Source organism: Nicotiana tomentosiformis, chromosome 7 (genome assembly GCF_000390325.3).
Source record: "Nicotiana tomentosiformis chromosome 7, ASM39032v3, whole genome shotgun sequence".
NCBI classification, from domain to species: Eukaryota; Viridiplantae; Streptophyta; class Magnoliopsida; order Solanales; family Solanaceae; genus Nicotiana; species Nicotiana tomentosiformis.
Window position 1 is genome coordinate 11,052,846 of NC_090818.1, and position 72,089 is coordinate 11,124,934.

Genomic DNA, 72,089 nt, shown 5'->3' on the forward strand with positions numbered 1-72,089 from the left:
TTAATCATATTTTAAGATATCATTATCAATAATTGACATTAAGATGTGAAATTTGTTATAGTTGTTATAAGAAAAATCAAATTATGGTGGATGTCTACTCTTCCTCCATGATCTTCTCAAATGCTTAATGACATATTCAATGACATATTTCTATGCTTAATGACATATTCAATGACATATTTTTCTTCACTTTTCATGCCTATATAAATCCCTTGTAATAGATAGAAAAATACACACAATTGAAGAAGAAAATCTCTTCCTTCTCTCTATCTCCATTTCTTATTCATGTTTTACTAAATTGCTTTTATTTCATTACAACATGTCTTGTTCATGTTTTACTAAGTTGCTTTTATTTTATAACACGTTATCAGTACGAACTGCTCATTTCATGATCTTCTATGTCAAGACTATATAAATTATAAGCAGGCAATGAGATCAAGTACAATGAAAAATGTCTTGGATGATAATACAAAGATAAGTTTTACATCCATCTAAACTCATTCATACTTTCATATCTTTGCATTAACTTTATGTGCAGTATTTAGTAAAAATATTTTTTTCAATTGTATCTAGTGAAATAAAGAAGTGGAAAGGTATGTCTTTATTTGCCACATCTCTTATAAGACAAAGATAATATTCCAACATATATATATGTTCTGACCTTTTACATACCATGATAGATAATTATTAAGGTAATTTAGTAATAATATTTTTACCATAACATGATGTATTTCATTGAAAGCAAAATTGGCATATATCCTAACTAGCATTTTTATTGCAGAGGAACTGTTTCAAGATTGAAATAGTTATATGTCTTCTTGAAAGTTAATTTACTTATGCCTATAATTATGAAGTAATAATATTTAAAGGCTCAAGTACGAGTCCTAGTGAATTTTGGCCTATTATGCCAAAGATTGAGGGTAAGACGATGGGTTCAAGTCCCAACGCACTATGTTGATGAAAAGACGTTGGATTCAAGTTCCAACGTATTATGACCTAGCATGACTTTATATGGGTAAGGCATTGGGTTTGAGTCCTAATGCACCATATTGATAATAATAATAACTCAAGAAAAAATAATGTAATTTTCATGAAAAAGCATGAAACTTGTCCCACTTGATTTGCTCCATTCTTGAAGTGAATGTGATAGCAGTACATGATAAATCTAAATAAAGACAAGTGGTTGACCAATAAATGTGGGCGTGCGAAAGGCCAAAATAATAATAGTTATCACTATGGTAATTATAAAAAGGGAGAAATTCTTTGAAGAGAATGTGACTTGTGATAAACATTGAGATTGCATACTCATTCCTGAAAGTGAATGTGAAAATATATATATGATAAAGATTATGTATAATAATGTACTTGTGCATATTGGATAAATACTACAACTCACCTCTAAGGGAGGTTTGAGACAAAGAAAGATAATGAATATTATTGTGTAGTTACATGAATATATCATTGGTCGCATGCATATGATACGCTAAAATATATTTTGTCATGCCTTATGAAAGTTATTAAAAGCAAAATTAAAGCAAGCAATTATTTTGCTTGTGATGATTTTGAACATTACAATTATTATGATATGATTCTCTTTGTGAAGGAGACATTCATTATATGGATGGTGTGACAAAAGATCTTGTAGTACAAAAATAGTTAAGAGCTCTGAAAGAACTAATTTATTACTACTCGGATGAATAAAATTGTTCATAACATTAATATTGTAGTAAGTCTCAAAAGAAATATTTTGATTTACAAATATATTAGTCAAAGTGGTTGGCATATTGAGACTATAAATAAAAAGAAGATTGAATATCTTTATATTACTATAATCATACCGGGTAAATATGAAAGGTTACCTGACTTTTCTTCTATTTGTACTACACAAGTATAAGCATGATGATGCAATCACAAGCCACAAGTAAACTAGAGGTTTACTTAAATAAATATTAGTTGGCATGATCGGTTGACCATCTCGGTTCAATTATGATGCGAAAAAATTAATTGAGAATTACATTGACATATATTGAAGAAATATAAGATTCTTCAAGAATTCTCTTGTGCTGCTTATTCTCATGATATACCAGTTAAAGTTGGGATTGAATCCCTTGATTTCTGGAATGAATAAAAGGTGATAAATATATGGGCCCAGTCACCTTCCATGTGGACCGTTTACTATTATATGATTTTAATAGATGCATCTATTCTATGGTCACATGTGCATTTATTATCAACTTGCAGTTTGGCTTTTGCAAGATTGATTGCTCAAATTATTAGAGCACAGTTCCAGAATATAAATTATGATGATTTATCTTGATAATACTGGTTTAAATCCAAGTTGGTTTAGCAAAAATTGTATGCCTCCAATTATATCTAAACCATTGGTTATGAGAACAAAACTGCCAAAATAAAATTTGGAATGTGATGTATTATTTAATATACAACAGCACTTGTACGCATCTAGCCAAGTTATGATAAGTTCTCCCTATCACAATCGGTTCGAGGTCAAGAACCAAATAATTTCCATCTAGAAATATGAATGTGCTATATGATTTAATTGTTTCACCACAATGCACAAAGATGGATCCCCAAATAAGGCTAGGGATATGTGTTGGTGATCCCAACAATAGGGGGAGAAAATGGGCAGCTAAAAAACTAATACATGTAATGAATTATTATGAGTACATCTAGATCCTCATACGAGAAAATGTGAACTTGAAGTTCAAGTGATAATTCATTTGCAAAATATTGCCAGGCATATTTGCTGACCCAAAGCTAAATGTCATATTCAACTGCTAATGCTCCAAATAAAATAAAGTTTATAATAAATAGAGTCTATGGCATGCATGAAGTATAATAGACTAATCGGTTCTAAAGATAAAACTCCTCGAAGAAGGAGAGGAGCAAATGTTAAGATGGTCATAATAAGGAGGCAAGTACTCTAGAAGAGCACCACGACATAACACTTCATAAGACCTCATGGAAGAGGCTCAGGTACCTAAAAATAATAAGATAAAGAGATCTCAATAAGTTATGTCTTTATTGAATAATAGTAGAACCGATATAAAATGATCGTCGACGATATTGTTAATATAATATAGAGCTCAATATTATTAATATTGACGAGGATCTTGAGCTCAAATCTATCATGAAATTTGGACAGATAAATGATTGGCCAAATGAAAAATACGCAATGAAAATTGATTTCACATGAAAAATATGATGTTGGACGGATAGTCCCAACACCTGAAAGTATAAAGCCAGTTGAGGTATAAATGTGTTCTTGTGCGAAAAAAAAAAGGTCGAAAATGTGCATGGTTGAGGTCTATAATACACCTTATTCGAGACAAATGTGGTTTGAAGTGTGACAAACTACCCACAATTTTGTATGAAGACAATGCAGCATGCATATCCCAGTTGAAGGGAGGATTCATAAAAGGGGATAGGACAAAGCACATTTCACCAAAGTTAATTTTTTACACATGATCTTCAAAAGAATGGTGATATCAATGTGCAACAGATCCGTTCAAGTGATAATATGGCTGATTTGTTCACCAAATCTCTACCGACGTCAACCTTCATGAAACTAGTGTACAAGATTGGGATGCGAAGGCTCAAGGATGTGAATTGATGCTCTCATCAGGGGGAGTTAATACGCGTTGTACTCTTTTTCCTTACAAGGTTTTGTCCCACTGGGTTTTTCTTGCAAGATTTTTAACGAGGCAACCAAAAGGCGTATTTCTAAATATGTGTACTCTTTTTCCCTCACTAAGATTTTTTTCCCATAGGTTTTTTTAAATAAGGTTTTAACGAGGTACATTATCTATGGACATCCAAGGGGGAGTGTTATAAGAAAAATCAAATTATGGTGGATGTCTACTCTTCCTCCATGATCTTCTCAAATGCTTAATGATATATTTCTATGCTTAATGACATATTCAATGACATATTTTTCTTCACTTTTCATGCCTATATAAAGGCCTTGTAATAGATAGGAAAATAACACAATTGAAGAAGAAAATCTCTTCCTTCTCTCTATCTCCATTTCTTATTCATGTTTTACTAAATTGCTTTTATTTTATTACAACATGTCTTGTTCATGTTTTACTAAGTTACTTTTATTTTATAACAATAGTGACGTTCTTATCATCATGCCTTCTGCTATATTTTAATTCAGCCTTACATTATTATCAAGAATTGACCTCAACTTATCTTTTGATTAATCCTAGCACTAAAATGGCATTGGCTGCTAAGTGTTATTATATTGCCAGGCCATTAATGAAAAAAAGCTAAAACAAACGATCTAATTAGTTTAAATATGTAGAATCTGACTTTATGACTATGACATATTTATAAAATAAACCTAAGTAAACATTTGCAATTTACTATATGCAAATATTTTAGTTACCATCGAAGTAATTACTTAGTCAAACAATACATGCACATGCAGGTGCCAACTATTAATACATGCACATTATTTCATTGTTTCACATAAACAAATACGTTTTACGACCTTAGTAAACAATTTGTTAATTAATTAGTTAGACTTCGTAACTTGATGTGCGTGTATCTTGATTTTGTTTTCCATTTTCCAGGTTCATAGTTATAGTGTGATGAACGCCGTAATATGATGTATGAGATAATATTTTAAAGTATTATTATCATTATTACTATTGTTATTATTATTTTTTATTATTAATTCGTAGTTGTTGTTATTACACTTCAATATTTGTCAAGAACCTTCTTATTCTGGCTAAAGACTGGTATGTTTGTAGATTGATAAAGTGTGACTCAAAAGCAAGAGTATTATTATTGGAATATCTGAAGTATTCTGAGTGTTAGCTCAATTTAATACCTCGCCCCCCCTCCCCCCCAAAAAAAAAAAACCCCCAAAAAAACTTGTTTCAATAAAAAAGAAAGACTAAATGATAAATAAATAAAAAGTATTAAAAATGTCCCATTTTCCTTTTTAGCTTTGTGTAACGTCTGGAGCGGGCACTTCTGAAATTGGTATATAGTCTTGAGCCTTGAACATGAACAAGAATATGTAGTCTTTTTGGGAAGGAAAATTAGAAGAGAAATTGATATTGAAGTAATCGTTGGGGTTTGATCAAGTCATTTCAAAATTCTTATCTCATATCCCTATCCATTTAGATCATGGTATAGTCATTTAATTTAAGGACAACTTCAAATAAACTTACTACGGTCTTTTCTTCGAGGAAATGATATCAAATGTTCATTTATAATTTAAATATAAAAAATATTATTAAGATCTCTTATGTATTATTTATACAAATCCCATGCATTATTTTTTCTCCCTTTTCTTTCTTTGTAATTACAACAACAACAACAACAACAACGACCCAGTAAAATTCCACTAATGGGGTCTGAGGAAAGTAGTGTGTACGCAATCCTTACTCCTACCCGAAGGAGTAGAGAGGAAATGAATTAACCATAAGGCCTCATCTAGACCCTAAGGTTCACGTGGATGAAGACATTTTAAGGCCCCGTTTGTTCATATTTTTTTTTTTAAAATGTGTTTGTCCACGAAATTTTGCATATTTTTGGAAATTTTTCGAAAATAAATTTTTCAAAAATCACTTTTTCAAAATTTTCAAAATTGTTTTCTTCACTCACAAAACTGCAATATTTTTTCAAGTAAAATGCATGTTCAAACATAATTTCACATTTCAAATACTATTTTTTTACTTAACTCCAAATACTAATTTTTTTCAAAAACTACAATTTTTTATGTCCAAACGCCTATGTAACTCATTATATAGAACATTGTCTATCCATTGTGCAATTTCTTTTACAACCAATCAAAGAGCTCTTTTTTACTAGCTCGATCAATTCAAAATCACTTCGCGTGTAGTTGAGTTCTCTATAAAAAATTTCTCTATTTTCAAAGCTTGAAGTCGGAATATCTAATTAAGGATCAATTCATCTTATCACATCCTTAGTAATACCTAATGGCGGATCTACTCTATAAGTTATGGGCGCTTGTGCACTCATTACTTTTAGAACCAAACACTATTAATTAAATAAAAAATCTAGTAATTTATATAAATACATTAACTGAGCGTCAATCTCAATAGTAATTTTCAGATTAAAAATTGTTCAGCACCACACGATTTGAAAATATTGAACGTACGCGATACGAGTCACTCCAACTTGCACTTGCCTATGCCCACTAGGCACTAACTGTTGATTAAAGAGCAATTTAGGCCCCCAAACTAGATCAATTAATAATAAAATTATAATGGCATTCTTGTGTTTTTTCTAAACTCTGAGGGCTTAATAATTAACTTAATCTTTTTATTATACTACAGAATTTTACCTTCATAGGTTGCCCTGCTCCTTCTTCCCCTGTCTCTCTCTTTTTGCATAAATACTGTTTTTTGTAGTAATAAAGAAACAAAGGAATTAAAAAACAAAACAAAACTCGGGACTCTTCAGTTTAAGGTTGGTATGCCAACTGCTGATTCATAATACTATCAAACTTCACTTCTATTCCTTAAATTAAATTCTTTCTGCTTGCTTCTAAGCTTCTTTACTCTGTTATCCCATTTCAGTATTTTCCCTTCTTTTATTTTTTTCAATAAGATAAAGTTGAAATCTTTCTCAGATTTTTGCTTCAATTTGGGAAATTTGAGGGAAAAATCTAAACTTTAAATTAAATTGGTTATTGGTCTGATTTCCCTGTGAATACTTTCTTGATAGATCTGCTAAAGGTAGGATTTTTATACTTACGATTTGTTCTTTCTATTCTTCTTTTTTAGACAGGGTTGATGCCTCTTTATCTTTTTAATTTTTTTTTCCATAGTATTGTGGATTCTTGAGAAAATGAAGCTCTGTTTTAAAGTGGGGGTTAAATCAAGAATGGCAAAAAGTTAGTTTATTCTGTTGTTTTGGAATTTATGTCAGCTTAAGGAAACGTATGCATTCAATTTGAAGCTAGTTTTAATGTGTAGTTTGTATTGATAGTAACTGATTAAGGGAAATAATTGAACTCATTCTTTGTGAATAAAATATATAAATAATTAAAAGGCTGTGGATACATGGGCCATTTTATCTGGTTCATGTTCTGCTCATTCTTTTAATTTTGATGAATTAATTTTGTCCCTGAAGAATGAATATGTTCTGCTTAATTAAATTTAGCGTGTTTTATTCGACTGTTGGCATTGTCTGTATCTTTGAGCTTTCTTGCTAAGTTGAGTGTACTTCATCTTATTTGATCTTTCTCACAAGTTACAATGCCTTACCATCAATAAGAATAGCTTTTATTTTATTTTATAAAGACCATCAATAAGAAAGGTTCTCTATTTATTTTCAATATTTTCTTTCAAATCATGGCTCCTTTCTTTTTTCCCCTTCTTAGTTTTCTATAACAATAGTTTATGTGATCCATGATAGATTTCCTTTTCCCTTTAAAAAAAAATAATCAAATCCTTGTCCTTTTTGCTAGTGAGAATATAGTGGATCTTTGCAAAGGACTGCTGCTGTAACTAGTTTTTTGCTTTCAAGGTTAGTAGATCAACGATAAGAATTTGTCGAGTGGACAAGCTTAAATTTCATGAACGTTTTAACATTAGACAATTCTGAGGATATAAGTCACTGAGTACATTGGACATTGATCCTTTTCTGACAATGAGTGTGAATTTAGTTTATTTAAAAAAAATAAATTAAAATACTAGTATATAGAGTTGAAGAGCGTCTGCGCTAGCACGATATAAAGTAGATGAAGTAAGACAGCCTAAAGAAGTTTGTGTTGAGTAGTATACTGTGACCAGCTTAGGTTGATAATGCAAATCTATGGTTTCTTATTGATGTGTAATTGCTTCTGCTAGCATTCATCATCTTTTTGTCAAATTGCCTTGAAACGGTTTTCCTTTGCTGATCTGTTACTTCATAGACATGAATTTCCATGCTCTGAGATAATAGTATGCAAATTTAAGGTTCGTATTGAACCGGATATTATAGTGTTTCGTGTAATTGCTACTAGTAATCTCACACCTCTTATATAGTAGTAGAAGTATTGGTAGAATACCTTGAGTTGTTAACTGGCTGTAATAGACCTTGAATATTATGTGCTTATTAGTTCCTTAATCTAACTTCATTTTCCTCTACTAGCTCTTTTGATAAACACTGTACATCTATTGTGTAGGTTGTTGTGTTCCGACACTAGAGATCGTCCCTTCCTTTTTCAACTTTTGAAACGCTGCTCGGCTCAAAAGCTCTCCACTGTGGAAGCCATGAAAACCTTGTCACATGAATAATCCTTGATATGCCGTCTACATTAATTTTCGTGGTGTTCCAATAACCGTGCACTCTGAAGAGCTAGATACCAGACTGCGTAGTCGTATATAGACGAGGCAGAAACAATCTTTCCAATGCAAGCATCACGACGACTCAGAAGATCATCCATGTCAAATACTCTTTACTATCAACCTGTGCAGAAGGCAGAGGCTTACTGTCTGCCTCAGTTTCAAACTTTAGACAACCATTTGAGCTACATTAATGGCAGCCATGGAGTTTATCACTCACCGTCAACTGCTAGTTTCTCATCAAACGGAAGCTCCATTTGCCATCAAGAATCTCAGCCATACCTATCAGATGTTTGCCAATCCTCTGAGATGACTAACTACGGCTCCCCCAGTAGTGGATCTTGCATTACAGATGGTGTAAATGATTTCATGCACAAGTTAAAGGAATTGGAATCGGTGATGCTGGGACCTGATTCAGACTTTCTGGAGAGTTACGATAATTCCTTGCCGAGCAGTATAGCCTCCACAGAAATTAATAGCTGGAGGCAAATGATGGAGGCCATACCTAGACGGGATATGAAACATGTCCTTATTGCCTGCGCAAAAGCAGTGTCTGATGGTGATTTGCTAACAGCACAAGTGTTAATAGCTGAGTTGCGTCAAATGGTGTCAGTGTCGGGGGAACCAATTCAGAGACTGGGAGCATACATCTTGGAAGGTCTTGTGGCGAGGTTGGCTGCATCAGGGAGTTCCATATGCAAGTCCTTGAGATGCAAAGAACCAGCAAGTTTTGAACTGTTATCTTATATGCACATGCTTTATGAGATTTGCCCTTATTTCAAATTCGGATACATGTCAGCTAATGGCGCCATTGCAGAAGCAATGAAGGATGAAAATAGAGTTCATATTATTGATTTCCAGATCGCTCAAGGGAGCCAGTGGGTGACTCTAATCCAAGCTTTTGCAGCTCGGCCTGGTGGACCCCCACATATACGTGTAACAGGCATCGACGATTCCACCTCAGCTTACGCTCGTGGAGGAGGGCTTAATATTGTGGGGCAGAGGCTGTCTAAACTCGCTAAGGCTTTCAAGGTGCCTTTCGAGTTTCATGCTGCTGCCATTTCTGGTTCTGATGTTCAAGTAGAAAACCTTGGAATTCAACCTGGCGAAGCACTGGCGGTAAATTTTGCTTTTACATTACATCACATGCCAGATGAAAGCGTGAGCACTGAAAATCATCGGGATAGACTATTACGGATGGTCAAAAACCTGAACCCCAAGGTGGTTACACTTGTTGAGCAAGAATCTAATACAAACACTGCTGCATTCTTCCCTCGATTCCTTGAAACCTTGGATTATTATACAGCCATGTTCGAGTCAATCGATATGACTCTACCAAGGGGACACAAGGAGCGCATAAACGTTGAGCAGCATTGTTTAGCGAGGGACGTTGTTAACATTATAGCATGTGAGGGGATTGAAAGAGTAGAGCGGCATGAACTTCTTGGTAAGTGGAAGTCGCGGTTTAGAATGGCTGGTTTTAGTCCATATCCGTTGAGTTCGTTGGTGAATGCTACAATAAAGAGATTGCTAGAAAGCTATTCTGATAAATATAGGCTTGAAGAAAGAGATGGGGCTCTTTATCTTGGTTGGATGAATAGAGATTTGGTTGCTTCTTGTGCCTGGAAATAAGAACTGTTCTTTCTTAGGATTTAATACAAAAAACTGGAAGCAAGAACTGTTCCCTTTTGGTCCTTCCCCCCCCCCCCCCCCAAAAAAAAAACCCTATTTCCTCAACACTTATCTTCCTCTCTGTAATAGCTGAAGTGCTAATAGCGGAGAAAACAGGTTACTTCTCAAGTGTATCACTTGATCAATCAAAGTTGAAGCTTATTTCTTGGAAACCACTTATCCAGTATTACAATCACTACTAAAAATAGGAATTAGCGACGGACAAATTATGTAGTTAAACAGAATAATTCGTCGCTAATTGTATTTAGCGATGGATAAGCGACGGATTATCAAGAAATTTCGTTAGCTACGAGCGATTTAACGACAAAGTTCGTAGCTAATTCCGGTTCTTTTTTGTAGTGAGTTGATATGCAATGTTGGTCTTGGAAGATTTCTTTTAGGTGCCATTTATGTTGTTTTCCACTCGGAAACAACCTCTCTGTCTTTATAGGGTAGGGGTAAAGCTACGTACATACTACCCTCCCCAGACCTCACGTATGAGATTAAGCTGAATTTGTTGTTGTTATGTTGTTTTCCATAAATAAAAACCAGTTAACATGAGGATACCTCTTGCAATATTCAGAATATTTTTACCAAGAAGAGGATTCTTATTTTTTGTGAAGGAGAGTGGAATGTTTCTTCCTTTTTCTTCAGTGATTATCATCGATTTTTTACACTTATAACAACATATAACTCTGTTATATAACTCTCCTAAACAAGTATTTATTTATTCAATTACGCAAAAGTTTTCTAGATCCTTTAGCTTGTGGGGTTCAATTTATTATGGTAAAACATGCTAAGTAGTACACTTACACTGTACACGTGCCTCTTTAAACATCGGTTAATACTCTTTTCCTCGCTATAAGCTTGACTCATGAGTATAAACATTTGTTGAATTAGTAAAAGTACTTTAAAAAAAAAATTATATATATATGGTAAAATGTCTATCATCAAATGAAACAATATATGTTACTATTTTTGTTTTTTAGGGAAATAATGCTTTACTCAATGAAAAGGTTCAAGTCTTTTGAGATAGACTACAAGGAAAGAAAGTTAATTGAACGGAGTACGATTTAACGCTCCCATCTCAACTATTTTAACGTCACTCATACTCTTCTTTTCCCAGTAAATTAGACTTAGGATATAAATTATTTCTTGATTAGTAGAAGTACTTAAACTTTTTAGTGCAGAAAAAGTTAAAAATTTGGTAAATTATTACTCATATTTGAAGTAATATTAGTATTAACTTAAGTTAGATTGAAATTGTTTAGAGGAAATAAAGCTCCTCCAAATGAAAAGGATCAAATTTTTAAGCCGTGTTTAAAAGGAAAGGAAACTAGATTTATTTGGACAGAGGGCGTACGATTTAATGGCAATTTTCTGTATTTGCACATCTATATTATTGCGAAGACTAACCTTTATTGTTCAAACTTAAGTCTATGATCAAAAACTGCTAAGTATGCATGTGCTTATAAACTTACGAGAATAGGATTTATAGTGAATTAGAAATAATAATATTTTGAAGCGTAAAATATTAAATTATTATGTATAACATCAATATGAAAATATAAAATAATAATTTAAGTTTGTCAATTGTTTGAAAATAATGCCTCTTTAGCTGAAGGTCTATCGAAAACAGCATGTCTACTCTCTCGGGGTAGGGGAAAGGTCTGCGGACACGCTACCCTCCTCAGACCTTACTTAAGGGAACTCACTTGAGTTTTTTGTTGTTGTTGTAATTGTTTGAAGGAAATAAGTCTCCAAATGAAAGGATCAATTTTATTAGCATAACAGAACTAAAAGGAGAGACATTATTTGGTCAGAGGGAGTTTGATTTAAAGAAAGCTTTCAATAATTGGTACATCACTATTGTTAAGAAGCACTAACCTATGTGTTTAAGAATTGATAAACTAGGAATTGCAACAAGCTATCTTATTTATGTATAAAAACTAGTTGAAGGAGATAAAGTAGCCTGATCAATTGGCAACAATTAGATACATATGATCAAATCTACACTCTGTTTGCGTTTGTTCGACAACATAACTTATACAGTAAATTTAGGAATTCAAACCAATTATGAGGTTAAATCAGAGGTTCCTATACATATATTCAATCCTTGCTTCTCTCCTGCAATGGAGGATATTTGATCAATTACAGTTAGAAGTAAGGAAAAGATAAGATTAGAAGACTTGATGAAGTAGGATTATCTAAATCTGGATCAGTTGATTGATCGGAATTGTGTACCTTTGTGCTCAATTTGCACCAATATGAACAACTCTGTCAAGTCCAACATGTTTGTTTTCACCTGATTCAGATGTGGACTCTCCACTTATTCTGGTTGTATTATTAGAATCAGCCCCTGCCGAGTTTTGCATAACAGTCCTAGAAGGCGGTATTTCATGGTCATGCTGCCCTTCATACGCTGTAACAACTAATTTTGGATCATGGGATGCCCTCTCCACATGCTTCTTTGCAGGGCAACCGGCACTTGAGCATCTGTAGTAACTCCTACATATAACGGAAGCTGGATTTATAGAGAGAGTGCAAAAGCATTGCAGATGCAACAAGATGTTTGAACTGTGTAAACAAAGCGAGAAAGAGCACAAGAACCAGGGGGGTGGGGTGGAAGAAAAGAGAACAAGAAAAGCATAAAATCTTTTAACATTATCAAAGACGAGAGGTATGATCCGAAACAACATGCATACTGAAAAATAGAATCTGGGGGCAAGAGAAACAGAAAGCTGATCATATCAGCTTATATATACAAGACATACGCTGCAGTAAGTAGGCCTAGTGTTTTCCTTTTTTTCTTTTAATCGGATTAACTAGGTCCAGTGTTTCATTCTATTCATTACCTCGCAAGATATGATCGTAAAGTGACTATTTACATTCTCCAATCTCACTTTTAGAAATAAACATAACTTTTGACAGGAAGGGGACATGTTAGCGGAAGATGAGAAGTTCAACTTGTAAAATTAGTCAACATCAAGTGAGTAATCAATCAAAAACGAACCAACAAGGAAAGAGTACACAAATTGTTTAGTACTAGAATAAAAAGAGCCCAAATGGAGCGTTATGGCTACAGATATTTAATATAACCAATCCCGTCTAGTTTGGAATTGATACATAGTTGATTGTATATACTTTTATTGACCAAAATCCGCAATAATATTTGTATTAAATTTTTTACAAAAGTAGAATAATAATAGCTCAAGTCGATTTTTCTGTAAATGAGATACGGTTGCTTTTAGTCAATCTGCAAACAAATTTTAGATGAATGTACAGTTCCATATGGTTCTGTAGAAGCAAAAGAGCATGAGTCAACCTATGTATATTGTATTTATGGAATACATTTTCAAAGACTGCTAATTACTTAGTCCAGATTAGAACAGTATTATTTTTAGCAAGAAAATGCAATGTGGTTCTTTAACAGATTTTGGGGTGTGTCATATCTATAAAGATCTACAAGAATGTCACAGTACAGTATTGGGTTTTGAAAGGCTAACGACAACAAGATATAGTATTATTGACAAGAGAAAGCAGATTGGATCCACTGGTATTGATAGACTGAGAAAGAAATAGTCAAGCAGGCTACTAATGGGCCGAAAAATAGAACATTTGGCCTTACAAGGTAGGGTTAAAGAAGGTGAACATAGAGAAATGGCAAGCCGCATCGGATAAGGAGGATCATGTAAGAGTAAGACCATATAGGAGGGCTTAGTATTTTTGAAGTTAAATTGAGAAGAGTGAAAGGGACACCCGTGCAAGCAAGAGTTATGCCATTTTCGGACTAATTTAGGACAACTTAAAAAAGAAAGGTGGACATTCAACATGAGATGAAGGCAGCAATTATTCTGATAGGCGACATTCATTGCTTCCGTTCCTTTCACGGTTTACAGTGGAAGAATAGGAATGCTTTGTAAACAATCATAACAAGAAAGCAACTCAAGGTTAAGAGGTGATAAGAAAAAGCTATTTTGCATGGACAAAGATTTACAAACATGTTTTTAAAGCAAAGAAAATAGTTACCTAGGATTTGGATTTCCTTTTACCAGTTTTTGCCCATATTTGCGCCACCGATACCCATCATTGACTATATCCACTTCACTCCTTGTTTGAACAATGTGCTGTGGTTCACTATGAGACTTAATAGGTGGAATCTCATCACTTCTAGGTACTTCTCTCTTCCTGTTGCAAAACAATTGCACAACTATCAACTCTAAGAGAGTGTCTAGACCTGAAAACTGAAGACAAATAAATAAGGTTTTGGCTATCACATACTGTCTCTTTGGGTCCGGACCACCACTATTATCGGCCTCATCTCCTGATTTATGTGGCTTCAGAACTGTATCTGTTGCGCTACCACCAGCTGGTACAATAACCGCTGAAAGCGAGCTCTCCGATGGTTCGATAGATTGACATGTTTGACCAATCACAATAGATTTCTTACCTTCAGCTAATTAGGTAACTCATTAAAATTAAATACTTATCTAGATCGAATAAAACAATTGACTCAGCAATCTTAAGTACCTTCCCGTGGTGTTCCCATTGGCATGTTTGTTTGTTTCAATTGCATAGGCACTACAAACTCGGGGGAGATTTGGGGACTATCTAAAGGTTTTGGATGTTCATGCTTTGCGATATAGTGGATATTGGTAATATGCCCATCATGTGATCTCTCCACTTGCTTTTTTGCAAGACAATTAGGGGACGTGCACTTGTAATAACTCCGAGTAAACTCATTTCCTCTAACAAGTTTCTGACCATATTTTCGCCAGTTATATCCATCTTCAGATGGTTTTTCAGGTGATCTGAAAGGAGTGATTTCTTGATCAGATGGCAAAGCCTGGACACTCGTATCAAGGTTCCGCCTTGGTTGCAACTTATCCAAAGCTTTCTCAGGCCTTATGGAACAAGTTACTTGTTCTTGATTAGGTTGAGATACAACAACTTCCATTTTCTCACGTTGTATATGTTGTGAAGATTCTGAAGCTTTCCCAGGTACTAAGGAAACGTTTCTGTCTTTTACAGGAGAATCTGATTCACAAGATTTTATGTATGGTTCCTTCTTTGGTAGAACAGAAACTCGACTAGATTCTGATGCCTTTGCCAAAGAATCAGGGCTCAGTCCCTTAAGTAGTTCATCAGAAACAACTTCAGCTGAAACTGAATCACAGGTTCCTTTCTCTTTTGACTCTGATCTGTTGGTGACAGTGTCAGGGTCCGGTTTCTGCTGAAATTTTTCAATCCCTTCAACGACACTCTTCTTTGGCTTGACTTCACCCGATACTTCTTGGCATGTCGTAGAAAGTGCATTTTCATCTTGATTACTTTGTGATGACTTTTCCAAAGCATCGGGGCTCACTCTCTTCTGTAGTTCACCAGAAATAACTTCAGCTGACATTGACTCACAGATTTCTTTCTCTTTTAACTCTGATCTGTAAGTAACAGCGTCAAGGTCCTGTTTCTGCTGTAATTTTTCAGAGGAAACTTCATCTGTCACATCTTTATTATGTGTACCCATTCAACCTGGAAAAGTATTTGAAGCAAATACACCAAAGTATCACATTTTAGGCAGGGGAATAAAGTACAAGTATACGGGCATATGCAACGTATGGATGCGCTATTCCCATAAAATGCAGCACATAAGTGTGTCCCCACTGTCTATTTAGAACACATCGAACATTTAGATATTAATAGCATGCAAAGACAGATAACATTTTTTACTGGAAAAGGATAACAGCACATACTGAACTCAAGCAGATAACAGGCAGAAAAGCTATGGGAATTAATAATAGATACTATAATGATCGACTATACCTAAATCACAAACTGGTGAGCTTGGCTATAGATTCTTTATATCCATTTCGCTTTGTTCAAGTCTCATTCATTATAATACTAAATAATTTGTTTTTTAAAGGTAAGTTAGGGATTCCAGAAATTCATGTAAATTACAAGACCTATCGTAATGTAAGTGTAGCAACAACAAACCAACAATTAAGCGCTGATTCCAGCTAGCTGGCATTGTTATATGCAGATCCTTTTTTCAAAATTTTCGGGTAATTTTCATTGATCACTAAATTGACAATGATAGCCGACCACAACTAGTTTAGATTGAGGCGTGGTTGATAAGATGATTGGCTTACTAGACAAACATAGACGTGTCCAAATTAGGAGGATATACCTACTACTCCCCCATCTCATTTTATGTGACAGTGTTTGACTGGGCATGAAATTTAAGAAAGAAAAACTTTTGAAACTTGTAGTCTAAAACAAGCCATAGACATTTACGTGGCTATAAATCTATCTCACTAAGGTAAAATGAGAAGTTTAAGATTAAATTGTTTCTAAGTGCCATTCTTTTTGGGACAAACTAAAAAGAAAGTATGGCACATAAAAAGGATCAGACGGGAATGATTCTTCTATCCCTAATTAGATGCTGAATAGTTAATACATATATTAAGATTCTTCAGAATAGTATCTAATACTAATAGTAGTACATAAATTAGAATCAAAAAAATAATAATTGGAAAAAAAAAAAAGGTGAACAGTATTCTCAAGACCCTCCCTTGTACCCAATTCTCACAAGCCCTCAAAATTGGTTAAAGAAAATTAACTAGCAAAAAAGAGAAACAATAGAACATAAGCCCTAAAATGTCAAGAAATTTCTCAAACACAAACAAAACATTAAACACCTAGACAGATTATAACACAAAAAAGAGCAGTAGAAAGTCAAACAGGACAAAGCGCTATGATGTCAGAAGACAATTCGCACCTTTTGCCCCTGTTCTTTGGGGCTGAAAGCTCTGCCAATTCTCAGGTAATTGTGGATGATCAAAAGAGGAGAAGAGAAGAGGTGGTGATTTCACCAGTTTTTAGCAGAATTGACTTGGACCAAGTACTACTTTTTTATAGCTCTCAACAAATACTATACCAACAAAAGCAGGTAATCAAAAAGGATGTCTATGTCACTGCGTGTGTGTGTGTTTTTGAAAGACAAGTACTTTAACCCTCTTTTGAGGATTAATTAGCAAAATTTCATAGGAAGAATGATCAGCTTTTTGCTTTTGAGATTGATGAGTTAAGCTAAGAGGGGTGGTTCACGTGTAAGAGCATCAACGGACCTTAAAAGACCAAAATATTAGTAGTAGAATCTTATTCCTATGTTGGACTTGGTACTGTTATAAAAACACACGTGGCCTAATGGCGTTGGTTCTTGTCAGTTGTCTGAGGTTTTATTTTGTTATGTCTTTTTCCTTTTTTACCGTGTACTGACAAACCTCTTTTGTTATAATTACTCTCCACCTTCTACTTGTTTACTTTTGACTTTGCATCTTTCTTAATAAATAATAAATAAAATACATAATTTATCATGATATTAATATTAATTGATGCATACTTTTAATGAATTTGAGAAAATAATTTGAAATGAGTAATTAATAATGTGGTATAACAGATAAAAAAAAAATTATCTTATCTTGATATGCTAAAAGTGATAAGTAAAAGTGAAAATTTATTTTTAGAATATCGGACAAGTAAAAGTGAACGAATGGAGTATATTCTTGGCCAGAGGTGAATCCAGTATTTGAGACTTATGGGTTCCTACCGTAATTTTAAATTAATATGTAATAATAACTGGGTTCAATGTTAGATATTTACAAATATTTAATGAATTTCTTAATATAAATACAAAATCTACGCAAGAGTTACTGGATTTTCGGAAACCCGTATTCAATGCTCTAGGTCCGCCCATGTTCTTGGCCCGCCCTAAAAGATAAGCTGACAAATGTGTATGTTTTGTAAGTTTAAGTCAAAATATACATGTTATATACATAATTAATGTCTATATTTTATATTTTATATATTTAATCTAGCGCCCGTAATTAATTTCAGCCAATGCCCAAACTGAAAAAGTCCTTTTTTACTTTGCTTTTTGTTATTTTTCTCATTCTTCTATGGATTGGGTCAGCTTTGCTATAGATAGAATTAAAAGATGGACGGAGGAAAAGCACAATCATACTTTCACCAGAAAAGAAAACGTTCGACCCACGTCTACGGCAACCGATTTCGTTTTCTTTTTCTGAATATTCTCTTTATTTTACTGGTTTTCATTGTAAGGTGGCACTAGAACAGAAATCTGTTTCTGCAAATTATTTTCCACTAAACACAAGACTTGTTTTGCCAAAAAAAAGTGTTATTTCCGACTGTAAACGTAATAAGAATCCCTCGGATCATAATTCCTTTTCCTTTTTCCAGAATTTTATTTAAATTTTCTAGGGTTTGATCTCGAAATCTCTTCTCATATGAACTGAACGTAAAGGGGCAGGTGGAAAACCTCCAATTTATTTTGAGAAAGATCTACCAAATAAAGTTGAAATGGAACAGATAGACCTAGTCAACAATTGTTTTGTACAGTGACAATATAATGGAGACAGGCAGGTATTTGAATTGTCTATCTAACATTTGAAGCACACTAAAAACACCAGATATCTTTTAACTTAAGCTAGAATCCAGGGCTACTGTCCAGCTTTCAAAAATGCCACAGATATCGTTCCACCTATAAACATAACCATTCTAACAATACTTCTGAGTTCTGGGTAAAGCTCGTCATTTAAGTATAGAGTTTAACTCCAACGGAAGAATCCCATTGTTTGCAGCGTAAAATACAGCTATTGCAATCAGAAGGACGAGTATAACGATCCACAAGCTCAGACCTGCAAATGAAAACAATAAGTTTAATGACAATAACCACAACAAAAGTTGATTATGCATGCGCAAAAGCATGGCACTTGATGGCAAGAATAGAAAGAGAGATCTGTTTGCAGTATAATCGCTATCAGCCAGTTGGACAGATTTGCTTACAAGTTAATTCAGGTATTAATGACTTGACCAAACTTGAATCAATTCAAATGCTAACAAAGAATAAAACTCACACACACACATGCAGTTGTTTCCTACTAGTTTCATGTTATAAGTAATACGAACTTTTTCTTAGATGAAGATCAATTTAAACTAAACTAATCAAGATCAATAGCAGAAGCTTAGAAACTACAAATGTTAGCTCATTTCCAGAACTCGGCCAGCTACCTGCTAGCAACCACCCCACACAAACAAAGCTGTCTCTACCATCATGTTCCTGATACTGATATGGAAATTGAATACTCACCACTTTTCTTCTCTTCCTTTATAATTGTCACTCTCACTCTTGAATCCATGGAGGCAGAGAGCAAAGCCCTGAAGAAAGCAAAAATTTTAGAATTGTTTGTGCTAAGTGCAGGCTTTTATAGCTATTAACAGGAACATGAAAAACATTTAGGACCTCGAATCTTCCGAGAACTTCAATGTCGTCACAAGACCAAGATGAGCCTTTTTCACCACATTTTGCACTTGCAAATTGTTAGAAGAAACTATCAGTACATCTCCCTCGATTGTTCCTCTGCAAAGAAAGTGAAACAGAGGCAGCATTTAGGTCCCCCAATAACATATTCTATGCAACATCATTATTACTTCTACAGTTCAGTGTTATAAGATGTCGACAGGATGGTGGTAGTTTCACATGGACCGTCATGTATGACAAGAACTTATGGAAAAGCCACTGAAAATTTTACAACTTAAATGTAAGTTGTTCTTAAGCATATTAGCCGGAGACATTGGCATATTCAATAGTCCCAGGGAACAGTTTCATGATGTCTCTTAAGCAACAAGCTACAATCTGACAAAATACTCTGAGATTTGGTAGATCTCTGAGCATCTTCAATGATACATATCTAATCATACAAGAGCAAGCATTGTGATAATATGTTCCATCAAATGATACTTATTTTTTTACTGTTGTTGGTCCAGGCTAGTTTGTGCACACCTCAACTAATCCACCACGCAGCCTCTTACAACCCACAAGCACAGGTGGTCAGGTAACTGCTCATCAAGATTAGAGCAGGTGGACCCACAGTAATGTTATAGCTAAGCTTCAAACCTGGAATCTCCAGGTATGCTGATCCTATGCGCCAACATCTCCACCATTGCCTTTGGGACTGCTTTTCTCCTCTTTGATTATTAAATATATTTATTTAATGACCATATTATTAAATTTATTAAGCAGTAAATAAGCTGCTTTTGTAGCCAAATGCTCAAACTCTTTGAAAGGCAGCACTAAGCTTAGCACATCATATAAATGAACTTTCCAACTATTAGAAAGTCCAGCTATATGGAGTGTTAAGCTGTGGGATGAGATAGCCTACAGTTGTTTACAGACATTCGCGGAAGAGAAACCAACAAAAGAGTCTTACATTGCCAGAAGCTTTCCATTGGGTGAAATATTAAAGGCACAAACAGGATCACGAACAACACGTTTTGATCTTATCCTCTTCCACGTAGTAGTACTCCACTTCGAAATACTTCCACCTTTATCTTTGCAAATAGAAGAATATAGGGTTAATTTTTCAGATGCCAACTCAAACACTATCTAAAAATAGGTAATTCAGATAAAATTCCAATATAGCATATCCACCTCGCATCGTGGTGATGTATAGAACCTGATTCTCATCATTAACTGGTGAGAATCTACAATAGCCAAAAATCTCATCCTGGGTACAGAAGACGCTTCTTGTCAGATAACTAATAGCAACACTTAGAAAGGATTGGGTATGTGCCCACACAACTTCCTCGAATTGGGAATATATGAGAATCCACATGTAATTACTCTTATCTTATCAAAAAACAAGAATCTACATGTAAGAGAGAATTAGTTCATGTAAAACCAAATGACAGGAGAAACAAAACATATAAGAATGACCTAGTCTGCTTTTTGGGTAGTCTTAAGTGTCAATTAGACTGGAAAGGAGACTGCATCATATTTTCCCTTTCTTTTGGTGGAGAAAAAGAGAAACACAACACAACGAGCATCTTCCAGCAATTAAAAGCCATTCATAGATATTCTTACATTTTCTTTCTTCAAAGAAGCTACAGATGTTGATTTAGAGACGTCCCAAATACGGCAAGGGCCGCTCCCAACAGATACAAGAAATTTTCCATCAGGACTGCATACACAACCAAAAGCATTTGAGTCAAAATTCCTCTACCATAAAACATATAGCTTGTAGTGCTTAAATTAAATGCACTGATAAATTTTATGAACCTGAAGTCTAGATCCTTCACAGAAGCATGAGCATTAGCCTCATCAAGACTAATTTCCATGCTCGGCCACTTGAAAACCCTCAACTTGCCATCCTGTACTGCACCAAAATTCAATAATCAATATAATTATGATTTACCTGCCAAACAAGCTCATGTAGCTCCATACTTCACTCTTTAGAAAGGAAAACAAGAAGAAAGAAGCAGATGCTGAGAAGAAGAGGCCCAGGTCTCTCCCTCCGTGATCTAACAAAATCAATAAATCATGCCCCAATTTGAATCTAGATACAACGAATATTCTCCAAATAAAACTTGACAAAACAAACGGAACCTTTGGGGATAGGATGACAGCCTGTTCAGAATGATTGTGTTATCTAGATTAGACCACCAAGCCAAGTTGCTAAATTTAAACATAGAGGAAGAGAACAATATTTTTTTATTAGAGCAATATAACAAATAGAGAAGAACAAATTGTATATCTGCTTAATAGACTGTAGTTTAAACTAAAGAAAAATTTACTTGTTAACCTCCCCAACTACTTGGTATCTCAACATAGCTGATTGATCGTTGGTTGATTTCCTGGTTAACTTGCTCCTTAACCATCAACGTGTGGTATCCATAGACAGCTCAAAACCACCGAGTATTATGGTCATAACTGTTCTGCAGGCTCATTTTACAGCCTGAAGAAAATGATTTTGAATATCCATTTACACATTAGCCAACACATTACTGGCAGTTAGATAGCGATGGAGGGCATGATGTCTTAACTTGGTCACACCCACAAAGATGGCTAATAACTTCTGTCAATTCCCAGACTTTTTTTGTTAATTACAAAGAGTCAAAAAGAAGCAGCAAGCATAGAATGAGAGAGAGGTAGGAAAAGACTAGCATGAAAGTCCATACTTCCTGGTAGAAATCTATTCTCTTCTTTAGTTATCTATTTAGCATCTAAGGCCTTCTCCTTAAACTGTGCACCATGAAGAGATTCTCAGAAAATTCTAAAATGGAAAAGGACTTGTTTAAAGTTATCTTTTATTTTGCAACTAATTACCTTCTGCAATTTACTATTTCTGAAAGAGTTAGTTTTTCTGACAATTTTCTTACAATAAAGATTTCAAATCCGAAAAGGAGAAAGCCAAATGAATTTTAAAGGTTAAGTAAAATGTAGGATCCATAAAGTGAGTCAAAACATAGCCAGTAGATATTCACAACTAAGACCGGGATATATTTATGGCTTAAAGACTAATGCCAAGGAATCGTGCCATAACTCTGAGTTTACTCCCTCCTCTTATGCATAGAATTTTGGTTTGTCCTTCTTTTAATGAAATTTGTTACTTTATCAAAATATATATATATATATATATATATATAACTTGTGGGGCAGGGCAGTGTTTCAGAGAGAAAACAAACCCACTGTAACTAGCACTTTCTGCAACCTTTTTTTATGAAATCACTTTCTGCAACTTTTAAATTTAATGCAGAGAGAACATGTGTACCACCATCCATTCTTTCTTATGGCAATTAGTGATGTAAACTAGTGGTGCCATAAATCTGACTCAAACTACCTCCTCCTTTTCCTTTATATCCAATCTAACTAATGGTATAGAAGAATGTTTTAGCGGGATAAAATAAACAAAGATCGACTTTCCTGCCTGCGTTTTTAAAGAACACTTCGTCCAACTTTTACCAGAATATGGGAAGACCTGATATTATAAAATTGGCCTTCTTAAACTTTATATACACAATGAACATAACAGTAATGCCTTCAAGTTGAACAGTTTTCCTTCAATCGCACGCAACAAACACACTTTCATTTCAAACTGATATAGTTTTAAGGGAAGATATCTACCTCACTGCCGACAGCAAGTAAAGAACCTTCATTATTAAAAGTTAGCGCTAGTTGTTGTCCAACATCTTGCAATGGCTCAAGTACTCTCTCCGATGATCTTAGACCCAGTGAAAGATTATCAGCTCTCTGAATATCCCAGTCAAACCATCTACACAAGAAGCACATTGATAAGATATTTAATCAAGCTGCTAGCAAAAAGTGCCTGCAAAAGTTCCAATTTCAAATATTGCAAGTGGTACTGTGGACTATGTTTGCAAAAGCAACCAACCAGAGAGTGAACTTAAAAATGCAAAGAATGAACAATTTTAAAAAGTACTACTCCTAGTAGACATGATGTCAACTGTCAAGTGATCAAAACGACGTCAAGTGATGACTTCAGCCTTATCTACATAAAACACTATCTATATCTTCTAGGGGGAAGTGTATGCTTTAGTGATTTTATGAATCAGCCCAAGCCACCACTCACAAGTCACAAAGGGAGGGCTGAAAAGAAAGAAGAGAATACTCAACATGAATACCCAGCTAAGTAAGCTCAAAAGTAAATTCTGTGGCACAACCTTCCTTCAAGTAGTGCATCTTCTTACAAGTACCAAATGCTTTTTGTTAGACAATCACCTAAAGACCACGGACACGTGACTTATCCTAGCCGGCAGTTGTATGAGTAGTTTGTAGGTGTAAGTGTTTATGTAAGTCTCAAACTCTATTATTGAGAATGTTGAGGCAAATATACCTCTGTGTAGATAAGGATGAAAGGGTTAGTAGGACTCCCCTATATAGTGTATAAATATCTCATCATATGCACCGTTGACACAGTGAAAGAAATAGAGTTCCAAATATTCTTCATTTTATTGAATTTCTTCTTGGTATCAGAGCTTAGGCTCTATTGAACGCAGATCCTGAAAGTTTCCCAACCAAACATTCATCATGTCTACCTCTGCAAATGGAACCCTGACCCTTTCACCATCTTCATTACACCAACTCATTACTATTTGTTCTATTAAACTTAAACCCACAAACTATCTTGTTTGGAGAACACAAATTCTACAACTCATGCAAACTCTAAAAGTTACAAGTATTATCAAAGACGAAGCCCCAGAAGAAACTCTAGAAAATGAGAAAGGAGAAACTAGTCCAAACCCAAATTTCATTGAATGGGAAGAACGTGATGTTCTAATTAGGAGTTGGTTATCCGGAACAATGACAGAAGAGTCAATGTTTCTCATTATCGGGTGCACAACGGCCAAGCGGATATGATCTTGCCTTGAGGATACCTACCTACAAGCAAGCAAAGACAAGGAATTTCAGTTGAAGCAACAGTTACAAGCTATCAAACTAGGAACAAAGTCTATAGATGAATATATAAGAGAATTCAAAGGGATATGTGATAGTCTTATGGCTATACACAAGCCCTTGGATGAAGATAGCAAAGTTATCAACTTTGCTAGAGGCCTTGGGAGTAAATACAGAACTCTTCGAACTGTTATGTTAGGGAAACCTCCATACCCAACATTCACACAGTTTGTAAATGCTCTTAGGGGATTTGAAATGAGAGACGACTCTGATGAACAATTGGGACAAACACACGTTGACACTAACATGGCATTTATAGCTCAAAAATCCCAAGGAAGAGGTCGTGGCAACTTTGTTAGAGGAAGAGGACAACAAAGAGGAAGAGGCAATAGACCACCAAATCAGAGATACTTTGGTGGAAATAATTACAATGGAAATAATCAACAAAAGGATTCAAAACCAAATCCATGTCAAATATGTGGCAGAAATAACCATACTGCACTTTCCTGTTTTTACAGGTGGGACTACTCTTATCAGGCGCAACAAGAAGTACCAAAAGCATTAGCTGCTATGTCATTCAATGATCAAACTGATCATAATCTTTATATGGACTCAGGCGTTACTAATCATATGGTACAAACACCAGGTATTCTCACAAATCCATCTCCTTTTCAAAGATGTGATTTGGTAATGGTAGGAAATGGAGAAAAACTACCCATAACACATGTAGGAGATAAGTATATTGGTAAGAACCTACATCTAAAGGAAGTCTTTGTTGTGCCTAATCTCAAGAAGAATCTCATCTCTGTTAGCAAGTTAGTAGAAGACAATCCATGCTCTTTGAAATTTACTGACAAGGGTTTTATTGTTAAGGACTTGAGAACGAGGATCACTCTAGCAAAAGGGAATAAAAAGGCCGGTTTGTACACTTTGGAAGGGAACTTACATGAAGCATTAACAACTACAAAGGAAGGAAAGAATTCAGACACATCGTGGCATCAACGATTGGGACACCCAAATTCAAGAATACTTAAATTTTTGGATAAAAATAAATTGATTTATGTTAGAAGTTGGAATAAAAATGTCTCAGTTTGTACTAGTTGTCAAATGGGAAAGAGTTGTAAGTTACCTTTTCAAGTGTCAAATAAAAGAGAAGTTGAACCACTCGCAAAAATTCACAGTGATTTATGGGGTCCAGCCCCCGTATCTTCCTCTCAAGGTATTAAGTACTATGTCATTTTTGTGGATGATTGCACGAGATTTACTTGGTTATATCCTTTAAAGAAGAAATCAGACTTCTTGCCTATTTTTATAACCTTTCACAAGTTGGTGGAAAATCAATTGTCCAAGAAACTCAAAGTGTTTCAATGTGATGGTGGAGGAGAATTTAATTGCATGGAGTTCATAAATTACTTGGCTCAGAATGGGATTAGGAGACAAATTTCTTGTCCTCATACACCCGAGCAAAATGGAGTGGCAGAAAGAAAACACAGACATATTGTTGAAACAGGTCTTACTATGATTTTTAATGCTAATGTACCAATGTTTCTTTGGGTTGAAGCTTTTATGTCTGCCGTATACTTCCAGTATCTCCTCTCCAAAGTTCAGAACAACATTCCTCAAGCTCCATGGATAATATTGATACAACTTCCTCATCCAGTATCTCCTCATTAAACCCATCAGATTTTAAAGGTATTCAACTATTTGTTGACCTCCCTCCTATACAACCCACAACAGCCTTGCCTACTTCTTCGCCTCCCTCTCCACCACATAGTCCGCCTAATACCCATCACATGCTTACTAGAAACAAAACCAAGTCCATCTCCAATCCTACATTTCATACCCTTTTCATTGCTACAACAAATCCAGATCTGAAAGAACCACGGACTATAAAGGATGCAATGTCCAAACCACACTGGAAGGAAGCTATGGATGAAGAACTGCGTGCTTTAAAATCAAATGATACTTGGGAGTTGGTTCCTCGTCGACCATATATGAACGTTGTAGGATCAAAATGGGTCTTCAAAACCAAACTCAATGCAGATGGCTCTGTGGAACGATTCAAAGCGCGTCTTGTCGCCAAAGGATACAACCAAATTGAGGGGATTGATTTTGAGGATACTTTTAGTCCAGTCGTCAAGGCTACGACGATTAGAATTGTTCTATCTATTGCTACAACCCGCAACTGGCCACTCAAACAACTTGATGTAAAGAATGTCTTCTTACATGGCGAGCTCAAAGAACTGGTTTTTATGGAGCAACCTCCGGGATACAAGAATCTACTCTTCTCTGATCATGTGTGCTTGCTTAAAAAGGCTCTCTATGGCCTCAAATAGGCACCCAAAGCCTGGTTTCACAAATTCAGCACATATTTAGCTCATCTTGGTTTTAAATGTAGCAAGGCTGATTCATCCTTGTTCGTTTTCCACTCTCATAGAGGTATAGTCTTGCTCCTCCTCTATGTTGACGACATTATTTTGACAGGTAGTAGTGTTGTGTTGCTTGATCAGCTTATCTCCAACTTGAAATCCACATTTGCCATGAAGGACATGGGCAGTCTACATTATTTCCTTGGTATAGTTGTTTCTCGAAGTTTCGATGGCTTATTTCTTAGCCAAAGAAAATATGTCGAGGACATTCTTGAGCGCACAAACATGCTTGCTGCTCGTGCTCATCAGACGCCTCTATCTCAAAAGCATGGTCTTCATGAATCGGTTGGTCCATCAGTTGATCCGTCTGAATTTCGAAGTGTGGTGGGTGCTCTTCAATACCTTACGCTTACTCGCCCAGAAATAAGTCACGCGGTGAATCTTTTATGCCAGTTTATGCAGAGTCCAGCAGAAAATCATTGGACTGGGGTTAAGCGAATTTTGAGGTACATTGTTGGAACACTACATCTTGGCCTTCGCATCACATCAAAGTCATCTCTACATCTCGTGGGTTTCTCTGACGCAGATTGGGCAGGTTGCCCGCTCACTCGTCGATCCACAACTAGTCTGTGCATTTTCTTGGGTTCGAACTGTGTGTCTTGGTCCTCAAAGAAGCAAAATACAGTCACGAAGTCGAGTGCAGAGGCTGAGTATAGAGCGCTGGCCTCATTAGCTGCAGAATTAACTTGGATTACATATATTCTCAAGGATATTTGTATCTCTCTTCTGAGTCCACCAGTTATGCTTACTGATAATCTAAGTGCACTTCACCTTACAGCTAATCCAGTTCTTCATGCTCGCACAAAACATATAGAACTTGACTATCATTTTGTGCGAGAGAAGGTCGTCCAAGGAGCCATGATAACTAAATTTGTTCCTTCAGCTGAACAGATTGCCGATGTCTTCACAAAGGCACTTACGAAGTCCCAATTTCGCTTCATGCGATCCAAGCTTGGAGTTGTGTCTATCCCTGCCTCCAGCTTGAAGGGGGATGTTAGACAATCACCTAAAGACCACGGACACGTGACTTATCCTAGCCGGCAGTTGTATGAGTAGTTTGTAGGTGTAAGTGTTTATGTAAGTCTCAAACTCTATTATTGAGAATGTTGAGGCAAATATACCTCTGTGTAGATAAGGATGGAAGGGTTAGTAGGACTCTCCTATATAGTGTATAAATATCTCATCATATGCACCGTTGACACAGTGAAAGAAATAAAGTTCCAAATATTCTTCATTTTATTGAATTTCTTCTCTTTTAACACAATCTACAAGAAAACCTCACCTGCAGCTTTTTGGCATTGAACATATCAGACCATCTCCACTAGGATGGATGGCCATCCTATAGGGCAGATCACCACCAGTTCCTTCCTTTGCCACCTTCAACAAAAAACACATATTTTAATTCAAAGTGATCCAAACCCAGAAAGGTGAGGCTATATCTGTTTCTGTAATCTCCCAGGTTACATTTAATGTATCAAGGTTTATGCATCTGAATATAAGCAGAAGGAGGCACTGAAAATTAGCAAATCTGATTTCTATAGTCAACCTCCAAGCCCGCTCATCCTTCAGCAAGCAAGATTTAGGCTTTGCCGGCAGTTTGACTTGTCACAAAGTTTAAGATATTCAGTTTTTCTCATGTATTATACTAGTGGTAGTTGAAGAAAATAGTAAAGTAATGACTGAAGGTTAGTTTCGATAAAAAGATCATCAAATCAAAGTTTAAATTTAATAATCTAATTGATTTGAATTCTCAGAAGCTGTGATTCTTGTGAAAGTTGGATAGAAATAGATCCGTATCAAATATTTTGGAACGTCTCAATAAAAACAGTATCATATAAATTAAACAGGAGGGAATAATCCATTAAGCCAAATAATAATACATTCTTTTATAACCATGGTGTACGAATCAGCTTGAGCGCAACTCGACTAATTCCACGGGGTACCTGCTACCTCCCACCAGCACAGGAAGTCAAATAATACATGTTCTAAGAGTTCAAGAAATTTGTGTTTTTTTAATCAAGTAAAGTGATAAATTAAAATGCATCCAGAGGATTCCAATGGTTACAGTAGCTGAGCAAAAAAGGTAGCTCCTGTACAATGAACCTGTGGATACCACTAGTAAGTCAAGGAGCTAACAGAATCCATGAGTTTATCCTATTTACATTTTTCACCTCAATCCAACAAAAAAGACTCATTAGACATCTAGCCTTGAGTGTCAATAAAGGAGAAATGACACCCTCAAAGCATGTGAGATCTTTCTTTCTTTCCAAATACTCCAAAAGATTGTAGGGCGGTACCATTTATCATGTCTGTTTTATAGCCATCCCGACATTACAAAGAAGTTTGTTGATTATAATACTTATTGATTCCATAAGTTCTATTGTTAAACATCAGTCCAATGGATCCAGAGAACTGAACAAAAACAAAAAGCTAGTCAGCTAAGCTAGTTTTCAATTAAAAAGAGAAAAATAAGAAGAAGCTAGTTTTCAATCAGTTTCAGGTAATTGATCTCTTGTAAATGAAGCCATCTGTAATCCACATCACCTATAATTCATATACCTTTAGTTCCTCAAAGATCATACATAACACGAATCTACTAATGCCAGCCAAAATTAAAAAGAGCACAAGATTTGCATTATATAACTGAACACGTACACAAACAAATATCTACAGAGCAATTCAATTTGCATAAAAGCTCTGGACATCGAATCATAAGTAGTGAATTTTATGGCTTACGGGTTCATCAGAGAGAACATTGGAATCAAAATCGAACTGAGCTACAACGAGCGCGTTACGAATACCGCTATTCCCTTCTCCACCTCCTCCGGCAAGGACTACATAGTTTCCCGGCGCCGGTGATGGTTTGTCGCCATCGTCCTTTTCATCATCGGGCGGCGGTTCGACGACAGATCTGAGGGCGCTCGACGGAACCCAACCGGCACCGTAGATAGGGACGCCGTAGTTCTTGCAATTCGCAGAATTGTCCATTTTCCGTCACTTTGATCTCAGCGTATGGGGATGTGTAATAAGGGATTTGATTTTCTTACAGTCAAGTGGTGAGCGTATTCAGTAGAGCCTGTTTGGTCAGACTATAAAACCGGTTAAAAGAGTAGAGCCGGTTTTTTCCCTTGTAGAGCAGGTTCTTTCCGGTTAAGAAAATAGATGAATTGCATGTTAAAATTAAGGGTAATATATTTTTTTTATGCTAAATTAAATGCATTCGCTAGCTAAAAAATATATAAAATATATATATTTTTATATAATACACATATATACAAAAATATTTATTTTATTAGCTATTATTTTTTAGACCAACTAAAAATATATATTTTTTGTTTTTATATTATACAATAAATCAAATAGTTTATATCAGGTGTAAAATTCGTGATTAAATTGTCTTATCTCCTATCCTCTTTAAGTTACATCAACCTAAAGGGTGGAATGAGAAGACTTATGGATCACCATTGTTGTTATTAGGGCCGTGTATAATTTGGTAAATACCGAATTATCATACCAAAACCAAAAATTTTGATATTTGGTATTCGCCATTTTGGTATTTGGTATGGTATTTGGTTTAAGTTTTTAAAAAATTTTGGTATTAGGTATGGTATTTGGTAAGTAAAAAAATAATACTGATATCGTACCGAAATATATAATAAGTTACACAATACACATTATTAACGATAACATAATACTTCTTCGAGGCTAGTAGTAATGCCTGTGTACTTCTTTAGGAAAATTGAGGAACAATGTAGGTTGTAGATTTTGACTCTTATTCTCTAGGATGCCAAGCACCTTAACGTAATACTTTTACGATTCTGGGGTGTTTCTTCTCGTGTATTGAATTGCATTTGTTGAATTAGTCTTTGCTATTCTTTAAGTTCAGAAATTAGCTCTAAGTAAGTAATAAGACATTTTCAAAGATTAAATTTATTCATTTATGTACTTTTTTTTTCTTGATGCGTTGATATTTGCTGGTTTTAAAGAAAAAATTTATCAATAGGGATGACAAGCAATGCGGGTGCGGGGCGGGTTTTCTCTTAACCCGTAAAATTGTAACCCGCCCCGCATAGCAGTTGTACCTGCGTTCACCCGCCCCGCCCCGCATTAGTGTTTTTGTTTTTTCATTTTGTTAGTTTAATTATTTTTAATCTTGGCTGGAATTGTTTTTACACATTACTGTATGCACTCATGTTTTTTTTTAAAATTCTAAAGATCTGCCTGGACGATAATTTGGCCTCATCAAGGAGCTTATCCCCGTGCTATCTGTACAAGACAATTAAAGAAAAAAAATTGAAATATACATACACGTATCACGATAGCACTTAAGTTGTTATTGTCTTTGAATAAAGAGCTCTTACAACAAAATATAGAACAATATATGAAACTTTAGTCTATGGTTTAATAACGCCGATAAAAACAAGATCATTTGTCGTGTTGATAAAGTTAGTAGGCACCTGCTCCGAAGATCTTCCAACCTCAAAGGATTTTGGCAATGTCAGTTAATGTAGAAATTAAATCTTGCACATATGCAAAAAAAAAAAAGTTACTAGTACTTGACAAAAATCTTTAATATCATAATACCTCTTTTTTTTCTAATTTTTTATATTTGATAAAAGTATATATGTTATTCCTATGTTCTTCCAATATTTACTGTATTACCTTGCTGCCCGCTCGATTCCGAGGAATAAAGGGAGGGCGACTGGATCGCCCCGGCGGGGTCACTCTGAGATCCTTTCATCTCTTCTTTTTTTGTGTTGAGAGAGAGTCGCCAAAAGGCTCATTCCAGGAGTGAAAGAGAACCTGGCTTGCTTAGCAACCAAAGCTTAATTTACCCTATTCAAGCTTTCGTTAAAAATACAAAAAAATCTTTGTCAAGGTCAATTAATAGATGTTTTCCTTTTTGTTAATCAGTAGTCACAACTCTTATATTTGAGCAAAATAAGGGATAACACTTTGATCAATAAAATAGATTTATAATTGATTAATAATTATGCGTTAGATATTACACTATCAAAAGTTGTCATAAAAGAATAAGAACTTGACATGCAAGCATTATTAGATTCAAAGTTCAAATAATATAAAACTTTATCTTGCTTCAATATACTACATGGAATCAATTTCATCTTTAGAAAATTAGAAAATTGAGTTTCCTTCTTTGATAAAAATTTTAAACCCGTACCCGCACCGTACCTACATAAAATTTAATTTTTTTCCTTTTGACCCGTCCCGCAATCGCATATGTTTAAACTCGTCCGGCCCCACATGTGTCTAAACCCACACCGCCCCACTGCCATCCCTAATCAATAGTGCTTAGAATATTTTTATTTTTATATTTGTGAAACTTTAATTAAGAATATTACAGTTTATGACTCTATACACTAGTTAATATTTAAGCCGAACAAACCGAAGTTATCGTACCGAATAAACCGAAACCGAAAGGAGAAAAACCGAATCATACCGAATTTAATTAGGTATGGCATTGATATAGCATTTTAGGAAACCGAATACTTAAAATACCGAATCGAAATATTTAAATACCGTACCGTACCGACCGACAAACACCCCTAGTCGTTATCATATAAAAGATTAACATGCCTCACTCATGGTAATTGGTATAATAAAATTATCATTATATAGATAAAAGAGAGCGAGAAAGAAGAATTAGATATTATTTGATGCTAAAATACTTTTGCATTAATTGATGAGTGACTATATAATTATGTGTTGATTAGACTTTGCGAGATTCTTAATATGTGTAATGATCTTTATATAAATGTATCTTTTTATTTAAAAATAATTTACTTAAAATTTATTATTTTACTCTTAATAGTATAATTTTAAAATCACAGAAAATATTACTACATTATATTTAAGATCATAAATTGAAAATCCACACTTAGTCAAAAATATTTGATTTTTGGCAAAATAAACTTTTAGTGGGGACAAGGAGAACGCGCTCAAAATAATTAGAGGACAAGCTGGTTATTCCCTTACCCCCCTCACAAATCTATTGCCGCCGCCATATTGTCCACTGTTATTCCCAAATCTCAATTTATCCTCACCTTTCCTCTCGTCGTAGTTTCCAGAAAAAGAAAAAAAAACTCAAAAATTCGCTCAATCTCTTCCCAAATCTCAAATTTTTCCTCCCAACCATGTTGCTATCGCCGGGCCACTCCCCCCGCCACCTTTCAACACCGTCTGTCGCCGAGCAAAACCCTAATTCAACCCTTATCACCACCACCACCACCAACAATTGTTCTTCAACAGTACCAACCAATAAACACCGTAACAAAGTACTAGATGAAGATACCTACGTCGCTGCAATAGAGAAAATAATCGAGCGCGATTTCTTCCCGGATATCCCAAAGCTTCGTGATCGGCTCGATTGGCTGGAAGCGGTTCGCACAGGCGACCCGGTTCAAATCCGAGATGCTCAGTTAAAAATCATCGAGCGAAGGGGAGGTAAAGCTGTTGGATCGAACACTGGAGGTAAATTTCGAACCCCCGGTTCAACTTTCTTTCGAAATTCCACTACCCCATTTGATGATCCTTACAAAACCCCTACCCCTAGTGTAGTTAAGGGTAATAATTTGTCTAGTGCTAGTGATAATGCTGAGGGTGATGGTGAGGTGGATGTGGATGTGGACGTGTCATTGACGTTAGATGAGTTTTTTAGAAGGTATACGAGTGAAGACAATGAGAGTTTTTCAAAGATCATAGAGAAAGTGAATAGGAAAAGGAAGGAGAAATATGGGTTTTTGTTGGAAGGTGAAAACGAGGAGGATGTTATGTTGATTGAGGATTCTAAGAGGGCTCGGGTAGTTACAGATGGATATGGGACGTCGGATCAGCCAGTGGCTACATTGGAAGGGTGGAAATATTGTGCTAAGAATTTGCTGATGTATCATCCGGCTGATAATGGGGAGGTAGCCTTGACCGAAGAGGAAAGAGCTGAGAGGCTTAAGGGATTGACGAAAGAGATTAGTAAGGTGAATACGAGGTTTCATGTTAAAATGATGGAGTCTCAGCCTAAAGAGGATGAGACAGTAGCTGTGCTTTATACACCCGTTCATGGGGCGACTCCGGTTTATTTCCATGATAGAGGTGAGGATAAGTTGAAGAGCTATGATTTGGAAGATCTGCGGAAGACCCCAAATCAGTTCTTTGTTGAGTCGGGAAAGAAGGCTGAGAATGGATATAGTTTTGTTAAGACTCCTTCGCCCGCGCCTGGTGCGGATGAATCTCCGTTTATAACTTGGGGAGAAATTGAAGGAACACCTCTGAGGCTGGAGCAGGAGGACACACCCATTGATATAGGTGGAAGCGGTGGAGGCCCTCAATATAAGATACCAATGCCACCCTCTAGAGATATGAAGGCTCACTCTTTATCCCGTGAGGCTGCTCGTAAGTTGAGGGAGAGGTCAAAGATGTTTCAGAAACCACCATTACCTTCACCAGTTAGAGGAGGGAGTGCTAGTCCAAGTGCACGCACTCTTTCACCTGCTGCACAGAAGTTTATGCGAAAGGCAATCGCCAAGTCTTCTCACACTTTAGATGAGTCTCTCCGAGCAAGTTACCGTGGTGCAAGTCCTGGATTGAGTACTCCTAAAACTGGTAGGAGTTTGTCAAGGTTAGGAAGAGAAGGTAGTGCAGATTCCAGGTCACCATCTGTAAGAGAGGGCTCTAATCCTCCTTGGTAATTGTACGTCAGCAATGTTTTATTGATAACTACCTTTTAACTGTACTAATTCTTGTCTTCTATACCTGAGCTTTACTTAATATTGTCTTTCATCAGTTGATGTCTGTAAATATTGAAGTCTTGAATTTGCTAGTTTTGATTATGTGTCATCCCTTTTTCTTGTTTTGCTTATAAAAATTTACTCATCACTGTATGAACTGAGAGCTTTAGTTTTGTCAAGTAAGTTGAGCTATTCCCTTACGGGGAAGCTTCTTATCCATTTGAACTCCTTTTGAAAGCGATGGAAATTCTTGGTGGCAAACTGATGATCTTTCAATTTCAGCTATTTTTATTCTGTAGTAGCTTACCTGTTTTGTTTTGGTGTTTCTTCACACTGTTGTTATTTATAGAGGCGTAATTATAATCATGACCACGTAGCACCAAGACATGTATTTGACCTCCTTTTTTTTTCTTCATAAGGTAAGGTATTTATAATAATTAATAAAGAACCAGCACTAAGAATGTGCTGTGATGAAGGATTATTGTATTACCAAGAGATTTTAAGAGGTTCTCCCTCCGAAGTAGGAGAATGACTTTACCAGTTAGAAGTGATAAGTAGGAGAATAATCAGTTGTTATATTCATGTTATTTTCGCATGTGAAGTTATACTGTTGAAAAAAGAACAAGCGAGTATTATATTTCAAATCTTTCTCTGCTCATACTGTTGATTTTTCTTACTGTATTCTGATAGTGGCAAGTATGATATATCCTCTCGGTCTTTTGCTCATCATAATCAAATTCTACCTATGTAATATTATGAAAGATTCATGATCATTGCACCTTGTAGTGCTTGTGAATATTGTTGAATTTGTTCGGGTGATGAAGATAAAGGGATATCAAACGAACAGTGAACTCAGTCCCCTTTATTTGCATAGTAAAGGATATTTAATCCCCTGATATCTTATCCAAAGACTGGTGCTTATTACTAGCAATGGTGGAACAGTATATATGGAGACCAAGTTCTTTTGTTAGGCCATCTATGGTTTCTTTGATGGATGAGAAAAAATAATTAGGAGCCTCATAGATATTGGGTTATGGTATCTACATTCTTACTGGTGCCAGCTCTTGTTGAGACAATAGGTTATATTTGTATTGGCAGAGCAATTGTGCTCACTTTCCTTCTTGCCTCTTGTGATTTTTTTTGGAGAATTGTTCTCTTCTTGCTTTAATGCAGAAGGGTTGGACAAAATCTTTCGTTGTTTTATGTTGTAATGTGTCATATAAGAGAGATACAATAACAACATATCCAGTATTATCCCACATCGTGCGGTCTGGGGAGGGTAGTGTGTACGCTGACCTTACCCCTACCTTTGTGAAGGTAGAGAGGTTGTTTCCAATAGACTCTCGGCTTAGGAATCATATAAGAGAGATACAATGGTTTAAATGGCTGATAAAGGTGACAATTCCACAAGGGATTTTTACATTCCTATACATTATTTGAAACCTTCTTACCTTCCATGCTCAAGTTTCAATTTAATTATATGGTCATATACAATTTATCAATTATATACAAATAAATTTTAAATGAGTATCCCTTTATATTAGGAATTGAACAAGGAATATCAGTTATTTCCTTATTCCTTTATACTTGTCCACTCTCTCTCTTCGTGTCTCTCTCTGCCTTTTCGATTGTACCCATCGTCTAGCTTTCTTTCCAGTAGTGCGATCTTAATAAAAGAATATGATATTTGGCAGTGGAACTTTCACACTTAATTGGTTATTATAAAATTTAGAGTTCACAGGACAAAGATTGCTAACTCAAAAGTGTGGATTACAAACATTGAAAAGAATTACTCCCTCCGTTTAAATTTATGTGAACCCATTTGACTGGGCACAAAGTTTAAAAAAAAGAGTGAAGACTTTTGAACTTGTGGTGTAAAATGAGACACATATATATTGTGTGGCTATAAATTATTATATAAAGGTAAATTGTTTCCAAATAAGGAAAGAGGTCATTCTTTTTGACACGGACTAAAAAGAAAATAGGTTCACATAAATTAAAACAGAGGGAGTACTAAATTCAAGACGAAGATATTGTAGTAATTCATCAATGGATTTCTTGATGTATAGAGTTTCCTCCATTGGCAGCCATTAAAAAGCTTTGAAGCTTTGAAATTGAATTTGGGTTTTCAAAAATCATTATTTGTTTGGATTGGGTGTTGTTGCAAACAATTGGGAATATTGTTTGGAGTTTATATCTCAATTTTGAGGGTTTTTGGTGAAGATTAGACTTGATTTTGGCTTAATTTCAGATTGAAACTCGAAAAAGAAGAAGAAGAAGAAGATATGACATATAATATACTTACGAAATTGTAGTAAAGATGTAGTAAAATTGTAGGTAAATTGTATTCTGTTGTAGTTATAGTATATTTTTTTATTTGAATATTGTATGAAAGTTGAAAAATAGTTGTATTATGTATGAATCGTTGTATAAAATTTGTATCTAAGTTATCAATACAATCTTTTTACATAAAGTTGTTGATATGTATCAAAATTGTATTAAGAGAGTAAGTTTTGATTGGAATTTTAGAGAGGAAGAAGCACACCCCACACACAAAATATATACAAATCAGATACAAAATATACAAAATACATGTTGTATAAAAATGTGTATAATAATTGTATTTAAGTTGTATGATATTGTTATTGTATTTAACTGGGTAGAAATAATGTACGCAAGTTGTAGATAAATTATAGATTAGTTGTAAATAAGTGTATACTGTATAGTTAGTTGTAATTTAATATTACAAAATCAAATGCGATGTGACTAATTCAATATTACATTCCAAGTCGCAATTGACTATAATTTCATTGAGGGTAAAATTTGATTATGTAATTTGACCAAATAACTTGTGACTATAATTGTCAAAAATGTCGATAAGTTCAAAATGTCTCTGTGCCAATTCTCAGTACTTGTACTGAGTATTGCCATTTGTCTAAGTAATAAGGAGCTCTATTTTCAAGTTGGTTATGTGATAGACCTGCAGGCTTTCTGTGCTTATGATGTAGTTTTGATTTCCTTCGCGTTACGAAAAGTAATGCATGTTTAAGGAAATCAATTGTATTAAGCTGATAGTATAATCAGATAAATATTATTCGTCGAAAGACATTTGCTAAAGAAGAATTTTGTGATGCTTAATTGTGTGAATATTAGAGTTAAATGCCAAGAGGTGTTGTTATGTCAAATATCACCAGTTTCTCAAATTATACACGGGGAGGCAACTAGATTTTATCATCATACAATTATTTTTTAACTTTCATACAACATTCAAATAAAAAAATATATATAACTACAACACAATATAATTTACTTACAATTTTACTACAACTTTACTATAATTTCGTAAGTATATTGTATGTCATGTCTTCTTCTAGTTTCAATATGAAATTTAGCCAGAACCAAGTCTAATCTTCACCAAGCACCCTCAAAATTGAGATATAAACTCCAAACAATATTCCCAATTGTTTGCAACAACACCAAATTCAAACAAACAATGATTAAAACTCAAATTCGAATCCAAAGCTTTATGATAGATTAGTGTTCGAATCTTCAATTCCTACGACCTGGAGGTTACTTCAATAGGTTGATTGGCAGAAGATAATTTTTAGGCTTACCTTATTGAGAGAGAAAAATGGTGAGGGAGAAAGATGAAGAAAGAAAGAAAAATTGATGAGAGATGCGGCAGTGAGGAAAGAGGAGAGAAGAGAAAAAAGGAAAAAGATGTAATTAAATCTCCTAATTCAAGACACTAATGATGGATTGTATATAATTTATAAGTAATCTTTGTTTAGGATGGGTAATATACAAAACTAGAATAATTTTGATAAATAAGTTTTAAATATTATATAGGAATGAAAAAATCTATTCCACAACTGCAATCTAGATAATCTTATTTCCTCTTTCGAATTTGATGGAAGTGAAAAATACATTTGTAGATTATTCATATTAAGGTAGTTAATTGAAATTGGAACTTAAAATTTGCGTAATTAACATTAAGGCATGATCTGAACTGTATTCTCAAAAAGTGAAGGCAGACCAGAGTAACATCATTGTGGTTTGTCGTATGACAGTACACTGCCATTTCAAGTTTGATTACAACACAGATGAATGCCGAACAACTATCACTACAGTGATTAGGATAATCATGGTAAATTATGTTGCTAAAATAACAATAAATTAAGTGTAATTCTACAGGTGAAGTCTAGGGAGGATAGTGTGTACGCAGATCTTACTGCTACCTTAAGAAAGTAGAGTCTATTTTTGATAGACTCTCGACTCAAGGAAAGATAAAAAAAAAAAGATAGTAATGGCAACAAGTATTAATACCACCAAGATAATAAGAAAACTGAAGCGATAAAAATAACAAGTAGTGATATAAATCTAAAAATAAGAAAATACAAGACTAACAATGATACTGGTGAGGACAAGGGAAACGCACGACTACCTGCTAATCTTTTACCTTAATTTTCGATTTCCATATCCTCATATCAAAATTTATATTCTCAGTAAGCTGAAGTAGCGTCGTATCATGTCTAATGACATCTCCTCGATACTTCTTTTGTCTGATTTTACCTCTCAGCACACCCACCAGAGCGAATCTCTCACCCCTCCCTATTGGGCATTTGTGCCTCTAAAGTTATGTTGCGAAAACATGATCCATAATTAGAAATGTGTTTTCCTTCTACCTAAATTTTGATTGATAGAGAGTTATTTGATACTTGACATGATTAGGTAATTACCCTTGCACGTCACTGAGCTTGAAAATAAGTTTCATATCTTTTCATGTGATTTGCTTTGAAGTCTGCTGAAAGCCATTATTAACGTTATCATTGCACATCATGTGCTTGAATTAATTTTGAGTTCATCAGATGCTTTATTTACTTGTGACGCTATTTGAACTGATCCTTGAGCGAGTCCAGAATCAAAGTATTATTTTTTTAGACTCAAAGCATAAAATTAGATGAAAAAAATAACTGATAATCATTTTATGTAGCACATGAATTATATACACTATACTTTAACGACACGTTTGTCCATTACATATCCTAAAGTTGAAAAGACAGATAAATATAACGCATCAAATATATGCACTATGCATGTATTAAAAAACAGCTAGTCTTCTTCTTCGGGACAGAAGCCCAAAAATGTTCCCCCCCCTCCCCCCCTCCCATTTTTAAAGCTTAAAGCTCCATTGGAGCTCACCCGTCTGCCAAAAATCGTGTCCCGTCATTATTTTAGCGAGCTAACACCCGATCCAAGGTGTTGTCGTGTAGTGAAGCTCTTTTATTGTCCGTTTCTGTGGTCAAATCTTCATAGTTTCTCAATTCAAAAAATGCCCCCTCCCCAAAATTTAAAGCTTAAAGCTCCATCGGGGCCCACTCGCCCCTCAAAAATCGTGTTTCATCATTATTTTAGCAAGCTAACACCCGATCCACGATGTTGTCGTGTAGTGGAGCTCTTTTATTGCCCGTTTTGGTGGTCAAATCTTCATACTTTCTCAATTTAAAAAATGGTCCCCCGCTGCCCCTGATTTTTAAAGCTTAAAGCTCTATTGGATCACACCCGTCCCTCAAAAATCGTGTCCCATCATTATTTTAGCGAGCTAATGATGTTGGGCATATTTCGATATGTGTTGATGTTACTTTACCCATGTTTTAACCGCTTTTTGATGCTATTTGATCTTTAAAATGCCCAACATAGTTTAATTATTGGTTTTATGACTAATTGAGTTGTGTGTGATGAATTAGGGTGTTTGGAGTACAAAAATATAAAGAAAATGTGCTCTAGGCAGAGGAAGAAGGGTTGGATGCGTCGCATCCAACCTAGAAAAACTACATCTTTCGTGCACCCTTAGCAGTGAAGTCGGCCCATAGCGTCCGCCATAGCATCCGAGACTGGGAAGTAGAAGAGAAGGGTGAATGCGTCGCGTCCACCCTCACATGCAAAGTTAAGAAATGGAGGAACAAAGGGTGGATGCGAAGCATCCACCCTAGCATGCGAAGCTGAGAAGTGGAGGACGAGGTGGATGCGACGCATCCACCCTAGCATCAATCCCTGAAGCTGATTTGGATTAGAAATAGGAGAACTTTGGCCCACGACTTTGGTACGCAATATATAAGCTAAAAACGCCTCTTTTAGGGCATCTAACATATTGGAAAGAGGGAAAAAGCCACGACAAAGCTGTGGAGGCCGGAATTCATCAAGTTTCATCTTTCTCCTACCAAACTTAGTAATTTTTATGTTTCTTTGTATGATTTGTTGTTTGGCTACCATGTCTATATGGAGCTAAACTTCACGTTCTAGGGTTGTGGTTCTTTCATGACTATTGTTATTCGGATATTGATTTTGACTTCTTGATTTATCATATTAGTTTATTTATTCAATCTTGCGCTTATTTATTTGATTGCTTGATCACCAATTGAATATTATCTACGAATCTAGAATTGAACTCGAAAGTGGGAATTCTATATTGCATACAGGATTGAGTAGGGCAAGTTCTTGAACTCGGGCATCGGGAAACAGATTCGTGGTTAGGATAGACATATACCTAATTGCCTTGCTTGGTTGATTTATAGGAATTATAAATGCGTTCTTGTTGATTCTAACTCCATAGACATATAGGCGTTAGGTTAGCTTGAATAGGCGAGTAAGAACTCGACAGATTTTTATGAGCAATATTAACCCTGTCAACCAATAAGCTAGATAAATTAGTCGGCCAATTCAATTTAAGAATACAATAGGATTGTTAGATAGCCCATAACCTTAGATCGTTTTCATTACATTGATATCATAAAAATCTGCTCTTTCTCTGTTCAAAGTTCATTATTTATATTTTTTATTTAATTAGTTTAGAATCAAATATTTTTAGGTTTAATTCTTGTTTAGATAATTATGATAGTCTAATTTAGTTAATAGTTAATCATAAGTCCTCGTGGGTTCGACATCCGACTTTTAGTCTCTTTATTACTTGACGACCGCGTATACTTGCGTGAGTGTGTTTGGTCGCAACAAGTTTTTGGCGCCGTTGCCGGGGACTTAGAAATTTGCTATTTTTCTAGATTAGACATTTTTTTTTATCTATTCATGTTTTTTTATTATTTTATTTTAGTTAGTATTTTTTATTTATTTTAGCATGGCATCTTGGAATAAAAATTGTTCGAATGATGGTTATTCTTATTTTGATGATCCTTGTCCATATTGTGGAGGACCCCACTGGTGGAAAAATTATCAGAATGTTCCCAGGAGCGAGTTGTGCGCACAATCTCAATCCTTTGAGTGGAATATTTGTAATATGTGTGGTGGTCAAGATGGCCATTGGGATGGTTGTCCTAATTTTGTTCATCCTTCTCTGAGCCCTTATTATGATCTTTCTAATGATATTTCTGAGTTTGATAGGGGCAATGAAGTGCAGGATATGGAGCCTGATGCATATATTAGGGATATTCTGAGGCAAGTAGCAGAGCAACAGGATGAACTCAAAAAAGATATGAAAAGAATGAGGGCAGCAATCACAAGAATGAAGGCCAATATGGAAGAATTGAATGAAGAGAGCGAGTACCAGCAAGAGAAAATTTTTGAAAAAGAGGAGATTTTGAGCCAAACTTGGCTGGCAGAACAGGCTGAAAAGTTAGAAATATATGAAGCTCAACATGAGGAACTTACTGATGGGATGAGACACTTTATAGAGGGAAGATCTAAACTGGGACAAGGGATCTATAAATTTGTCACTACTATTCACGACTTGCAAGATAAATTAAATGCAAAGGTTGTTGCGTCTATCGCCCAACAAAATAGTAATGAGTTGTCAGAAGCTGAAAAGGAGCTTATACGCCAAATTGAGGAGCTAAAAGTGGAGAGCCAATCATTCGAGCATATTTCTGTTGATGATGCCCATGTTGAGAAAAGTACACTAGAGCCATGCGAGGTAGCAGATAATGTTATATTTGAAGACTCTAATGTGTGCACATATGAGGATATAAATAGTAATACAATTCTAAAGTTGGGGCGTGTTGGTCCTCATTCTAAATATTTTTCGACATTGTATTTGGATGATGACATGGAAATCGAGTCATCTAAGCCTTTGGAGGAGTCAATGGAAGAGGAACATGATGCCTATATTTTTGAATTTGTCATGCCAAAAAGCAAAAAATACATTCCTCATCTAAAGGCCGAGAAGTGTAGAGTGAAAAATTTATTACTTGGCCTGGTTATCTTTGTAGCCCCACCACTGGAGCATAGCCGCAAACTGGATGCCATGTTAGGGGCTCAATTCATAAGTTCGAGGTGGAGGCAAAAAGTGGTTCACGTCGTGCCGCTACGTTAAATCAGGCGCTTGTTGGGAGGCAACCCAGCGTTACTGCTTTCTTTTATTTTTGTTTACTTTTTATTTTATTTTATTTTTATTATTTTGTAGTATTTATTTTTGTTTTGTAGGATTATGAGCATAGGAAGCAAAGCCATTAGAAGAGTGCAAAAGCGAGCTAGATGGTGAGGACTAAGTGTGGGGTGCCCACACAAAGGACGATGCCTGGGGGAAGTCTGAGTACCTCGTGAGCCGCTATTGCTTCGGCCTTTGGCCTACCAGGGAGTCTCGTTTACCCTCTTATTATTTATAGTATGCATTGAGGACATTGCAAAATTTTAAGTGTGGGGTGAGGAGATCGTTTGGATGAGTTTCTGTGCTATTTTAGCTTAGTTGTAGTACTCATTCTTAAGTGCAGTAGCTTTTGTGGAAAAAAAAAACGAAAAAAGTAGAAAAATTGGACTTTTCCCGATGATTGATCTTCTAGACAATTTTCTTGAGGGATTAAAGTCTAAACAAAAATCCAAAATATGTCTTTTAGCTTTCTTTAGGTAGTAATAATCCCCTGTGGTTTTTCTTTGTGCCTCGGTTCTTTTCCATGGGATGTAATTTGAACCAGGTAGCTTTTTTCTTTCCGAGTAGATTAGGAATTTAGGGAATAAAAGGAGCAAGAATGATGAACCTAGGCGCCCTTGACTTGTTTGATAGTAACATATTTATGCTTTGGCATGTGTAGTATCTTCTGTATGATTTGAATTTATTGATGATGCCTTGTTAAATTGGATAGCATGTTTTGTGGCGCCTATGTCTCGTTTACATGACTTATGTTCACCTTGTGTTTAATACTTAATATCTCGTGGCTCCGTGAATACTTGCATTACTTGAGAGTCGGAATGTGATCGTCCTTAGTGAGTCATGTGCCATGTGTGGTGAGGTTTTTTGTGTTGTCCATGTATTGTACTTGTGTCTAGAACTTGCCCGGTATGTGAGTTGAAGCGAAATTTTAGGTGATGCTCGGTTTGAAAAATGATTTTAGGATTTCTTTGATCTTTTTGAGCTTATTGCTTATCACAAATAAAATCTATCCCTAGTTAACCCTTTTGAGCCTGTAGACCTTTTATTTGGTACCCACATTACAAGCCTATACCCTTTTTATTCTTAATTGACATTGTTTTGATCCTTTTACCTCTTAAAGCACTTTAATTGTTAGATGAGCGCTAAAAGAAGTAAGAAGGGACTAAGTGTGGGGTGACTTTTGAGTGGAACCAATGAAAGAAAGAAGGGTGCACTTATTTTGTAAAATAATACACCACTAGCGGAAATTGAAAGAAAGAAAAATATAAATGAATAAATTGTTGTCTTGTTCTTGCTAGTGGGTATGAATTAAAGTAGTGCTTAAAGAAAGAGGAAATATTGTTGGGGTGATATTATTTGTGAAATTGAAGTGGTGTTGAAGAATTTGCGCTTAAGTTATTTTGTGATGTATTAAAGTGCTTAGGAGGGTGAGTCACTATTCCTTAAATATATCCTACCCGTCCCTTAGCCCACATTACAACCATGAAAAAGTCCTAATTGATTTTAGATCGAGCGAGCTTACATTAGTAGAGATTTACATTAAGGGCAAGCCTATGGTACTAATTTCATGCATGTGACTTCTTTGTGAGAGTGAGCGATTTTCTTTGATATATGTGAGTCATTAAAATATATTTGATCATGAGATTCGAATGTGTGGATTGAACTCGCTCTCTTGTTCTTGTTGTGAGGGCACATGGTTTCACGAGGGATAGGTAACGTTATTAGACTTCTCTATGATGTTGGGTGTTCAAGCCATGAGTGCATAGTGACATTGAGTCGGTTTTTGAGGTTAGGATTGTTGTGAGCATGTTGTCTTTGTTCGAATATTTTTAAAGAATGGCATAAGTAAAGGGAAGGGTATGTGATGCATAGCCTAGAGCCTAATTGTTGCAAATAACCACGGTCATAGGTGCAGTGTGCTTTGAATGATAAGAGCTTAATTTTGTTTCGTCTACTATAGTGATGGTTTGTTCGAGGACGAACAAAGGTTTAAGTGTGGGGTGGTGATGTTGGGCATATTTCGATATGTGTTGATGTTACTTTACCCATGTTTTAACCGCTTTTTGATGCTATTTGATCTTTAAAATGCCCAACATGATTTAATTATTGGTTTTATGACTAATTGAGTTGTGTGTGATGAATTAGGGTGTTTGGAGTACAAAAATATAAAGAAAAGGTGCTCTAGGCAGAGGAAGAAGGGTTGGATGCGTCGCATCCAACCTAGAAAAACTACATCTTTCGTGCACCCTTAGCAGTGAAGTTGGCCCATAGCGTCCGCCATAGCATCCGAGACTGGGAAGTAGAAGAGAAGGGTGGATGCGTCGCGTCCACCCTCACATGCAAAGTTAAGAAATGGAGGAACAAAGGGTGGATGCGAAGCATCCACCCTAGCATGCGAAGCTGAGAAGTGGAGGACGAGGTGGATGCGACGCATCCACCCTAGCATCAATCCCTGAAGCTGATTTGGATTAGAAATAGGAGAACTTTGGCCCACGACTTTGGTACGCAATATATAAGCCAAAAACGCCTCTTTTAGGTCATCTAACATATTGGGAAGAGGGAAAAAGCCACGACAAAGCTGTGGAGGCCGGAATTCATCAAGTTTCTTCTTTCTCCCACCAAACTTAGTAATTTTTATGTTTCTTTATATGATTTGTTGTTTGGCTACCATGTCTATATGGAGCTAAACTTCACGTTCTAGGGTTGTGGTTCTTTCATGACTATTGTTATTCGGATATTGATTTTGACTTCTTGATTTATCATATTAGTTTATTTATTCAATCTTGCGCTTATTTATTTGATTGCTTGATCACCAATTGAATATTATCTACGAATCTAGAATTGAACTCGAAAGTGGGAATTCTATATTGCATACAGGATTGAGTAGGGCAAGTTCTTGAACTCGGGCATCGGGAAACAGATTCGTGGTTAGGATAGACATATACCTAATTGCCTTGCTTGGTTGATTTACAGGAATTATAAATGCGTTCTTGTTGATTCTAACTCCATAGACATATAGGCGTTAGGTTAGCTTGAATAGGCGAGTAAGAACTCGACAGATTTTTATGAGCAATATTAACCCTGTCAACCAATAAGCTAGATAAATTAGTCGGCCAATTCAATTTAAGAATACAATAGGATTGTTAGATAGCCCATAACCCTAGATCGTTTTCATTACATTGATATCATAAAAATCTGCTCTTTCTCTGTTCAAAGTTCATTATTTATATTTTTTATTTAATTAGTTTAGAATCAAATATTTTTAGGTTTAATTCTTGTTTAGATAATTATGATAGTCTAATTTAGTTAATAGTTAATCATAAGTCCTCGTGGGTTCGACATCCGACTTTTAGTCTCTTTATTACTTGACGACCGTGTATACTTGCGTGAGTGTGTTTGGTCGTAACAGCTAACACCCGATCCAAGGCGTTGTTGTGTAGTGAAGCTCTTTTATTGCCCGTTTCGGTAGTCAAATCTTCATACTTTCTCAATTAAAAAAAACTCTAAAAAGAGGTATTTCGAATCACTTTTGTAGTATAACTCATGTATATAATTGACTAATTAGTTGTTTTACTATGTTGTATGCTTTTTGTGATCATTTTTTGATTTTTTTTATTTTTTATTTTTTATCCGGATTAGTTTATTTATGTGCAAAAAATTATGAAAATTGTATATTGTTCTTTTGTTGAATAATTAGTGTTATATGTGACTTTAGTATTGTAAATATAATAATATGTGACTTTATTGTTGTTTAGTACCCTTTAGTGTTATGTTGTGCCGTTTAGCCTAATAGAACTGATAATAAATTTTAATTTATGTTAGTTGATATTATTTATGACCATTTAGAGTAGTGTGACTTTAGTGCTCTTTAGGATTCTTTAGTGTAGAATAAAAACTATGTGCCCTCATTATCTAACATGGTTAGAGTACTCAATTATGGATAAAATGTTAATCAATTATTAAGTGTTTATTAAATGTATTATTAGATAACAATCAAATATTAGATATGAATCATAAAATAATTAGTTGACAGTACAAAAGAGATGCTACTGGATTTATGTGAAAAATATAAAGTTAACAAGCAAATCGTTAAGAATGACATACATTGAAGAAACTAACATATAAATAATTATTTAATTTATCACCCTAAATAATAATATAAAAACTTTATCGATTAGATATTAATATAAAAAATATTGTAATATATTTAAAGATGTTAAACGATTAAAGAAAAAATACTTTAATTAATATTATTCAAGTTACAGACATCGTCATGGATCCTCCCCATGTGCACCGTGGACCTGCTGTTCGAGAGTTACTATTGCTCCAGGGTTGCCATAGGTCTTCACACATCTGGGATGGACAGTTGCTGTCCCAGACCTTCCACCCTAGACGTATAGACGATCTTTGGGAGTTCATTAGGGACCACCCACTTAATCCCCGTACAGTTACACGCCTTGAGCAGACGGGGTTTTATCGGATTATAGAGATCGGCCGGTTGCAGTTCGACTGGCCCCTGATCACGTCTATGATAGAGCGGTGGTGATCAGAGACTCACACATTTCATCTACCTATCGGGGATGCTACCATCACGCTAGAGGACATGGAGGTTCTCTTCGGGTTGCCCGTTGATGGTATGATTGTCAGTTAGCCGCATGCTCTTAGGGATTATACGAGAGAGGACTATCTACATATGTTGTAGAGGCTCACCGATTTTCAGCCTGCGGAGCCGACTGCTATGAGTGGTGCTAGTTGATTGCAGCTGTCGCCCGTTAGGCAACATCTGGTGGCCCTGTACGCAGAGATTACTAATGACTCATCGGTAAAGGCTATCGAGCGTCAGACGAGGCTGTTGCTGCTGATGATGATTGGTGGTATTATGTTCCCGAACACTTCGGGAAACCTAGTTAGCTTGCGATTTTTGCATCATCTAGAGCGGCTAGATGAGTTACCTACTTACAACTGGGGTGGAGCTGTTCTAGCCTACCTTTATAGGCAGCTGTGCCGTTTGTCCATTTGGTTCCGTATCTACGTTCTTTTTTGCACTTGCCAACAACGCAAATAATCCTTGTTACACACCATTTTAAATGGTTCTGGCGGCCAATAATGCTCAGCACCCACTTGTTAGAAGTGACCACTATAGGTGTTTACGTATGCGGCAACACTATATTCTTTATCAACGTACCTCGTCACCGCAAAACCAGTATGTTGAAAGCACTTCATGGCATGTGAGCATGGCAAGTGATAGATCGACCATTTCCTACACGAACATAATCTTCTAGATTCATTGATGGTATAGGTATTATTACCGTGCTTTTGATACAGACCAGTGCGGATTTCAAAAATATTTCGCTCGATGCAATAGTGTAAATATGTATGCCACTTTGCTCGCTTCCTATATTTCTCAGATCGTTTCATCGGGTGTGGCATAAATTGAACACCTCTTTATAACAAGGACGATGTACTTTGGGATCTTTTAATAAACCTCTCTGCCATCTGCTTGAATGACATCCGCACCATGGCAGTGAGAGGCAATCGACAAGCAGACTTCAACAACCCGTTGAAAGACTCTGACACGTTTGTGGTCAAAATTCCCCATCTTCTGCCACCATCCTTATGAAAAGTTCACTTATCAAGCTCATGTTGCATCAACCAATGATAAGCTTCTGGGTCTTCTTGTCTAATCAATTCCATTCGCCTCTTGAATTTACACTCTTGATGATTTATTGCAGCCATCCACATTAAATCATGTAAGCTCTTGTTCGGACAAGCCCGCTGGTAGTTGTCCTTCAAGTGCCTAACACAGTAACGGTGGTAGACATACTGTTCCTTCCATGCATCCAAAGTTTGTACAGAACTTAAAATTCCACCATGCCGATCAGATATTAGACAAATACTTGAACGTTATCTGACGACGTGCTCCTTCAAGTGGTTCAAAAACTATGTCCAAGTCTCTTGACTTTCATTGGCACAAATAACAAATGTGAGAGAAAATATGCTTCCATTAGTATCTATTGCAACGACAATCATCATCTTAATAGCATACTTTCCATAGACATGAGTACCATCTATGGAGATTATCGGCCAACAATAAACAAAACTGTCAATGGCTGGTTTAAATGCCCAGAATACATATCTAAATATGAATTTTGATATTCCCAGATTCCGCTCAAACTTCCATTCAACAACAGTCCCGGTGTTAAAGTATTGCAAAGCAGCCATGTACCTGGGTAGAGCAGAAAATGCCTTATCCCAATTACCATAAGCAATATCAAATGCACATTTACCCGAGAAATGCCTTTCTTTTGGTAATGGTGTAGCCATATACTTGGTGGACAGATATTATACACTCTTTAATCTTGTTCTTTATGGAAAATTCAATGTGTGGAATCAAGATAAGAGAAATCAAGTCAACATTCAAGCTAAAATTATTCCCATTGAATGTGTTCATATCACAAGTGTGGGTGCCAATGTATTTTCCCATAATCCACATATTTGTTTTCAACTTTCTCGCACGCAGCATCCATCTACAACCTTGAAACCATCTACGACAAATAACTGTATATACTTGCGGAGATGACTCATGAACCTCGATCTCACGACACTCTTTTATGCTGTAAATTCGCACCGCCCTGCTAAGGTGCGCTTTATCAGCAAAAAAATATATTCTTTGACAATGTCGTTGGTCTAGATTCATCCCACATTGTTGTCTAAATATCATCAATATCCCTTGTGAGGGCATCCACATCCGATATACTGGACAAATGATCAAGGTAGGGAATCTCCCTTGAATGAAAGGGCATATGAGATTCGTACACTCTAGGTCTAACGGGAGGTGGAGTCTGCATATATTAAACATACTCATTGGTGGCATCATGCTCCCTAGTCAAATCAAGTTGCTCATTCTCATCAGCAAAGCGCATTTTTTCATCATCGTCGCCTTTATCAGTGAAAGATGTATCATCTACAGACTCATCAACATTGTTGTCATAATCACTATCATTTTCCTGACTCTGTGCATCTGCCAGATCTTGATTAAATATATCATCTTCGGGCAACTGAGTAAGGAAAGGACCTTCATGTTACTCGTTTTCACTGCACAACCAATAAAATAATGAGTTTCTCAAAGTCATCCCAACATTATATATTAATTTTATCTCATAACTTACAAATTCATAATTTGTTGATAGCCCATGATGCACATTATCGAGTTGCTGATGACTCCGAATAGACCAACATGATCCAAACCACCAAAATTAGGCATATTCCAACTGTTGGTTAGTTCATAATTTGTAAAATTCATATCTAGCCGGTACCCCCTTTGGAATATATGAGTGTTAGTACGAATATGATACAAAAAATAAAATCATACTAAAAATAAGAAAAATTAAAATTTACCACTCGGCGTATCAATTATGTAAACATGGGGAGAAATTATGTCATTGCTCCTCATTAGCCCGTGGAGATAAGTTTATATCTAGTTAGACTCTTTCAAACGGAACTTGTTCGAATAAAACTGCTCCAAAAATACCACCAGATGATTGAGGGTTATCCCTATTTTGCGAAATCTCAATATTGCGGACGTCTTCAGACTTGACGTACATTTCCAATATTTTTATCACAAGAAGTTCCCGGTGTTCATCTGAAGTCCTCAAAAAATCTTTCAGAGTTTCATCGTTTTTGATGTTAAACTCAGCATAACAAGCAACCCCTTGCGGAGTAAGAGAATATGAATATCTTTCGGTTACATTAATATTAATTGAACGTTTACTCATACTCATTCTTTTACATATCAACGTTACCAATCTATCGTACTCTAATGTAAGTGGCAACTTAACAATACAATATGGAGAACAACTATAGTGTACTGAGTTATTCTCCACGACAACCTCACTCCCCCAATATAATGCAACCCTAATTTTTCGCTCTTCAGACATTATGAAATGCAGAAAAAGTTAAGTAAATAAATATTTCGGAATGAGTAAGGAAAATAAAAAGAATGTAGAAGACTAAATTTTTTGAAATGGATATTTGAAGAAAGAATGAAGCTCCTTAAATAAATAAAAAATCTGTGCGAGGGATACAATAATTGGAGGGTATAGCGCAGTTAATTTATGTGCTATACTCACCAATTATTGTGGGTCGGTCAATTAGCATGTATAGCGCATATATTACATGCGCTATACCTTAACGACACGTTTCCGTTAAGGTATAGCGCATGCAATACATGCGCTATACATGATGGTCACCAATTATTTTTTCATGTATTTTTGTACTTTGAGTCCAAAAAAATAACACTTTAGTTCCAAACTCATACTTTCGCATTATACCTTCTAGGATGTATCTTGATATTATAAAAACTTTTCTTCCAAAAATATCTAAGTAATTTTATTATTTTTTGCTATTGTTACTTTTCTGTTCAACAATATTTTCATTATAGGTTTTCCACTCTTGTATTATCAAATCTATTTTGTAGGGGTGAAATCTGCATATTCCCCCTTGTATGATCACACTGAATATGTTGTTGTTGTAGCTAAGTGGGCGTTTGGACATAAGAATTGTAAAATTTCGAAAATATGGAGAAAAAATTCAAGTGAAAATAGTATTTGAAAATTAAAATTGTGTTTTGACATGAATATAACTATGAGTTGTTTTTGAATTTTTGTGAGTGATATGAGTAAAAAATTTGAAAAATAACTTTTTGGAGCTTTTCAAATTTGCGAAAAATTTCAAAATTCATATTCAAGGAAAAATTGAAAACTTTATGGCTAAACACTAATTTTGAAAAAAGTGAACAACATTTCATAGCCAAACACGCTCTAAGTAATTTTAGTTTAATGCTTTATTTGCAGTGCAAAGAAGATTGTATTTTGAATGCATAGGATACTGCGACTATTTTAACATTTGAAAGTAATAGAGCGATCTTGACGAATAGATAATTGATTATAGCAAAAACTAAGCTGGCCTCCAATGTGTTTGCTTTGTTAGCAAGTACAAGAGTACAAATATGTAATGTAATGAACCCTCGATATCAATTCCGGTATATGTGGCGCTGGCTCCGTTTAATTCCAATACTTAATAATTTATGTATTTAACACATTAATTCCAACTAATGTCGACGAACTACGTGGGAAAATAGACCGTCTTTCTTTGATTTTATTTATCCTCAAAATCAGATAACAATTGAATTTGTAAGGGGTTTTAAGGATACGTGATCTAACTTGATACAAAACGTTAAATCAGATTGCAATTGAAATAAGCAATGGAAAAGTAAATGCTAACCACACAAGTTGAACAGTTTTAGCCTTGGAAGGTTAATCACTCTCGAGCCAAAAGTGCTTTTTTATTGATATCAGAACAGAACAACAAGAGAATAATAACATATTGCTTTGGGATGCGTGTTACAATGTGTGGAATGAACTATCAGACCCCCCTTTTATAGTAGAGGATTCCTACTCTAGGTACATTTCCATAAAAGGTAAAAATCTCTTGATTCGCTGATTGCCGATTCCTTACTGATACGTGCCGAGATTTCCGCCGCTATATCCGACCGGTCACGGATATTTCGGTCTTCTGTTAGTTATTTCAACAATGTTTCTCCGAGCCCGTTTGAGGTTAAGATCGACACCGGACTCACTGTTCTTCGAAGGCAGGCGTTCCAACCTCGGGTTCTAGCTTGGTGGGACTCGAGGTCGATCTTTAGTCCTTGGTTGCCTCGTTCCAAGCCTAATCTACTAAGTCATAGGCAAGCTCGATTTCGACCGTATACAAATAGTCCACTCATTTTTTGGAGAGCAGATGACAAGAAACGACATGAACTTCCGATCTTGACTTTAATATTTTGTGATAGAAATGACAAAACAGTCGAAACGTCTCGTCAGTCAAGTCTTAATGGCATTAAATGCTCGTTAGTTGCCGGCCAGCCACTCCCAGATATGAACAGTCACTGAGAAACTATATATACCCCCCCTCATTAGTTCATTCAAACTTTACTTTCAAACCTTATGTCCTCGTACCTTAGAAATTTCAACAGTCCTAAGCATTGATTTTCTGGTTACTCTGAAATCCTTTTATAAGAACTTTTGTTATGTCTTTATCCCAAACCATCAAGCATACTCTTTTAACTCCCTCATTTTCCTTCATTTTTCAAAGAAATGGCTAACACTTAAAAATCCGTTCCCCAAAAAGAAACTCCCTCTTCCTCATATCCGGCTACCGAGAAGACCGTCGTGCATTGCTGTCGAGGAACCGACACCGGAGCCTCCTCTTAAAATGTTTATTCCCGTGGGTTGCCCGGTCAATGCCGATTTCAAGGTTGAAAAACCTTCTTCCGTACCAGGCCGATGTGAGGCGGTCTCGAGGTATATCTGCTCGATCACTGAGGATATTCTCTCTGAAGTCAAAAAGGATTGCAACTGGGCTGACAAACATGTGGTGGTTCCCGAACCTGACGAAGTCATCACTACCCACGTAGAGGTATTTTTAAGTGTTTACACTTATCCCTTTACGTTGGGTCCCTTAGACCCAGTCATCATCGACTTCCGCAAGAGACACGAGGTAACCCTCGGTCAGATTCACCCCTAATTCTGGAGGATCGTAATCCTCCTCTGTTTCTTTGTGAGCAAGATCGAGGGGTGCCCTTTCATGATCAACCACCTTATGCATTTATATAGTCCCCGACTCTACCGGGGAGGACTGATCAAGCTCTCCCGCCGGGCTAGTAAAGATGCGTTCTCGAGTATCGATAAAGATAGGGAGTCGCACTTAGCTTCAATTACCTCTGCCCCAAGCTTTTGGCTAGTTTGAGACCTGCAATCATGGACTCATATTCGGTCTCATTGTTAGTCAATTTCATAGTCCTAATAGATTGTCTAACTATATTGCATGTTGGTGGCTTCAATACGATGCCAAGTCGGGACCCTTTTGCGTTCGAGGCGCCGTCTGTAAAGAGGGTCCAGATCCCCGAGGAGGTCCCTGAGTTGATTAATAACTTTCTTTCGACCTAGGGTATTAGGGCCGGCATAAAGTCGACTGCAAAGTCTGCTAAAATTTGAGACTTAATGGTAGTTCGGGATCGATATTCAATATCGTAACCCACTGATTTCTACGGCCCATTTGGCCAACCGTCCCGAGAGCTCAGGCTTATGCATAATATTTCTCAATGGGTAAGTAGTCACGACACATATGGGGTGACACCGGAAGTATGGTTTTAGCTTTCTAGAGGCGCTTAGAAAAGCGAGCGCCAGCTTTTCGAGGTGAGGATACCTAGTTTCGGCCTCACCTAGGGTCCTGCTAACATAGCAAATTGGAAATTCCGTACCTTGCTCTTCTCGGACTAGGTCTCCACTTACCTCTATCTCTGATACTGCCAAGTACAAGTATAGTTGTTCGGCTATCCTCGGCGTGTGGAGCAGCAATGGGCTCGATAGATACCGCTTGAGTTCCTCCAAGGCATGTTGGCACTCCGGGGTCCATAAGAAGTTATTCTTCTTCTTCAATATCTGAAGAACCGATGGCTCTTGTCGGAGGACCTCGAGATGAATCGCCCACAGGCGGCTATTCAACCAGTTAATCTTTGCATGGCCTTTACGTTGTCCACAACCGTGATATGTTTAATGGCTTTGATCTTGTCGGGATTGATCTCGATTCCCCGGTTGGATATCATGAATCTGAGGAATTTACCTGACCCAACTCCAAACGCACATTTCTCCGGGTTCAGCTTCATATTGTATTTTTTCAATATGCTGAAGGTTCCCTGCAAATGTTTTAAATGGTCATTTGCTCGCAGGGACTTAACCAACATATCATCAATATAAATCTCCATTGATTTCCCTATTTGTTCCTCGAACATCCGATTTACCAGGCGTTGGTATGTGGCACCAACATTTTTTTAACCTGAATGGCATCACGTTATAGCAATAGGTGTCGTACTTAGTGATGAAGGAGTTTTTTCCTGGTCACCCGGGTCCATCCGTATTTGGTTGTACCTGGAATATGCATTAGAAAAATTGAGGATCTCGTGGCCGGCCGTGACATCGATCATGCGATCGATGTTGGGCAAAGGGAAAGAGTCCTTGGGACATACCTTATTCACATCCTTATATTCTACACATATTCTTAATGTATTCCCTTTGTCCTTGATGAAATCATGTTTGATACCTCGTCCTTGATGAAAGCATGCTTGATATCAGACTGGGGTCTCCTATTTTGCTTCACCAGATGGGATTTCGCATCAAGGCTTAGCTTATGAGTGGTTATCTCAGGAAGGATCCCTGTCATGTCAAGGTGGGATCAAGCGAAACAATCTATGTTAGCTATAAGAAACTGAATGAGTTTTTTCCTAAGCTCGGGATTTAACCCCGTGCCCAGGTATACCTTTCGATCGGGTAGGTGCTCGACAAATATGACCTGTTCCAGCTCCTTGACTATCGATGTAGTGGCGTCGGAATTAACGGGGGCTATAAAAGACCTGGGTAGCCTGTAGTCATAATCATCATCTTCATCAGTCCCCTGTTTCTCCGGTTGGGTCAGAACTGGTGTCGTAATTGCTATTTAGTTTCTGTCTTTGTGACCGAACTCGGCCCCTTTGTCGTTGCAAGTGCGGATACCAAAATCACCTCTTCAATTTCAAACATCCCCTTCGCAGTTGGCTGTTCTCCGTAGATTGTTTTAATTTCGCCTGGTGTTAGGAATTTTAACACTTGGTGCAGAGTTGAATGTACTGCCCTCATGTTGTGGATCCATGGCCTTCCGAACAAAGTGTTGTATCTCATGTCTCCTTCGATTACATAAAACTTAGCTTCCTGGATGGTCCCGGTAGTGTTCACCGGTAATGTTATCTCACCATTAGTGGTTTCACATGCCATGTTGAATCCGTTTAGAACATGTATTGCAGGCACGATTTGATCTTATAGACCGAGCTGCTCCACGACCCTCAATCGGATAATGCTGGCCGAGCTACCTGGATCAATTAACACACGTTTAACTCGAATTTTATTTACGAGTACAGATATTACCAGTGGATCATTGTGGGGTTGCATGATCCCTTCTGCGTCCTCGTCGTTGAAGGACAAGGTTCCTTCCGGTATGTAATCTCGAGTTCGTTTCTCCCTCGTGATGGACAATTTGGTGCGTTTCAACATCGGCCCTTGAGGGACATCAACCCCACCAATGATCATGTTAATGACGTGCTGAGGTTCTTTTTGTTCGGTCTGTTTGTTAGAATCCTAATTCTTGAAATGATTCTTGGCTCGGTTTCTCAGGAATTCTCGAAGATGCCTGTTGTTGAATAATCGGGCTACTTCCTCTCTCAACTATCGGCAATCCTCCGTTCTGTGGCCGTGAGTTCCGTGATACTTACATATCTGGTTAGGATCTCTTTGAGTTAGATCGGATTGTAAAGGTCGAGGACATTTGGTATCTTTGATGTGTCCGATAGCTGATACAATGGCGACAACATCGACATTAAAGTTATATTCCGATAACCTTGGTGCTTTTTTGGGCCCGATGGGCCTATCGAAGCTGTTTTTGCTCATGAGTCCCCGATTGCTCTGACCTCGGTCACTTCTTCTTTCGTTTCTCATAGAGTTCCGCCCGGACCCACTGCTTCTTCGGTCTCCATTATATGGCTGGTACCGATCCATAGTTGATCTCGATTTATGATCGATGTCTCTCTTGATTCTGTCGATGTTTTTGACGAGATAGACAGACCCTGAAGGGGCCCCGAGTTGATTATCTTCCACTCTGATCTTCGATTGATACCGGTTATGCACGTCGGCCCAAGTAACGGCCGAATATTCTATCAGGTTTTGTTTCAACTGCTGCGAAGCCACCGAGCTTTAAACATTTAGCCCTTGGGTGAAAGCCTAAACGGCCCAATCATCAGCGACAAGTGGCAGGTCCATTTGTTCTATTTGAAACCGGGACACGAACTCTCTGAGCATCTCGTTATCCTTCTGTTTTACTTTTAAAAAGGTCTGATTTCCTGGTTTCGAACTTGATGGCCCCGGCGTGTGCTTTCATGAAAGAATCTGCAAGCATAGCAAATGAATTAATAGAATTAGGAGGTAAGTTGTGATACCATATCAAAGCTCCCTTCGACAGGGTCTCTCCGAACTTCTTCAGCACGACAGACTCAATCTCATCGTCCTCTAAGTCGTTCCCTTTGATGGCACATGTATAAGAGGATACATGCTCATTTGGGTCGGTTGTTCCATTATACTTAGGTATCTCAGGCATACAGAATTTCTTAGGGATTGGCTTCGGAGACGCGCTCTGAGGAAAGGTTTTTGTACAAACTTCTTGGAATCCAGGCCTTTCAATATCAGTGGTTCTTCCGGGATTTGGTCTACCCTGGAATTGTAGGTTTCTAATTTTTTGTCATTAACTTCAATTTTCTTCTCCCCTCATTCCACTCGTTTTGTCAGTTCCTCGAGCATTTTTATGATCTCGGGGTTAGTCCCCGATTCGTTCCCATTCGATCTTTCTACGACCGGTTTGTCCCTGCGGATAACTTCCCGGGGGGATTGGGCTCAACTCTGTTCAGAGCGTGGCTTTGGTTTTGCAACTATTCTATTGCCGCCTATTGAGCCTGCAATATGTCTAAGATCACCCTTAAACTGATCCCGTATCCACCAACGTTTTGCGTGTTATGAGCCACCGATCGGACTCCACCACGGAAGCTATTTTTGGGGTCAGTAGGCAAATTTGTATCAATAGCCATATGTGAGTTAACGTCAATTAGGTCTACGGCCCGAATTTCGATGGTATCAGCGGGCGGTAACTCGTTTTCGGGCGCTATGTTGTCATTTTAACCATGGTAACCGGACCCGTTGTCAACATGTAAGGGTGCTGATTGAGAGTTTGCCATTCTATGTTTTAACCTGAAATCAGAGACACCTCAAAGAGCAAGCTGTTACACCCCATGTTTTTGTACGTGAACGTACGCCATAAGTAAATTGATGAAAGCTCGGAAATGAGATTATTTTGAAGTTACAAGTATTATGCTATTTCAAACAAGTGATAAGTAAATTCGTGAAGGTGAGAGGGTAAGCGAATCGAAGAACGTGAGTTTTGTCGAAGGTTATATTTTGAGATAAAATACGGTACGAGCTATAATACCCGGTATTATGGACTAGTGCCATACAAGGTACCATATGACCATGATAGTAAGATGTATAAAGTGTGTTAAAAGTAAGTAGTATTTTAAGTAATTTGGAATAATTCTTAATTGTGGGTAATTGGTTAATTATTGGGTAATGGAATATTACCTAATTAATTAAGAAATTACTGGATAAAGATTAAACCCCCTAGCGTGGCAACACCTCCATCCCATTTAAGTGACTCTTAAGTCTTGCATAGATGGCACATTTTGAGGAATAAGGTGGCTTAGTCATCTATTAAGTGGGCCACACCCACTAAAGGCTTTCCTACAACTAGTAGGGTGTTTATTCCTTAATAACAAAACATCAAACCAAGAATTGAATCTCTTATGTAAAGAGAGTGAGTTGGTTGTGAGTCCTTCAGAAAGCAAAACAATTCCATATCAAATATAGATAATGTTGTTTGTTGATTCTGTAAAGCGTGAATTACAAATTCTAAGGGAGCCTGGTATAATCTTTCTCTAGAATATCATACAGATTTTTTCCTACTTCGATCTGCCGTTACATGTTTTGTCGCAATCAACGTGTGTTAGAGGGATATTCAAGAGAATCTGTTCAGGTATGTTAAGGCTATCCCTTCTTTCTTTTGGCATGATCAATACGATGCAAACGAAACTAGCAAATGCACAACTTCCATAAATGACTCTATTCATAGAAACACTAGAGGTGTCTATATTCTTGATTCTCCATGTGTCTTATTATTCTATCATCTATTCATGGGTCTCAAAAAATACGTAAATTGATAAAGTTTATTTCATGACATTAATCAAAGGCATACTACTCCTATGACGTTCCGAGAGATTTTATTGACGTATTTCATATGCATTTCATTCATTTATACATGTACATTGACCCATGACCAGATGGCATTATATACGCGTATATTATATGTATATGGGATATGGGAAAATGTTACATTGTTATATACGCACCACCACCTGATCAACTGGTATACGTTGAGGATTTGCCCACAATGGCCGAGATGATATGATGGGATGCCCTCACAGGCTTGATGATGTTATGAATTCATATACCTAAGCATGGTATGATATTTATACGCATATGCATGGCATTATAAATACTAATGATTCACAAAGCTATTCAGACATACATGTTGAGTCTTTTACTCTATGTTTCTCTCATGTCTATTATTTACTGATTTTTATTCCTTACATACTCGGTACATTATTTGTACGTCCCTTTGCCTGGGTATGCTGCATTTCATGTCCGCAGGTCCCGTTAGACAGGTTGAGAGACCTCCAAGTAAGTTATCATCTCATCGGAAGGTGTCGGTGCGCTCCATTTGCTCCGGAGTTGCTATTTGGTTAGTATGATGAAGACATGTGTTGATTGGTATGGCGTGACTCTATACCAAACTTTATGATATTTATGTACTCTTATAGGTTTGTAGACAGATATCATGTATATGAATTATTGTATGGCCTTGTCGGACTATGTTCAGTGTACGAGCGATCATTTTGGCCTTATAGGCCCATATGTCAAATGTATAAGTTTTTATATCAAATTAGGTCGTCTTATATTGAGTATTCCCTTATGTTTATTCTGGTTAGCCCATGACAGCCCGTTTGGACCATTTTCCAATGACAGTACGATAAGAAGGATATGTCGGGTGCCTGTCGCGGCCCATCGGTTTGGGTCGTGACAAAACTGGTATCAGAGTAGTTCTATCCTAGGGAGTCTACAAGCCGTATCTAGTAGAGTCTTTTTTATGGGTGTGTTATGTACCACACTTATAAGCAAGAGGCTATAGGACATTTATGATTGTCACTCTTTCTTCTTACTCTAGATCGTGTGGTAGAGCCCAGTTGTAAGAACTCAATTTTCTAAATTCCATCTTATTCATAATATGACGATGCCTATATTTAGGAAGACGATTGGTAAGGGATTGAATGAGGCTGTGGAAGAGTTGAGTTAGAGGAACTCGATGTTGCATCATTGATGATTTATACGTCAATACCACACAAGAGGGGGGGGGATTGTGTGGTGTCCAATTTTTTGCGTGCACATATTATAAAAGGACCCGGTTCTTCTATGTGTTCTTTATACTACTGTTGCGAAATAATAAATGCATAAATTAAAGAACACAAGTATTTTACGTGGAAAAAACCTGGCTCAAAAGGTGAAAAAACCACGACCTACTTCCCAGTACGATTTTTCCAAACTCTCCACTAAATCACTGAGCCAAAAACTGCATTTACAAAACACTTTTGTAAACCTAGGATTAACTCTAATTCCGTTGTGGCAACCAGCCTCTAACTGCTGCGACAACTTCAAGTTAACTCTAACTTGAATACTTTGAGTACCTATTACAATTACCTCTAGATAAAGTTGAAAGGTACAATATGAAAACACCTACTACAATTGAACTAGAATAAAAGACACACACTTGGAGCTGGTTCTTCTATCTGGTTCATGTAGCTTCAGGTTCGCACACTTGAATCACACACGAACTGCTTGCAAAATGCCTTGCTATTTTGCTCTCAATTCACGTTTAACTTCTGCTTTTGTGCGTCACTTGTAGAATGAGAACTTCCTGTGATTTATAGAGTTAGTAAAGTAGAAAACAACTAGAGTTCTACTGCTACTCTTCCTTGATGGAAGAGTTCTAGTTAATCTCAACTCCTAACTCCTTCCTTATCTTGGATAATGTTCTCGCTGAGTAAGGAGACCTTCTCATTATCAATTATGCAATCTTTTCGATTAGGAGATATCTATTATTATGCCAGATTTTGTTTATCTCCTGCATGTGCATCTCACGTGCTTTGAATCTGCCCGTGTCTATGCCTACCAGTGATGGACCTGGTTCATCCCTGAGTTCCTTTGTCAATCTTCAAAACTATCCTTTAATTGGGCCAACAAATTCCCTCTTTTTGATGATGACAAATTCTATGCTTCCATAAGCTTAGGCACTGTTTCAACTTAGCTCAATATCAACATAATGTTAGAAACATTTTTCCTTTTTATCACTTATCATCAAGGACCAGATTCATTAGGTTATAAACATCATTGTTCAAAGTGTAAAGCACAACCGGTTCCCCCCTTTGGCATCATCGAAAAGTTGCATAAAAAATGTGAGATAACCAGATTTTAAAACTTACTCATAGCCACTGGGGCTACTTCAAATGCAATCATGGATTAATCATCATAGATCAAGTTAAGAATTTTAACCATCAAAGAAATATAAACAAACAGTTAGAGCAAAAATAGTGAATTTCATTGATGGTTGATACGATTCTTCCACAAAGCATAAAAAGAAATAGAAATACTAAAAATATGAGCAAACAAAACATCGCAAAATGGGTCATTGAAAGGTATACACTGGGCTAGAAGTTTAAGGTTTGGAAGAACTAGGTGTTTGGTTTTTGGCTTGGAGGAGTTTCAGCATATCCTGAAGAATGCCATCATTCTTCTCCTTTTCTCTTGTCAGCTCAGTTCTGAGAGCATCTCTCTCAGTCTCCACCTCTGCCAACCTCTTCTTCAACCTCTCAATCTCAGCATCCTTATCCCCACTTTCTAGCACCAAGGCTCGCACCTTGCTATTCACCGGTACCTTATTAAATGAACCAGGTTCTTTAGGAGTGACATGGACTTCATAGTCACAAACATGCAGTGTATTTGCCCCAAAATGATCCTTGCTTGTACCAACCTCCCTTTCTTCTTAAGATTATAACTTTCAGTCACTCTCTTCAGTAGGTCTGTGAGGGTTTCCTGTTCAGATGAAACAGGTTCATCTATATTTTTTCCTAAGTTGAACCAGCCCTTCAGCGGCTTCGCCAGACCCACTTCCCCCTATTTTCTTTAAACTCTCCTCTACTCCAGTAGATATTTCTCCCCAAACAACCATTGCACCTGTGTCTTTGGTTAAACTCACAGGAGTGGGTGGAGAATCAACCACTTTTTTACCCTTTCCCCTCACATCACTTCGAACACCCTTGCCCTCTTTTTCTTTTTTATTTTTACCACCAATTCCTCCAGACTCTGTAGTTTTAACACCTGCTTTAGACCCTACTAGTACAAACTTATTCTCCAAATTTGTTCTCTCCCCGCAACAACCTTGCGAGCAAGCATCTTTACTCTTTTCTTAAAGGTTGGGGTGGTGGAAGGGACGATAGTGGGTGTGGAAGTCTAATCAAATTGAATTTCAATTTGGAAAAGACTTTGGAGTGTATCCCTAGAATCTAGGTACTTTAATTTGGTTGGGACTCTTTTGAACAGAACTGATTCACTTGAAACGGATAAGTCCAAAAGGAGTTTGGAATTAAGTAGGACTCTGCTCATGATCCAAATATTATTATTTTAAATTATGCAGAGTGTAAAAAATATACCGTGTTATCTTGATGAACCAGGTTCTTCACTGATAATTCTCTTGTGTAAGTCTAAATTTGCCAAAATAGAGAAAATATTATTAGAGATTAATGAGTCATTTTAACACATGACACAAGAGTATACTATTGAAAGTATGAGTCTGAGCAAAAATTAATCTAATTATATACACATTTTCAGATTTTCTAACCAAAACCAACATTTTTTTTTCAATTTTTTTTTTAATTTTGTTTTTCGTTGTGTACTCTAAACTGGTCCTTTTAGGTGATCTTAATCATCCCTAATTCTAACCTGTTCCTTTCAAAGTGATCTCTACTTAGGGCTTTTGTGAAGATGTCAGCTATTTGCTTGTCAGTAGTACAAAATTTCACAGTGATCAACCCCTTTTCATAGTTATCCCTCAAAAAGTGATGTTTAATATCTATGTGCTTAGTTCTCTTGTGATGAACCGGGTTCTTGGTCATACTAATTGCACTAGTGTTATCACAAAAAATAGGGATACAACCAACATCAATTCCAAAGTCCATTAATTACTATTTGATTCACAAGAATTGAGCATAACATGAAGAAGCAACAATATACTCAGCTTCAGCAGTAGATAAGGCCACTGAATTTTGCTTTTTGATGGCCCAAGACACAAGACATGAGCCAAAAAAGTGTGCCATACCTGAGGTGCTCTTTCTATCCATAAGAAAACCTGCATAATCAGCATCAACATATCCTACAAGATTGAAATTACTACCTTTTGGATACCAAAGACAAAGATCAGTGGTGCCTTTTAGATATCTCAAAATTCTCTTGACAGCAGTCAAGTGAGACTCCTTTGGATTTGCCTTAAATCTTACACAAAGGCCTACACTGAAGACAATGTCAGGTCTATTAGCAGTGAGATACAACAATGAGCCAATCATTCCCCTATACAACTTCTGATAGACAGATGAACCAGGTTCATCTATATCCAACTTTGTAGCTGTTGCAATAGGAGTGTCAATTTCTTTGGAATCTTCCATTTTAAACCTTTTAAGCAACTCTTTTACATACTTCTGTTGATGGATCATAGTTCCATTTGGATTTTGTTTAATTTGTAAGCCTATAAAGAAATTAAGCTCACCCATCATGCTCATTTCAAATTCACTCCCCATTAGTTTAGCAAATTCTTTACTTAACTTATCAGTAGTTGCTCCAAAGATTATATCATCAACATATATCTGAACTACCAAGAGATCTTTACCTTTTTCTTTCAAGAATAAAGTATTGTCAATTTTACCTCTCTTGTAGTCATGCTCAAGCAAATATTTTGATAATATTTCATACCATGCTCTTGGTGCTTGCTTGAGCCCATAAAGTTCTTTGTCAAGTTTGTACACATGATCAGGACTCTCCTTGCTTTCAAACCCTGGAGGTTGCTTGACAAACACTTCTTCCTTTAGATAGCCATTGAGGAAGGCACTCTTGACATCCATCTGGTGGAGGGTGAATTCCATGTAAGCAGCAAAGGCTATAAGGAGTCTTATTGCTTCCAACCTTGCAACTGGAGCAAAGGTTTCATCATAGTCTATGCCATCCTCTTGGCTATATCCTTGAACCACTAATCTTGCCTTGTTCCTTGTAACAGTTCCATCTTCATCAAGTTTTTTTCTGAAGACCCGTTTTGTGCCAATTTGACTCCTTTCAAATTGGTTGAGTTCATCTTGCATTGTATTTACCCAGTCTGCATCCTGCAAAGCCTCAGCAATATTTTTAGGTTCAATAAGAGATAAGAAAGCATCAAAAGCACAAAGATTCTTTAATGAAGATCTAGTTTTGATTCCATAGGTTGGATCAGTAATTATGTTCTCAATGGAATGAGAACTTTGATACTTGTAAGGTTTCACAACCAACTGATTTCCCCTTGATGTTCCTTCAATGCTTTGTTGTTGTGGAACAGGTTCATGGATAGGTTTCCTTGAGGTTTGAGAATGATTTCCTTTTTATTCTATTCCCCCTGTCAGGTTGCCCTGGGTAGAAGGACATGTTCCATCATCTTTTCCTTCTTCTAGTACAACTTCAATATGGGATATGGTTTCATTTAAGTTTCTTACCAGCCCAATTGCTTCATCATCATGTTCCTGTCTCTCAGAAAGAATATTAGTTTCATCAAAAACCATATGAACACTTTATTCAACACACATAGTTCTTTTTTTATATACCTTATATGCTTTACTATGTGAAGAATATCCCAAGAATACTCCCTCATCACTTCTGGGATCAAACTTACCTAGGGAGTCCTTACCATTGTTGTGCTCAAAGCACTTGCATCCAAATGCCCTAATATGTGATATGTTTGGTTTTCTCCCTTTAAGTAACTCATAGGGAGTCTTCTCTACTAAAGGTCTTGTCATGCACCTATTTATGATATAGTATGCAGTATTTACAGCTTCTGCCCAGAAGCTATGGGGCAGTTTACTAGAAAGAAGCATAGTCCTAGCCATATCTTCAAGTGTCCTATTCTTTCTTTCAACTACTCCATTTTGCTGTGGAGTCCTAGGAGCAGAAAAATTATGATCTATGCCATGCTTATCACAAAATTCAGCAAATTTAGCATTTTCAAATTCAGTGCCATGATCAGACCTAATTGATGCAAGTTGATTACCAAGTTGTTTCTGAGTTTTTCTAACAAAAGAAGTGAACATGTCAAATGCTTCATCTTTAGATGTTAAAAACAATGTTCAAGTAAATCTAGAGTAATCATCAACAAGCACCATCACGTATCTTTTACCACCTCTGCTTAATGTTCTTATTGGACCACAGAGATCCATATGAACCAGTTCTATCGTCCTGGTGGTACTTACCACTTTCTTGCATTTAAAAGAGGATCTTACCTGCTTCCCCCTTGCACAAGCCTCACAAAATTTGTCTTCCTTGAACTTGATGTTAGGCAGTCCTATCACTAATTCCTTGGAGACTACTTTGTTAAGTTGACTCAGACTTGCATGTCCAAGTCTCTTGTGCCAAAGGAGGGGATCATTGTCCAACACACTTAAGCAAGTGAGTTCATTTTCTGATAGTGTGGACAGATCTATAATATATATATTGTTCACCCTTTTTCCCTGCAAAACAATCTTGTCAGTGATAAGATTAATCACAAAGCATTTATTAGAGGTGAATGTTACCAAGTTACCTCTATCACACAGTTGTGATACACTAATTAGACTGTATTTTATGCCATCTATCAAATAGACATTCTCAAGCAAGTGAGAGTCAGTCTTACTTACCTTACCAACCCCAATGATTTTACCTTTCTTCCCATTTACAAAGGAGACATTACCTCCTTTGAGGTCCTCAAGTGAAAGGAACTGGTTCTTGCTTCATGTTATGTGCTTTGAGCAGCCACTATCCATGTACCATATTTGGTTGCTCCCCTTCACTTGGACCTGCAAAAGGAAATCAGGGGTTAGTCTTAGGAACCCAAACTAGTTTGGGTCCCTTTCTATAGGCAAAAGGATGAATCAAATTCTTTTTAGCCCAACCTGACAACCTATTTTTCCCTTGAACAAACTTTTTATTCTTTTGACTAGACTTTTCTTTTGCAGTGCATTCACTTTTATAGTGACCAGTCTTACCACAGTGTGTGCAAATTTTGTTCTCAGGAAGTGTGAGATACTTGCTTTTGGGATCCCATTTAGGTGGCATATTCCCAAAGCCAATTCCTCTTCTATTTCTACTATGATATTCCTGTAGCCATGACAGTGCATCGGAGGACCTGTTCTATTTACAAGTTCTATCTAGTTCATCCTTGACCTTGCCTAGATCCTTTGTCAAAATTCTTACCTGCTCATCCTTCTTATACAACTCATCTTTTAGTTTACCTATATTTTCTTCTAGAGTGAGTTGTGTGCAATCAGTTGTCTTCTTACTTGTTCCTAATTTCAGTTTTAGGTTTTCAGATCTAAGTTCTAGAACATTTGATTCAAATGCATGAACCTGGTTCTTTAGTGCAGTATTTTCACTTACAGTCTCACTAACTCTAAGTTCCAGGTTCTTACACTTTGCTTTTAAAATCACACATTCCTTAGACAACTATTTCTTTTCATTGTTTATATCCTCAGATTCATCAATGAAATCTAGAAGCAACTCAGATAGCCTTTCTTTAGACAAAAACTTAATCTTGTCTTTTAGATGGATTATACTTACTTCGAATTCCTTATCGGATTCTCCAATTGCCACAAGTGCTTGTTCATCTCCATCTTCATCATCTGAGTCCTCATCTGAGATTTCTCCCCAAGCAGTAACCATAGCTTTTGTTGATCCTTTGTTCTTCTTGGGATGAACCAGTTCCTTCTTTGTGTTTCTTCGTTTAGCTCTTTCCTTCTTCCATTCAATTTCCCATTGAGGGCAGTTTTTGATATGGTGATCAGTTTTCCCACACTTGTAGCATCCCTCATTGGTCTGTTTTTCAGTAACCCTTGGTTTGTTGTAGCCTCCACTTCTCGAAGAACCCTTTCCTCTCATCAGGTACTTTTTGAAGTCCTTTGTGATAATAGCCATTTCATCTTCCTCTAGATCAGAACCTTCAGTGATTCTGAGTGCCAGGCTCCTTTCCTTCTTGGGTACATCCATTTTCATGGTTTGCCTTCTAAGTTCATAAGCGGTGAGAAGCTCATCCAACCTAAGAGTGGCAATGTTTTTTGATTCCTGAATAGCAGTAATTTTGGTCTCCCATGAGACTGGCTGAACCCTTGTCAAAATCTTCTCAACTTTATCTTCTTCAAGAATAACCCTTCCAAGAGACTTAAGTTCATTTGTTAGTGTGGTTAACCTTGTATACATCTGTTGGATGGTTTCTCCTTCCTTCATAGTAAAATTCTCATATTGAGAATATAGTAACGTTCCTCTGGACCTCTTCACCTGAGGTGTTCCTTCATGAGCCACTTGCAAAGTACCCCAAATTTCCTTAGCAATAGTATATCTTTGAATTCTGCTGTACTCATCTGGACCGAGTCCACAAACAGGCTATTTCTTGGCTTTAGCATTCTTCTCCCATTTCCTCAAGTCGTCAGCAGTGCAGTCAGCTCTTATTTTTGGCACCTCTTCTCCTTCGGCATTTATCTTCATGGTAGCCAATGGACCATCTGTGACAATGTCCCATAGCTCATAGTCTTCTTCTATGATGTGGTCTCTCATTCTATTTTTTCACCAGGAGTAGTACTGGCCATTGAAGAGTGGTGGCCTAACAGTGGATTGCCCTTCCCAGTTTCCAAGTGGTGCATTCATCTTGATCTTCTCCTAAGGTGTTAGCCTCTTCAAGGATAACCTGCTCTGATACCAATTGATGTTTTATACGTCAATACCACACAAGAGGGGGGTGATTTGTATGGTGTCCAATTTTTTGCGTGCACAGATTATAGAAGGAACTGGTTCTTCTATGTGTTCCTTATACTACTGTTGCGGAATAATAAATGCATTAATTAAAGAACACAAGTATTTTACATGAAAAATACCTTGCTCAAAAGGTGAAAAAACCACGGCCTACTTCCCAGTAGGATTTTTCCAAACTCTCCACTAAATCACTGAGCCAAAAACTGTATTTACAAAACACTTTTGTAAACCTAGGATTAACTCTAATCCCGTTGTGGCAACCAGCCTCTAACTGCTGCGACAACTTCAAGTTAACTCTAACTTGAATACTCTGAGTACCTATTACAATTGCCTCTAGATAAAGCTGAAAGGTACAATATAAAAACACCTGCTACAATTGAACTAGAATAAAAGACACACATTTGGAGCTGGTTCTTCTATCTGGTTCATGTAGCTTCAGGTTCGCACACTTGAATCACACACGAACTGCTTGCAAAATGCCTTGCTATTTTGCTCTCAATTCACGTTTAACTTCTGCTTTTGTGTGTCACTTGTAGAATGAGAACTTCCTTCGATTTATAGAGTTAGTAGAGTAGAAAACAACTAGAGTTCTAATGCTACTCTTCCTTGGTGGAAGAGTTCTAGTTAATCTCAACTCCTAACTCCTTCCTTATCTTGGATAATGTTCTCGTTGAGTAAGGAGACCTTCTCCTTATCAATTATGCAATCTTTTCGATCAGGAGATATCTATTATTATGCTAGATTTCGTTTATCACCTGCATGTGCATCTCACGTGCTTTGAATCTGCCAGTGTCTATGCCTACCAGTGATGGACCTGGTTCATCCCTGAGTTCCTTTGTCAATCTTCAAAACTATCCTTTACTTGGGCCAAGAATCATGCTTATGATGAGTAAATGTAAGGTCTCCAGCAGATCATGTGTGTACTAAGACATGTGAGCTTCTGGAAAGAGAGCCCTAAGGCATGAATATCTATCCACCCATATGGTAAAAAACAACGAAAGATTCAGAAGGTAGATACAAGATTCAACAAGAAAAAGAAAAAAAGGTGAAGAAAGGTACGAGGCACCCAGTTAATGAAGATTATCAGTATTTACCATTCAGGCAGAGAAATATAAGCTTTTTGAGTTACCTTCAACAGTAATAGAGGTATGTACAATTGGCCACACCCATCTCAGTTATGCCCGAGGGGGGCTAATAGGTGTAGTTAAGAGAAGGACGGGATATCGGAATCCGGATGAGGTTAGAGTAACCTAAAATTGTGAATGGATTATTTGCGTTAGTTGACAATTCCGAAGGATATCGCAAATGTTCTAATAGATCTCCTTGTGAGACACCCAGATGGTGCATTCTAAAATAGTACAGCTAGATATAAGTACTACAAAGATAGGCATGGGAAGCCTGGAAGGGATAAATATTACCTTAGTGTGGCTCTCGTCCCTAGTAGAGAAAGAATGTTAGGCAACCCGAAGAGCCAGTAGATGGAGCAAGGGGAGCTAAAAGCAAAAGAATATCTTGTTCGAGTTTTCAAAATAAAGTGAGACATAAATGTTAGCAGGGAAATAAGAAGAGAGTTAATGAAGCATTATGAGTAAGATGTGATACATGGATGACAACGGTAAATCAAAAAGATGACAGTATTACAGAGTTTATAGTCAAGTGAAGGAAAAGACGAGAGGTGACAGGCCTTGAGACAACAAAAGAGTATAGGCCATAAAAGTCATATCCTCATTTCGAGAAATAAGTTTGTGACTCCAACGCGACTACCAAAAGGAAAAGTTAGACCCCAGAGTAATATAAATAAGTATGGACTGGTGAACAAGATAAACTAAACATGAATTAGGAACTGAGTGATTTGATAATAGTCGGCATCACGGGAGATTCATAGATTGCGTTCCGGCAATAATAGAATGGACAACAAAAAAAGATTCATAAGAAATTCAGAGAATGGTCATTCAGGAAGACGCTTACCTAAAGCAAGCAATGTGAGAAAAGTTAATCGTAGGGGAATGTGTGTGCCAGTTACACTAGGTGTCTCCCTCGTGAGTAAGGAATTTTGTTATCCTTGGTACAGAAGGATTACCGCAAGGCAAGTAAGGGTCATCGATGATGTGAAAAGACGCCAAAGATAAAGAGGTAAAACATCTATGGGTAGATCGTCATAGTGCTAAATCTTAAGTACTCGCCTAAAGGGGGGAATATGGAGTGATGTGGCATTAAGTCAGAATTAAGTTGTTTTAGTAACTAAGGAATGGTAAAGGAAGAATGCGATAAAAATGAGAAAGGGATGAGATTGAACTTATTCAAAGCCTACAAATACGCTACGATTCTAGAAAATTATGCAAACACGACGTCAAGGAGAGAAAGTAAGGGTTCCTGCCCGAGATGTTATTGATAAATTAGGAGCCAGTGCAAGACGTAAGTTAAGACAAAGGAAATAACCCAAGAAAGATTATGCGGAATATTGATATGAGAATGGGCCAACGAGTAGTTAGTAGTTGATTTAGGAAGAGCCTAGTTATGGCTAGAGAAAAGGTTGCAGACAAATCACCAGATCGTGCAAGATAAACATAGTAAAACCCAATATAGTAAATTTAGCCTCGCAGTTATGACATTGTAATACTTGAGATATATTCAGATAGAAGTTGAGGAAGTTAAAGGTACCATATGAGTATTACTGAAATAAAAGAGAATGCCACTGGGAAGACAATCAAAATATTAGTTCAGAAGCAACCCTACAAGCACAAGGGATAAGTAACTACGGATAATTATAAGCGGGGAAGAACATCAAAAATTCCGTCAAGTATACGATGTGATAAGCTCGTATCTTTACAAGAGTCAGAGGGTTCTTCCTAAGTACTTCAGTGAAAGACTAGCTGAGGAAATAAGGAAGAAGGTTTCAACCTAAGCATAGTAACTCGAAGAAGAAATGGTCATGTAAAAACAATCTCACAACAATATTGCATGCACTCCATAAGAAAGTGGCACCTATCGTGGCTAATGAACGGGAAGAAGAAAAAAAATCAAATGGGGATATTCAAGATCATATGGGTTGTATGGAATTCCAATATGTGTGGGCATTAAAATAAGCCAAGTATTCGTGCAACAAGTAGCAGAACGACCAGGAAAATTAATTGCTTACATTTAAAGAAAGTTGAGAAGGAACAAAAAGAATTATTCGATCCAATCCAGAGTTAGTTACATTATGAATACACTCAAGATTTCGGAGTATTATCCATGCAGCATATATGTTGACAATCATATAGCCGTAGAATACTCTGGTATAAGTTAAAAGAAAGAATTGAGTCCAGGTCATAGACAAAGGATTGAATCATTAGAAGATTGTATCATGGATATTCTATAGCGCCCATGGAAGGCTAAAGTAATAACTAATACCAGGAGCCGTAAATCAGAAGATAGCTTAACCCTACATAAAGGCTGGTCAGAAGGAAGAGGAAAATAAAGAGTTACATCAACCAAGTAAATCAGGAGTCTGATTATTAGACCCAGAAAATTATAGACATCATGATTGAGAACATTGTAGAATCACTTTTAATATCAGAGGTACAAGAGAGATAGTACAACAACCATATTCTATAACGGCTCTGCGATAAAGCCAGTTAGAAGAGTACCAGCATCATAAGAAGTCAGTATGAAGATCCTACCGGATTGTATATGCACCAGAGGTGCAAGTGTTATAATAGAGCTTCAAATTATACCTATGTGGAAGGGAGGTTATGAAAGAGATAGAAGATACGATGTGAGACTTTAAGGTAAGTAAGATAAAGGTGGTCAACGTACGAGATACTCAAGTGCAGAAGGTTGTGAATAGTCCATACTTCGGATAGAAGGCTAGAAGTACTGGGATTCAGTATCCTGGAATGATAGCATCGTCGTCAGTGGAATATCTTCCAACCTATGGTTTCTAGGTACCGTGAGGCCTAGATAAGAGAGTAAAGAAGAGTTTGAGGCGATGTGATGTCTCGCTTGATGTTTCAGAATAACATAAGAAAATCTATGGTGCAAGCAAGTTGAAGGAAAGTTGCGAGTAGTATTAATAGATATGTGTAGGTCGCAAGCTAAAGTATGGTAGAGCGACAAAGTTTTAGGAAGACAGGAGTAAGGATGAGAAAAGGCGAGTGAGAAGGTGACCAGAATGGATAAATACTCGGGATTAAGCTCATGAAAATAAGATAGTTGATGGTTTCTCTAAATTATAGAAAGCTCAGTATAGCCTGAACGAACTCAAAGGAGTCTACGACTAGTAGCATTTAAAAGAGATGGAATGTTGCCTTGGTAGTACAATGAGGGTGTAATAGTGATAGATAAAGGATGGCGTTTGGGCCTTCGATTGAGTAATAATTTGAAGAGGATTTCATGAATTGTACGGGATTAAAATACCCACATAAGGTGA

General features: G+C 36.6%; 5 protein-coding genes across 8 annotated transcripts; 2 read left to right on the plus strand and 3 right to left on the minus strand.

Moving 5' to 3' along the window:
- The first annotated feature begins 6,348 nt into the window (after positions 1 to 6,348).
- On the plus strand, positions 6,349 to 10,171 carry LOC104100070 (scarecrow-like transcription factor PAT1). Of its 3 annotated transcripts, none has more exons than XM_009607231.4 (2): positions 6,349 to 6,465; positions 8,168 to 10,171. In XM_009607231.4, exon 2 carries the CDS (start codon positions 8,394 to 8,396, stop codon positions 9,957 to 9,959), a length of 1,566 nt encoding a protein of 521 aa, XP_009605526.1. In that variant the 5' UTR covers positions 6,349 to 6,465; positions 8,168 to 8,393; the 3' UTR covers positions 9,960 to 10,171. The 3 variants fall into 3 exon arrangements, with proteins under 3 accessions (XP_009605526.1, XP_009605527.1, XP_009605528.1); XM_009607232.4 differs by lacking the exon at positions 6,349 to 6,465 and adding an exon at positions 6,519 to 6,734; XM_009607233.4 differs by lacking the exon at positions 6,349 to 6,465 and adding an exon at positions 7,410 to 7,527.
- Positions 10,172 to 11,915: 1,744 nt separating this feature from the next.
- On the minus strand, positions 11,916 to 17,125 carry LOC104100071 (WRKY transcription factor 1-like). 2 transcript variants are annotated; one of them, XM_009607234.4, is made up of 6 exons: positions 16,774 to 17,125; positions 14,529 to 15,527; positions 14,280 to 14,454; positions 14,028 to 14,186; positions 12,243 to 12,506; positions 11,916 to 12,125 (listed from the first exon to the last, which is right to left on the minus strand). In XM_009607234.4, the coding sequence occupies exons 2-5, from the start codon at positions 15,520 to 15,522 to the stop codon at positions 12,251 to 12,253; spliced, it is 1,584 nt and encodes a 527-aa protein (XP_009605529.1). In that variant the 5' UTR covers positions 15,523 to 15,527; positions 16,774 to 17,125; the 3' UTR covers positions 11,916 to 12,125; positions 12,243 to 12,250. The 2 variants fall into 2 exon arrangements, with proteins under 2 accessions (XP_009605529.1, XP_018627585.1); XM_018772069.2 differs by having other exon boundaries at positions 11,916 to 12,506.
- Positions 17,126 to 18,325: 1,200 nt separating this feature from the next.
- On the minus strand, positions 18,326 to 29,819 carry LOC104100072 (SEC12-like protein 2). Its single transcript, XM_009607235.4, has 10 exons — positions 29,433 to 29,819; positions 27,979 to 28,073; positions 22,978 to 23,125; positions 21,133 to 21,224; positions 20,938 to 21,034; positions 20,506 to 20,581; positions 20,285 to 20,405; positions 19,318 to 19,434; positions 19,165 to 19,232; positions 18,326 to 18,712 (listed from the first exon to the last, which is right to left on the minus strand). The coding sequence occupies exons 1-10, from the start codon at positions 29,682 to 29,684 to the stop codon at positions 18,606 to 18,608; spliced, it is 1,173 nt and encodes a 390-aa protein (XP_009605530.1). The 5' UTR covers positions 29,685 to 29,819; the 3' UTR covers positions 18,326 to 18,605.
- A 2,856-nt stretch (positions 29,820 to 32,675) lies between these two features.
- On the plus strand, positions 32,676 to 34,547 carry LOC104100073 (uncharacterized). Its single transcript, XM_009607236.4, has one exon. The coding sequence runs from the start codon at positions 32,852 to 32,854 to the stop codon at positions 34,397 to 34,399; it is 1,548 nt and encodes a 515-aa protein (XP_009605531.1). The 5' UTR covers positions 32,676 to 32,851; the 3' UTR covers positions 34,400 to 34,547.
- A 13,893-nt stretch (positions 34,548 to 48,440) lies between these two features.
- On the minus strand, positions 48,441 to 49,139 carry LOC138895241 (uncharacterized). The gene is made up of 2 exons (XM_070179913.1): positions 48,757 to 49,139; positions 48,441 to 48,672 (listed from the first exon to the last, which is right to left on the minus strand). The coding sequence occupies exons 1-2, from the start codon at positions 49,137 to 49,139 to the stop codon at positions 48,441 to 48,443; spliced, it is 615 nt and encodes a 204-aa protein (XP_070036014.1).
- Positions 49,140 to 72,089: the final 22,950 nt, after the last annotated feature.

Excerpts from the sequence above, each read along its gene's own strand:
- LOC104100070 (XM_009607231.4), top strand. The coding sequence starts at position 8,394 with ATGCAAGCATCACGACGACTCAGAAGATCATCCATGTCAAATACTCTT.
- LOC138895241 (XM_070179913.1), bottom strand. The coding sequence starts at position 49,139 with ATGGCTACACCATTACCAAAAGAAAGGCATTTCTCGGGTAAATGTGCA. Across the intron at positions 48,673-48,756 it reads AGTCAAGAGACTTGGACATA|TTCTGTACAAACTTTGGATG; the intron begins GTTTTTGAACCA and ends TGGAATTTTAAG.
- LOC104100071 (XM_009607234.4), bottom strand. The coding sequence starts at position 15,522 with ATGGGTACACATAATAAAGATGTGACAGATGAAGTTTCCTCTGAAAAA. Across the intron at positions 14,455-14,528 it reads AATGGGAACACCACGGGAAG|CTGAAGGTAAGAAATCTATT; the intron begins GTACTTAAGATT and ends TTACCTAATTAG. Across the intron at positions 12,507-14,027 it reads AAAGGAAATCCAAATCCTAG|GAGTTACTACAGATGCTCAA; the intron begins GTAACTATTTTC and ends CGTTATATGTAG.
- LOC104100072 (XM_009607235.4), bottom strand. The coding sequence starts at position 29,684 with ATGGACAATTCTGCGAATTGCAAGAACTACGGCGTCCCTATCTACGGT. Across the intron at positions 23,126-27,978 it reads TCAATGCCAAAAAGCTGCAG|ATGGTTTGACTGGGATATTC; the intron begins GTGAGGTTTTCT and ends CTTCTTGTGTAG. Across the intron at positions 19,233-19,317 it reads AAGTTCTCGGAAGATTCGAG|GGCTTTGCTCTCTGCCTCCA; the intron begins GTCCTAAATGTT and ends TGCTTTCTTCAG.
- LOC104100073 (XM_009607236.4), top strand. The coding sequence starts at position 32,852 with ATGTTGCTATCGCCGGGCCACTCCCCCCGCCACCTTTCAACACCGTCT.